The sequence below is a fragment of the Schistocerca gregaria genome, chromosome 4 (genome assembly GCF_023897955.1).
Source record: "Schistocerca gregaria isolate iqSchGreg1 chromosome 4, iqSchGreg1.2, whole genome shotgun sequence".
Classification (NCBI taxonomy): domain Eukaryota; kingdom Metazoa; phylum Arthropoda; class Insecta; order Orthoptera; family Acrididae; genus Schistocerca; species Schistocerca gregaria.
The window spans coordinates 10,709,720-10,781,808 of NC_064923.1; the positions used below are offsets into that span (position 1 = coordinate 10,709,720).

The 72,089-nt window shown below is 45.9% G+C and overlaps 1 protein-coding gene across 1 annotated transcript; it reads right to left on the minus strand.

Annotated features, from left to right (window-relative positions):
- Positions 1–14,857: 14,857 nt before the first annotated feature.
- LOC126266668 (reticulocyte-binding protein 2-like) lies at positions 14,858–40,226 on the minus strand. Its single transcript, XM_049971087.1, has 3 exons — positions 39,287–40,226; positions 28,876–29,658; positions 14,858–14,991 (listed from the first exon to the last, which is right to left on the minus strand). Exons 1-3 carry the CDS (start codon positions 40,224–40,226, stop codon positions 14,858–14,860), a joined length of 1,857 nt encoding a protein of 618 aa, XP_049827044.1.
- Positions 40,227–72,089: the final 31,863 nt, after the last annotated feature.

Sequence of the window (72,089 nt, forward strand, 5' to 3'; positions counted from 1 at the left end):
GAGAGTAACTCGTTCGCCCTTTGAGTCACTTCAAGTATGTGTGTTAATTTTGACGCCACTAGCTCTGCATGTTGTCATGCAATTCCTTTACCTCTCAGAAATGATTATGTAATAAAAGTGAAGTACGTGACGAGTGTGACGTTAGGAAAACATTAGGCAGCATGGAGAGATTCTGTATGGGACCACCCAACCCAAACGAGTACTGTGTGACGTGCTACCCGGCAGGTATTCACCGAGGCAGCCTGCTAGCTCAGTCGGCGAAGATCGCTGTGGTCCCGTGGTTAGCGTGAGCAGCTGTGGAACGAGAGGTCCTTGGTTCAAGTCTTCCCTCGAGTGAAAAGGTTAAATTTAGTGTCGAGGCGCGGCCGTCGTGCAGGTCGGACGTGCCTAGAGCATTGTTTACGTGCTCAACTGCGGCCTGCGGTGCGGCACGTGGTGAGTCGAAGGCCGTTGCGGCGCGCATAACATCTTGTTGTTAACGAATAGAACCTAACGTGGATCACCCAGAGCGGAAAGGTACTTTGAGGTTTATGTTTGACGGAAGTTTTTCTCGACCGAAATATTACGAAGTCGAACGATTTCTCGATGAAGACGTAAAACTGCCTCCCACCGATAGCATTGGTATCCATTTGTCTCTTGTCAGTAGCACAGTTTATATCAAATTGCGTGACCCAAAATTGTGCGACAAAAGCATCGATTCATGTGGCGGTACCTATAAATTTCGACGCAGTGACGGGAATGTTGGTGAGGTGACTGTTGTCCACGCTGGTCTTGGTATTCGCACCGTAATGATTTTCGAGTTGCCTTTTGAAATCACGGCTGAACAAATTAATGCTTCTATTAAGTCCTACGGCAAAATTATCAGTAAAATTGCCGAAAATTGGGCTACGTTCCATAAGTACCCTGTTTTGAACGGTGTGCGGCAAATTAAGATCGAATTGCAACGGCATATTCCATCCTACCTAACGATTTGTGGATATAGGGCGATAATCATGTATGAGGGACAGCCTCGTACATGTTCAGGCTGTAATTCCACGGGACACGTCCGGGCACAGTGCATCCAACGACATGTAACGCAGCTGCCTGCGGGTGAACTGGGCCCTTCCCCGCAACTGACAATATTACCGACTACTTATGTAGCGGCAGTCCGTGCAAATACACCCACTGCGTCGGCTGCGGAAGTCGGTCTTAGTGTGGCCGATGTTACGAATGGCGGAGATGTACCTATGGAAATCTGTACCACTCAGGAAGCCTTGCCGGTCGCTGGCTTGCTAGCCGCGGTGCCCCGTGATGCCTCACGTGAGGAAGCCAGGGTTGACGTTGTGGAGGCGGCCACTACCGCCACTGACAGCCAGCAAGAGACAGAGACTCTTCCTCTTCCTTTAGAGAATGCGGAAGCCTCTGTCAGTAGGTCCTCCCCGAAAAAGCACAAGAAACGTCGGATCGCTCGTCCTGCGGCAGCCCAATCGGCACCTCCCTTGCGTGAAAAGGCCAAACACGCGGGCCGCATGATCTGCGATGACACTTCGGGGACCGAAGACTGTCTTCCGTCGTTGGCCTCACCCATGAATATTGACGATGATGTCTCCAACCTTGACACGGGGTGGGCACATATTTGTGCTCCATCGCGGACGGCCTAAGTTGCAGATGTGCAGGGTGACGGCCCGCAATGCGGTTCCGGAACTGCTGCAGCAGGCGCGACGACGGCTGTGTCTGTCGATAATTGGGCGGATGATATTGAAGATATGACTGGCAATACCGAGCGTGAAGAACCGATGGCAACTGGAGATACGCTGCTTACGTCTCGGCGCAATGCAGCGTCCACGGACGGCGACGTCTAGACTTATTCGACCTCCGAAGCGGACGACTGTTGAAGGGATAAAAATCGTACCTGTTTTCATCTGCAGATGACCAGTCGTCCCACATCGCTCCGTTCACGACAATCCTATAAGATTTCTACCATGAATGTTAACCGCATTGTCTCTCAAGCAAAAATCCACAGCCTTCGACAATATTTACGGGCCGTTCGTACAGGAAGCACTGACTCCGCTCCTAGCCGACGTCCCCGGTTATGACGCCATTGTCAATGTAGGAACGGAGGCAGGTACGATCATTCTGTATCGGGAAGGCATTGAATGTTCTTGTTTGTCCATGTTACCTACCGGACGAGGCATTGCCGCACAGTTCCATGATGCACTCCTTCTTAATGTGTACGCCCCTTCCGGTTCCAACGCGCGAGCGGTGAGGAGGGAGTTTTACACGGGAGAGATAGCGAATCTAATCACCGACTTGCGTCTGCGTATTATTATGGGTGGTGACTTTAACTGCATTTTGCGCCGCACCGATCAAACGCCGAACTTTAACTTCCGCCAGGAACTGCTAACACTGGTTACAGAATTGCAGTTAGTCGACACGTGGGCGACCTTACACCCAGATGAAGTTGCCTTTACTCACTTTACGCAGACGTCTTCCAGTAGGTTAGATCGCATATATGTGCAACGCGGTCTTTTAGCCGACGTGGGAACTTGCGAATATTGGCCCGTTAATTTCAGTGACCATATCGCTTACCACATCGTCTTTAATCACTCACTTCAGAAAGTTTATAGAGGCTTCGGACGATGTCAAATCAATTGTCGCCTCTTACAAGACGCTACTTTAGAGCGTGAGATCCTGTCAGCTTGGCACTCCGTAACATCAAGCAGGCCCACGTACCCCACGTGGATTGATTGGTGGACGCTTCATGCAAAGGGGAAACTCATTACTTGCATCAAGCACCACGCCCGGCTTCGTGCGCGCGGTGAGAAGGAAATCACTGAAATCTATTTCTGTGCCCTGCGGGAATTGTACCGGGATTATCATCAGGTGCCTAATAACATCACGCACTTACGCAAACTCCAAACCAAGATTACATCCTTGACGGGTTGCACCGCCATCGGCCACCAGATTCGAGCACGTGACTTCACAAACTTGCCGCAACAGCACTCGTCTGTCCATCATATCGTCCAACTGTTACATGCAGCGCGTAGGAAACTTATTCATAAGTTGCAGGATGCAGACGGTGCTTGTTATACCCTACAGCGAGACATCAAAAACCATGTTACCAACCACTTTGCTGCACTTTACACCCGTGCTGGTGTACCTCATGAGAAAGTGCGAGAATGGTATCATTCTGGACCCCCGCCGTAACGCATTACCGACGCCCTCAATCGGGACTTGCTTGCTCCCTTTACCAAAGAAGAACTGAAGGATGCCCTGCTTGCTGCGCCACGAAATAAATCTCCGGGCACGGACGGGCTCTCTGTCGAGTTTTACGTCAAATATTGGCCTATATTAGGGGACAAACTCACGGAGATGTACAATGAAGTACTACATGGGATTGCTCTACCCCCAGCCTTCACAGAGGGGTTAACTGTTTTAATACCTAAGACGCCGACGCTTACCACTACCAAAGATCTGCGGCCCATTACTCTGCTCAATGCCGACTTTAAGCTTCTGACGCGCGCCCTCAATGCCCGATTACGGCAGCTGTTACCCTGTCTTCTGAGACCATACCAAATGAGTGCGATCCGTGGTCGGTCGCTGTCCACCATTTTGGCGCTATATCGGGATCTCGTCTCCCTCACCTGGGCCACCCGCACTCCTATGGCCATAGCATTTCTTGACTTCGATAAGGCTTACGATCGAGCTGGCTATCACTATCTCAGCGGCGTGATTGAATCAATGGGCTTTAGTCTTAATTTTATCCACCTCATCAACAACTGTATCAGTGGTACCCGTACACGCTTCCTGATCAATAATACATTGACGGAGTACGTCCAGCTCTCACGGGGTATCAAGCAAGGCTGTCCTCTTTCAACGACGCTCTATGCGATCCTCATGGAACCCTTGTTGCGCCATCTACATCATAGCCTCCCTGGATTCCAGTTTTATGGTATCAAGTCTGTGGTCCAAGCTTACGCAGACGATGTCAGCGTGCTTCTTGACGACGTCCGCGATGTCACCGCAGTGAAACGCATTCTTGAGGAATTCCAAAGAGATAGTGGTGCCATGTTAAACGTCAATAAATCCGCCGCCTTAACGCTTGGTCAAGAACGACCTATCACAGGCGACGCTTGGCTGCCCTGTGTACAGACTAGAAAACACCTTGGTCTCTACGTCACTGCCCGGCCTCTGGACATGTCTCACAAAAATTGGATACCCCAAATTCAGGCGATAAAAGCACTTCTGCGCGACCAGAACATGCGACACCTCGATCGTCTGCAGCGAGCCTTTTTCGTCAACTCTTATGCCCTCTCCAAATTACAATTTGTTGCCGCCGTCCTACCTATGCCACCCACAGTAGCAAGATCACTCCTAGCGGCGGCCGCCTGGTACGTCTGGAAGCTCAATATTTTTAAGGTTTCCTTCACCACGACAGCACTGCCATGCGATATGGGAGGCCTTGGCCTGAAAAACCCCGGCGTTCATGCCCTGGCTCTGTATCTGAAACGCTCATGGCAGATACTCACCGCCAGCGAGGACACCGTCACGAAGCGGCTCTATCAACTGTCCCGCCCTCGCAACTTATCTCCGCCTGGGGACATTGGCCACGTCGGCCCGCGTTTTCAGCATATAGCACTGTATTACCTTGAAAGTAGCTATCTCGACGACGAGCTTTTCAAGAAGCTGACAGTAAAACTGTACCGCCACTTACTTCGGCCGTCACTGCCTGGCCCCTTGGAAAAGAAGTATCCGGCTTGCAATTGGTCCCTCGTTTGGGCTAACATCCATAATCCAACGCTTCCGACAGATGTTCGCTCCAAATGGTATGACGTGGTCGCTGAAACTATTCCGACGAAAGAAAAGCGGCACAGGATTAATCTTGCACCCAGTCCCTAGGGCAACTTGTGCCACATGGTTGAGACTATTGCACATCTGTTTGTCTGCAAGGATCAAGTGCACATCTGGAATTGGACTGGCAAAAAACTCGCTGTGCTCAACCGGACTGCGCCTCATGCGATTCAGATCCACGACATTCTGTGCCCGGATTACCGACTCTTCCCTGCAGCCAAACATAACAGCTACCTATGGCTCATGGGACATTTTATCCACTATATTCTGTCCGGCAGTGCCCCTAATGTCTTAGACTTTCAAGTATATCTCTCACACCAACACTGGCGCACAACCAACCAATATGGGCACCGGTATCAGTCAACATTTCAAAATATTCTTCACATCGTCCTTGAGATGCCGTAGGACGTGGATAACATGCATATCTGTTATAACAATTAGTTTTTCCTGTACTACAATCAAGGATATACTCACGACGAGCAAAGAAGATGGATAGGAAACAAACGACTATACAAATTAAAAAACAAAGCAAAAACAAAAAAGTCGGTAGAGGATGAGGCTCTTAACCTCAGTGTCATGGGTTCGTGCCTCACGCTGGGCGGAACGGAATTTTGTTCCGCTGAAGATGTAAATTACCGTTTTTCTGGTTAACGTGATGTAATGGAAATAGCAACATTAAACTTTGCCTACGTCTCTGTCAGTCGCAAGGAAACTTTGTTGAAGGTGAAGGTGATTTTGTAGACATGTGTGAGAGACATGTTCTGAAATGCAAGTGTTGTTGTTTGGAGAACACATCGGTTACGTGTCAGATGTGTAGCCAAGCAGTAATGGGTCGCCATAGCTGCAAATATTAGCCGGTAATATGAAGTGTGTTGTCAGCTGAAGTCTAATGATGCAGACGACCGTAAGTACGAAGTACGCAAGACTACCGCTTGGCCGCGCCTCTTTAGCTCAGTGGTAGAGCACTGGTCTAGCAAGCCAGGGGTCGGAAGTTCCCTCCTCACAGGAGGAAGACGAATTTTGGAAATCAGTTGCGCGTCATGGCCGTATAGCAAACAGTATCTGTGATGACGAACAATTAGCGACAGGCGTTTTATTAAGAATTACTCTCAGATGTGGTTAAGGCGAATGGCGCAGACAAAGCATTTGCAAAGCGGTACAGCATACTTTCTTCGGCGGAACTCGAGAGAGTTGCGCCCTTCGAGGATTGATTTCCGCAATCGTCGAAGTGATAGGTTTAGCAGCAGCAGTTCCAGTTCCAGTTCCCGTCGCAGTTCCAGCAGTTCCGGCAGCGCAGGCACCAGTGTCAGCAGCAGCAGCAGCAGCAGCCGCCGCCCCCGCAGCGCGACTCCTTTCGCCGGTGCATCCCTTCCTGCTCGCCGTTCTCGTCGCCGGCTGACGCAATCTGCCCCATCCACCGTCATCGCCGCCGCCTCCGCCAGCCCGCCGCCGAGCCCGTCCTCCTCCGCCGCCGCAGCAGCAGGGCGGGGCCCCGGACCCCGCTCCCCGCCGTCGCAGCAGCAGCCGCCGCCGCCGTCTTCGCCTTCCTGGACTTGTGCAGTGTAGTGTAGTGTTCGTCTTCATCTCCGTCTTCGTTTAGTGTTTCTTTTTCGCTCCTCCCGTTCAGTTGTTTCATTTCACCATGACCACCCCTACCACCACCGCCACTATCACAGCCATAACTTACACCTCCCCCTCAGCAGCTGCCACCACCATTACTTGGTGTGCTCAAAAAACCCCCGCCCCCTACATCCCACCCCTGCTCACCCTTCTACTGCTTCCTCTACCACCCCCTCCTACAGATACCTCCTTTCCCATCCAGATCCCTCTCTCCTGGAGGCCCGCAACCTCACCTTGCTCCTCCGCCAACACTTTCCTGGCGCCCCTATCTCCCTTCTCACCCCCCGTAGGGACTCCGTCCTTATCGCCTCCTCTAGCCCCACCCTCCACACCAACATCCTATCCTGCATCCCCATTACCCGCTTCGGCCCCAATGCCTCTCTCGGCCCTGCTCCTTCCCCTTCCTCCTCCCGTCAACCCCAACCCCCGCGTCGCCCGCCAACCCTCACCGCCGTGATCACTCGGCTTAGTCCGACGATCACGGTGGAGGAGGTGTTGGCAGAGCTTAAGGCGCATCCCTACCTCGATGTTCGTTCCGTTCGCCGGATCCACAACCCTGCCGGCCCCACCCACCTTATGCGGGTTTTTTCTGAGCACGCTCCTTCGATCGACCTTCTCCTTAAGGAGGGTGCCCTCCTCTTCAACCGCCGCTACAAGGTCGACCCTTCCTGCTCCCCTCCCCAGTCCATCCGATGCCAGAGGTGCCTGCACTATAATGCACACCCAACATCTGAGTGCCGCAAGGCCCCTGTCTGCCCGCACTGCAAACAAGCGCACTTCCTCCGGCAGTGCCGCAACCTTCAGTCCCCTCCATCCTGCAACACCTGTAACCTCCCTCACCCCACATACTCCCAGAAATGCAAGGCTCGACCAGCCCCTTCCACTCCTGAACTCGCCGTCCCTGTCCGCCCTCTGGATGACCCTACCCCCCCCTGGTAACTCTCTTCGTCCCCCCCCCACCGCCGAGGACATCATCCGCTTTGTCACCATTGTCCTCCAAAACGTCCATCCTTTTCAGCGCCCCCACACCCTCCAGCATATATCCCTCGCCGCACGCTCCGTGTTCCATCTCAATACCTATGCCACCTACTCCCATAACCACGCTCACTTCACCTTCTCCCGTCTTGACACCCTCGTCTAAATTCCCATCATGGCGCGACAGCACCGTATCTTGTTCAATAACATCCGCTCCCTTCCTGTCAACAAGAACTTCCTTCTGCATACACTCATGACCCACCGCGTGGATGCCTTCCTCCAGAACGAAACCTTTCTCCAGCCCCACATCACCATCCACACCTCCCCCTACCTCCTTCATCGCTCCGACAATCCCCTCCCAATAGCGTGTGGTGGAGTCGCCATTGGCCACCACCGCCAGATCCCTGTTCGGCTCCAACCCCTCCTTCCTGACCCCACAGAACATCTGATCCTCAGCCTCTTCTTCCCAGGCCTCACCATTACCTGTGCCACCATTTATGTCCTCTCCACTGCCCCTATTCCTTTCGACTTCCTTTCCCACATCGACCGTACCTTCTCCTCCTACGTGATTGCCGCCGACCTTAATATCCATAGTCGCTCCGCTGCCCAGCTACAGCTGTGGCATCGGTCCTCGCCACCCTCCAAGGAGATGTCCTTCCTCTTCCCCAACACACCCGCCCTGAACCCAATACCACTCCCGATGTTGTCCTGGCCTCCCCCAACCTCCTTGTCCGCATCGCGGTGGACGTCTTTGATCCTATTGGCAGTGACCATCTCCCTGTCCTCCTTTCCATATCTGACGGTCGTCGTCCCCGTCCCGACCCTCGCCTTGACCCACCCCCCAAGTATGTCCATGATTACTCCCATGCCGAGTGGAATGCCTACTGGGATACCCTTACTGCCCGAGTCGATAGCCACCCCCTCACCTACCACCCACCTGATGACTTCGCCCATGCCGCGTCCTTTCTCCAACAGACCTTCTCTGAGGCCGTGGAGGCCCACATCCCTACCATCGCTATCCACCCGCACTGTCCCACTTTACCCCCACAGGCCGTCCTCCTCCTTCGAGAATCCCGTCGTCTTTACCGTGCCTTCCTTCACACGCGTGACCGGGACACACTACGACGCCACCGGCAACTGCAGAGACACATCCGGAACTTGCTCGCGGCTAAGAAACGCCGGGACTGGCGACAGACATGCACCTGTCTTAATGCTACCCTACCTCTTAACTCGTCCAAGTACTGGTCTGCCTTCCGCCGCCTTTACCGGATCTAAACACCCCCCCCCCCCTTTACTATCCTCTCCTCCATAATGACCGTCCCTTTCCTGACAACCTTAGTAAGGCCAACCATTTTGCCTCCTACCTCACAGATATCTTTACCGTCGCTGACGATCCCCAGTTCGATTATTCCATCTTCCCCAATGTCCACGATCGAACTGACACCTCTGTCCCTCCACTCGCTCCTGGCTTCCAATACTTGGACAACATTACACACACCGAACTCAATAACCCTATCACTACTCAAGACATCCTAGCTATACTCCGCACCAAACACAACACCGCTCCTGGTCACGACCGTGTTACTTACCGTCACCTCCGTGAAGCTCCCGCCTCCTTCCTCTCCACCTTGGCCAGACTGTACAATGTGGTCTTGTCCACTGGCTTCTACCCCGACCTGTGGAAAACCTCCCGGATCCTGATGTTCCTCAAACCTGATAAACCACATTCCGCTGTCTCCTCCTACCGTCCTATAAGCCTTACCTCGGTCTTCAGCAAGGTCCTGGAATCCATTCTTACCCGCCGCATCCACCGGCACCTCAACCAGCACCGCTTCCTTCTCTCCACCCAATGTGGCTTTCGGCCATCCTTCTCTGCCGATGACCTTCTCTTTCACCTCACTCACCTCCTATCAGAACGACTCAACTCCCGTCGCTCTGCCATCTTCCTCTCCCTCGAACTTGAACGCGCATATGACCGTGTATGGCATTCTGGTCTCCTCTTCAAGCTCCAAACCTTTGCCCTTCCCATAAACTACGTCCGTCTGGTCGCCTCCTTCATCTCCCACCGTCCTTCCTATGTCACCATCCATAACATGGATTCCTACACCTTCTACCCCTCCGCCGTTGTGCCCCAAGGCTCCGTTCTTTCCCCTCTTCTTTACCTTCTTAATACGGCGGACATGCCTCTGCCTGCACCCCCCCCCCCTACACCTTCTCCAATACGCCGATGACACCGCCTTCCTAGCCCTCGCCCCCACCCTGCAACGCTCCCAGTACCTTCTCCAATCCCATCTTGACCGGTTCACCTCTTGGTGTAACCAGTGGTTGCTCAAGGTCAATCCTTCCAAGACCCAGGCAATCATCGTAGGCAAAACTACCCCTTCCTTCCGTCTCCTTGATTTCTATCTTACCATTTATGGCCGTCCTATTAACCTCACCCCCACCCTCAAGTACCTTCGCGTCACCCTTGATCGTCGCCTCTCCTGGACCCCTCATCTCCGGACAATCCAAGCCAAGGCACGCTCCCGACTCCGCCTCCTCAAGCTCCTCTCTGGCCGCACATGGGGTTTGGACCTGTCCACCGTCCTCCACACCTATAAATCCCTCATCCGTCCTATCCTTTGTTATGCCCATCCCGCCTGGATCTCCGCCCCTCCTGTCTTTTACCAATCCCTTCAAATCCCTGAACGCCATGCACTCCGCCTCGCCTATCGCATCCGCCTCCCTTCCCCTACGCGGATCCTCTATGACCTCATCCCCTTCCCACACCTCCTCCTTTTCCTCGAACAGATACGGATCCTCTACACCTCCCACAACCTTGATCCACCCCACCCGCTTGTCTCTCCCATCCTCTCCCACCCCATCCCGCTGCCACGCCTGTACTCCTGCACCCCACCTGCTCTCCATCTTTACACTCTCCACACCCTCTCCCAAGGTGGCTTCCCCCAACTCACCCTCCCAGATGATGCCCTCCTCCCCTCCATCTACCCCTCCTACCAACTTTGAGCCTTGCCTTCCCTCTCCTCTCCTCTCCTTATCCTGTGGCCACCCTCTCTCCCTTCTCTCCCTCCCTCCTTCCCTCCCCACCCCCTCTCCCTGGGCTTCCACACACCACCCCTCCCTCTCCCATCCTCTCCCCATTGGCATCAAACCCTCCCCCATTCCCTCCTACCCTCGCTCCTTCCCTCTGGCAGGTCCCCGGCCTTACTCGTGTGACAAGTGCATCACCAACCGCCGGAGATTGTCGCCGCAGTGATTATGTGTTTTGTCGTCCTGTTAGTGCATCCGTGTCTCTTGTTCCGTGCTCCATCGTTCACGTGTGCTACTTTGTATCTCTCCGTTATGTGCTGTGTGACTTGCTTTTAACTTGACTGCTCCACAGTGAACGGCTTCTGTTATTTTACTCTGTTTGTCTACATTTTTTTAACCTCCATGTCCCTTTGTATCTCTTACTGCTTGTACTATGTTCTTGTCTGTGGCCGAAGAGCGGCTTAGTTACGCCGCTGCTGGCCTACCTATGTATACATATGAAATAACAATAATGAAAAAAATAGTACTGCATAAGGTGGGACGAGGCACTCTGAATTAAATTTTATAGATGTATTTCTCACATATCTCAGAGCCTCTCACGAACGTCGTAGTCGTCGTCGTCGTCGCCGTCGCCGTCGCCGCCGCCGCTTCTGGAGAAGTAGTAAATGGCTATCGTAGCAAATGCGGCGAGGGACGCCCTGCCTTCGATTCCGAATGCACAAAGTATGTGGTCTTGTTTCCCAGTCTATATTTGGTCGGTCTTGTAAGAGGTTGAATGTAACGAATGGGGGGGGGGGGGGGGGAAAGAGCAAGGTGCAGCGGCAGTGTTGAACGAAAACACAATTCCTCAGGGGTGTGAGCGTTTCGAGATGAGTCGTATACAAGTTATAGTTGGTCGTCAGTGACCGTGTGGCCTAATGGATCAGGCGTCGGACTTCGGATCTGAAGATCCAACCCAAACGAGTACTGTGTGACATGCTACCCGTTAGATATTCACCGAGGCAGCCGGCTATCTCAGTCGGTATAGCATGAGACTCTTAATCGCAGGGTTGTAGGTTCGAGCCCCACGCTGAGCGGAAGGGAATTTTGTTTCGCTGCAGATGTAAATTACCGTTTTTCTGGTTAACGTGATGTAATGGAAATAGCAACATTAAACTTTGCCTACGTCTCTGTCAGTCGCAAGGAAATTGTATTTGAAGTTGAAGGTGATTTTGTAGACATGTGTGAAAGACATGTTCTGAAATGCAAGTGTTGTTGTTTGAAGAGCACATCGGTTACGTGTCAGATGTGTAGCCAAGCAGTAATGGGTCGCCATAGCTGCAAATATTAGCCGGTAATATGAAGTGTTGTCAGCTGATGTCTGATGATGCAGACGACCGTAAGGCCGAAGTACGCAAGAGTACCGCTGGGCCGCGCCTCTTTAGCTCAGTGGTAGACCACTGGTGTAGTAAACCAGGGGTCATAAGTTCCATCCTCAGAGGAGGAAGACGAATTTTGGAAATCAGTTTCGCGTCGTGGCCGTATAGCAAACAGTATCTGTGATGACGAACAATTAGCGACAGGCTTTTTTGGGAGCCGTGGGCCCGAACACATCGCGCGCTCGCTCCGACGTATCGTGCGGTGTTTACGTGTGCTTCGCGGTTGGCGGCGGTTCGGCGCGGTGCCTGTTTCTTCGCTGCTGTAGTCAGCTGAACTGTAAGTTACGATGGATTCTGAAGAACGCGAAAATAATATCCAATGTGAATTTGACAGAAACGTAACCCGACCGTCTGCTTTCGAAATTCATTCGTGGCTGAAAACTGACTTGAAAATTTCTGAAAGTGATGTGCTAGGCTTGCAATTAGACGCGTTCCTGAACTCTTTGTTCGTCAAACTGAACAGTCCGGAACTGTGTGATGCCCTCGTCAGTGAAAACGGTGGTGTACGAAAATTTAAACACTCTGATGGGTCAATTAGCAATGTTAGTTTGTCGAATGCGGGTTTTGGTATCAGAAATGTGAGAGTATTTAATCTTCCGTTCGAAACTAGAAATGAGACAATAGCTCGTAGCCTTACGCCTTATGGTACAGTTTTGTCTGTTACGAAAGAAAAGTGGTCATCCGCTTATGTATATCAAGTGGAAAACGGTATCAGTAGTGTTAAAATGATTGTGAGGAAGCACGTCCCTTCGTTTTTGGTTATGGCCGGCCACCGGGCTTTTATTTCGTATAGTGGTCAGCCGCAAAACTGCTCCTATTGTAATGCCACAGACCATTTTAGGCAAAATTGTCCTTGGCGTCAGCCTTGTGGAGTTGCCGCCCCATGGCCAAGATGTCGACGCGTCATACGCGGCCGTGTTGTTAGGTGTTCCCCGTTCACCGGCACGTTCGGTGGAAATGGCAACGCCTTTAATTGCTGCGGTCGCGATGGATACTGATCCCATTGCAACCGGTATTGATTCTGTTCAAGCCATGTCCGTCCCTTCGCAGTCAGTTCCCGTAGCTAGTGTAGTACTTCAGCCTCTGGCTGTGCCTGAAGTTCCGGAACGGACCGGATCAGAACCCGTTCAGGTGGTTACTCCCCCTGTTGTGGTTGTGGATTCGTCCCCATCAAATGCCGTACTTCAAGGTGTTCCGGACGGGGCTACTGCCACACAGGAACCAAAGCCACGGCGAGAAAGTGTTTCGGAGAGGCGTGGTAATACCGAACGCTTCCGCAGTGCCAGTAGTTCACGGATTTTAGAAAAGCGATCCCTTTCTCGCGGAGAACGTAGCCCGTCTCCGGAATGGAAGCAGGTTCCGCGTCCAAAGTCGAAACAAAAGCCAAAATCTGTGGAAAGGTCGGCGCACAAGCCCTTGCCCCGCCCCGTAGTCGAATCTCGGCCGTCGGTCGCGGCAGGACGTCGTCCACAGGGGTTCTGTGGCGAGCAGTCAGCCAGCGCCTACGACAAGTGTGTCGGAAGACAGGCGGGAAGAGGTTGTCCGGCAGTTAAAAGAAATGTTGCACTACTCTGATGCAACGTTAGCGATGGACACTACGACGTCTCAGGCAACGAACCCGGCACAACTTTCGGTTAAGCGTAAGGCGGAAGACACCCCCCAGCGGCGCACGCGCCCCTCTTCGCAGGATTCGGCGTCTGCACCTCCCACACAAGAACCGCATACTTCGGCTGCACCGTCTGCACGTTCTGACTGGGCAGACGATATGGAGGAGGAGGGTGGGTCCACTCCCGCAGTCTAATTTGTTTAAATTTGTGTAGTTTTTTTCCCCTGTAGTCTATGGTAGCACGCTCACCATCTGTCGTTGCTACTATAAATCTTAATAAATTGGAGTCATATGTAAAGTTTGCAAGTTTTGTGGGTTTTTTAAATAACATTGCTGCTGACGTAGTGTTTTTGCTGGAGGTTGTGACAGACCTAATTCACTCGATTCCGGGATATCAAGTCCTCTTGAACTTTGATGTCGAGTGTAATTGTGGTACTACCATTTTAATTCGGGTTGGTCATGATTTTAGTAATGTTGCTACAATTCCGAATGGTCGTGGTATAGCTTGCACGATTAACAACGTACGATATATTAACGTGTACGCCCCTTCTGGAGCCGACGGACAGCCGCTTCGCAGCGTTTTTTATAGTAGTGATGTTTGTCACCTTTTACAGGGCCCCCACCTGCCTGTAGTCATGAGCGGCGATTTTAGTTGTGTGCTGGACGATAGAGATCAGGAGCCGCGGCCGTATAAGTGCCTTGAATTGCTGACGCTCGTTACGGAGATGAATTTAATTGACTCTTGGTGTTGTTTACACCCACGGGACGGGGGATTTACTTTCTTTTACCCCACGGGTAGGAGTCGGCTTGACAGAATTTATGTTTCTCGGGAGAAACAGCACTGTCTCACGGAGTCCTGTGTTCACCCCGTGATTTTTTCCGATCATTGCGCGTATGTCTGCAGATTTCATTCTCTGTTGGCGATTAAACCCCGCGCAAGTCGGTTATGGAAGTTTAATGTGAGACATTTTCACACCCACAATTTGCGCCGGTTATCGTGCGTGTGTGGCAGAGGGTGCTGAAATATCGCGGCCTATATGCCTCCACTTTGTCTTGGTGGGTAGAATCTGTTAAGCCGGCTTTACGCAAGACCATCCTGGAGTTTAGTCAGAATGTTGCTCATTGGGAGCGATGTACATTGCAATTTTATGAGAGCTGTTTAAATGATGCCATCCACTTGCACACAGATAATCCCGCTCTTCGGATGGCGACAATTCGGCAAATAAAACACCGTCTTCTTAACTTGAAAAGGGACTCATTGCGCGGATCTGTCGTACGGAGTCGGGCCCCCGGGAAGCTTGTCGATGAAGTACCCTCCGTCTTTCACCAGCTGCGCGAACGCCGGCGCGCTACGCGACGTTACGTCACGGAGCTGGAATCAGCTGACGGTGCGCGTCTTTACAGCCAGGCGGCAATTCTTGCCGAGACCCGCCGTCACTTTGTCGAAATTTTCAGTGAGAAACGCACGGATGCTGCTGCCATTTCCGAGCTTCTCCATGACGTTCCATACGTCTTATCAGTAAGGGACCGCCGTCACCTCACTGAAGAATTTACCGTAGAGGAAGTGTGTGATGTCTTAAAACTATGTTCCCCTAATAAATCCCCGGGTGCAGATGACTTGCCACCGGAATTTTATCTACATTTTTGGCACTTGTTTGGCTCGGCCCTGACTGATGTTTTTAATGAAATTTTAAATGGCGTGGACGTCCCTGCGTCCTTCCTGGAGGGTATTGTGGTATTGGCTCCAAAGGTTACAGTCACAAGGAAACTGTGCAATCTTCGACCGATCACCCTTCTTAACGGCGCTTATAAACTCTTTACCAAATGTGTCTCCTTTCGCTTTAAACTAGTCATGAAAAAACTGATTAGTCCCTTTCAATACTGTGCAGTGCCGAAACGCACTATCTATGGTGCTGTCGCGACGTACCGAGATGCCATTGCCTATGCTTCGACGAATAGAATTCCTTTTGGCATTTTATCCATCGATTTCGCAATGGCATTTGACAGAGTTAGCCACCTATATCTCCGGCGAGTGCTACAGAAATTTGGTTTCGGTGTAAAGTTTATCACTATGATTTTTAAACTTTTCAATAATTCCACCTCACGGATTAGCATCAATGGATTTTTGTCGGAACCTGTGCCACTCCGCTGTTCTGTTAAACAAGGGTGCCCTCTGTCAATGGCACTTTACGCAATTTCCATAGATCCTTTGTTGCGTAATTTGCACAGTTCTTGCAGGGGAATACGGATTGGGGATGAGAAGCACGTTTGTCGCGCTTACGCCGATGACCTTGGCCTCTTGGATCCTCGGCCACAGACTTCGACACAATACGCGCAGTTCTCACCCAGTATGATCGTGCATCCGGTGCGAGCATCAATACCCGAAAGACGGTTTTTCTGCCCGTTTATGCGGCGACGCGGGGCTTCAAACGCCCGTGGTTTACAGTGAAACGGGAACACAAAATTTTGGGTGTTCGTTTTCAACCCAATCTGCTACAGACTGCGTCTTACAACTGGCGCATTGTCTTAAATGGCATACGAGCTATGGCTATCCTGTGCGCGACTCGCACCCTCGCATTAACACAGCGGGTGCTTTTAATAAATATTTTCTTGCTCAGCAAAGCTTGGTACCTCGCACAGTTATTTCAGGTACCCAAGAGTTTGGGCAGAGCCATAACACAGGCAGTCTAGTGGCTGTTGTGGCGGGGACATATTTTCAAGGTGGCTTACGACACATGTACTTTGCCGCGCGAACAGGGAGGACTCGGCCTTATTCATTTGGCAACGAAAGCCGCGGCGTTGCTCGTTCATCGGACGAGCGTCACCATTGAACAGGATCCGTCCGGCCCAACGGCTGTCTTGTTCGATATTCAACGTCCTCTGTCTGACGTGGCCCCTCTCGACCCGACTACAATACCGTTTCAGCTGCGGTATGTTCGAGAATACATTCAGAAAAGTTATCTCGCCGCCGACGTACTTGACCATCGAACGCGGACTGTGAAAGGTGTCTACCAGGGACTAAGAGGACGGCCAGTCGGCAATAAGATGGAGGCGCGCTACCCGCGGTCTGCGTGGAGGACGGCGTGGGCTCACGTTCACGCTCCTTACCTGTCAGCGGAAGTCAGCAGCTTTTGGTACCAAGTGGTTAACAGAATTATCCCCACCAACGAAAAGCTGCGCCGCATCCATTTATCTCCGTCGAGCTTGTGTGAAGACTGTCGACAAGACGACACGTTAGAACATCGTTTCGTGTGCCTGCGGTCATTGTCGATCTGGAACCTTGCCGCCAGGATGCTCGCACTTATTAACCGGACCAGCGCTGCCAGTTTTTCTGCGGACACGGACTTGATCCCAGACTTTAATCCGTATCCGCCTACGAAGCGTGCCGCTACCGCATGGATCGTGGCTCACACTGTGTTCGCCATCCTGCGTTTAAGACTTACGGGTGACTATGCCTTTTTGGTTTATTTGGCTACGCAACATGACCTTACTAAAACCAGGAACGATTATCTTAAACTCTTTGCCAATTTCCTGCAAACTGCACTCGCATTTGCCCACGACAGACTGCTATAATACGGACTTCACTGCTGCAATCTTTATTTCCCTCAGTGCTCTGAACTGTTTTTGAGTACGAAATCATGGTCCTTGCAAATTGAATGCTACAGGAAGAGTGCCTATTGTACAAGAACTGCCATGTGGAAATTACGACAAATGTTCCCAATGTATTATCCTGTGTTCGTGTGTGTTTTGTGCTCGCTGTCGTTTAGTGTTTTTTTTAAGTTTTCTCTTTCTCTTTTTTTTTCCAACGTCTGATTCCTGCGTCATCGGCGTCCCATCACGAATGCGTTGCGCACGACGCTGCCATGGAGTTATTTGGGTTTCAATATAGGAGGACTTTTACTTAATTTTAATTTATTTTTAACACGTCGAGGAGAATTGTGTTTTCCTTTTCCTTAGACGACAGACAGTTTGTAAAGGTCGGGAGTGTACTTATTCCTTTGATAATGTGCGTCGATACTTTACCATTAAATATATTTACTGGCCGCCACGAAGCTTTGGAACATAATATCATGGAACGCGTGAAGGGTGTACCGCCCCTATGGCTGAGAGGACTACTCAGGCATTATTTGCTTTTTATTCCCTTTTTTTCAACCTAAATTCTTTATTTTATCGATTTTCGGTGCAATGCGCCTGATACGCTGTCATACTTTTATTTTCTAATTTTTAATTTATGAAGTGTAGGCGCAAAGCGACTGATTCGCTGTCGTCATAAGCATGAGCTTCGACTTCAAGAGAACTTTATTTTTCTTCGATGCTTCGATTGCGGTCAATGAACACAAGAAATTTTCCACTTAGGAATTCAGTGTCTCCGCTTTCATCACTTCAACTGGAACGTGCACGTCTTACACAGGACGTCGACGGCCACAGAACATGTACCGAGAAGTTTCCTCTTTTCAGACTACATGAAGAGTCAACAAATTCGTCTTCTAAGTTTGGAAGAAGCAGAGTATTTTTATTTATAGCTAAAGAAGCTCGCCGAAGAAGGCGTAATTGGAGAGCGCAAGGACGGGCTATAAGGGGAGTTGGGAGGCCCAAAAAAAAGAAAAAAAAACTGGGCGGAACGGAATTTTGTTCCGCTGCAGATGTAAATTACCGTTTTTCTGGTTCACGTGATGTAATGGAAATAGCAACATTAAACTTTGCCTATATCTCTGTCAGTCGCAAGGAAACTATTTCAAGGTGAAGGTGATTTTGTAGACATGTGTGAAAGACATGTTCTGAAATGCAAGTGTTGTTGTTTGGAGAGCACATCGGTTACGTGTCAGATGTGTAGCCAAGCAGTAATGGGTCGCCATAGCTGCAAATATTAGACGGTAATATGAAGTGTTGTCAGCTGAAGTCTGATGATGCAGACGACCGTAAGGCCGAAGTACGCAAGAGTACCACTAGGCCGTGCCTCTTTAGCTCAGTGCTAGAGCGCTGGTCTAGTAAACCAGGGGTTATAAGTTCCTTCATCAGAGGAGGAAAACGAATTTTGTAAATCAGTTTCGCGTCGTGGCCGTATAGCAAACAGTATCTGTGATGACGAACAAATAGCGACCGGCGTTTTATTAAGAATTACTCTCAGATGTGATTAAGGCGAAAGGCGCAGATAAAGCATTTGGCAAAGCGGTACAGCATAAGGTGGGACGAGGCAGTCTCAATTACATTTTATAGATGTATTTCTCACATGTCTCAGAGCCTCTCGCGGTCGTCGTCGTCGTCGTCGTCGTCGTCGTCGCCTCTTCTGCAGAAGTAGCAAATGGCCATCGTAGCAAATGCGGCGAGGGACGCCACGCCTTCGATTCCGAATGCACAAAGTGTGTGGTCTGGTTTCCCAGTCTATATTTGGTCGGTCTCGTAAGAGGTTGAATGTAACGAATGGGTGGGAAAGAGCAAGGGGCAGCGTCTGTGTGGAACGAAAACACAAATCCTCAGGGGTTTGAGCGATTCGAGATGAGTCGTATACAAGGTATAGTTGGTCGTCAGTGACCGTGTGGCCTAATGGATCAGGCGTCGGACTTCCGATCTGAAGATTACAGGTTCGAATGCTGTCACGCTCGTGTTTTTCCAGTTCTGAAAAAGAAACATAGCGTTTTAATGTAGCAATTGAGCAGTACGAAACCGTCTGAATGTTGCTGTTGACCATTTTTTGCTTGGAGTTTCTCTTGAGCTTGAAGCACACACAACAAGACCGGTGTTAACTAGCGAAATGGTCGGCAGAGTGCCGTCACCGCGAGTTTTGACTGGCACTTGCACGTCTAAAACAACATCGGAAAGTAACACGTTCGGCTTTTGAGTCACTTCAAGTATGTGTGTTAATTTTGACGCCACTAGCTCTGCATGTTGTCATGCAATTCCTTTACCTCTCAGAAATGATTATGAAATAAAAGTGAAATACGTGACGAGTGTGACGTTAGGAAACATTAGGCAGCATGGAGAGAATCTATATGGGACCACCCAACGCAAACGAATACTGTGTGACGTGCTACCCGGCAGGTAATCACCGAGGCAGCCGGCTAGCTCAGTCGGTAGAGCGTGAGACCCTTGATCCCAGGGACGTGGGTTCGAGCCCTTCGCTCGGCGGAACGGTAATTTGTTCCGCTGCAGATGTAAATTACCATTTTTCTGATTAACATGATGTAATGGAAATAGGAACTTTAAACTTTGCCTATGTCTCTGTCAGTCGCAAGGAAACTGTATTTGAAGGTGAAGGTGATTTTGTAGACATGTATGAAAGACATGTTCTGAAATGCAAATGTTGTTGTTTGGAGAGCACATCGGTTACGTGTCAGATGTGTAGCCAAGCAGTAATGGGTCGCCATAGCTGCAAATATTAGACGGTAATATGAAGTGTTGTCAGCTGAATTCTGATGATGCAGACGACCGTGAGGCCGAAGTACGCAAGAATACGGCTTGGTCCCGCTTATTTAGCTCAGTGGTAGAGAACTGATCTAGTAAAGCTGGGATCGTATGTTCCGTCCTCAGAGGAGGAAGACGAATTTTGGAAATCAGTTTCGCGTCGTGGCCGTATAGTAAACAGTATCTGTGATGACGAACAATTAGCGACAGGCGTTTTATTAAGAATTACTCTCAGATGTGATTAAGGCGAATGGCGCAGATAAAGCATTTGCCAAAGCGGTACAGCATGTAACGTTCCCTCTTTCTGTTTATTTAGGTTTGATATGTTTGATTGTTATTCTTTATTTCTATTATTCGGAGTCTTTATTTTTATTAAATAGAGCCTGAAACTTACGTAATAAATACTTCGCGTGAAGTACGATTTGCAGCATAAACAAAAATTAATTTCGGAAATGTAATCCACTGAATATTAAAAGTAAAACTTTTGAACAACGCGCGTGACTGACTAGATACATTCAGAGGGTACGTACATTCGCGTGCGAGTGGTTGCGGTCTGATGAGAAATTTTCATTGTGAAATAATTTCGTCGTAACACACTTGGAGATTGCGAACGTACATTCAGAGTAGAGGCACGTACGTTCTATCATTCCCCGTGGCCTGGGTAAAAGAATGGCAATTATTTAAATCTAAGAGTATTTCTTTTGCACCGGACTAGTATTTTTATAAGAAAAAGAAGATTGCAGGTTCTGAATGTCTCGACAAAACGAATCGGAAGTAATTTGAGCGGCCACGAAAGGAAAGTAGAGAGCACAATCTCGCACCTCTATTGTTGAGCAGCGCCGTTTTGAAGATCTTCGGTTCCATCTAAAACTCGCCTTCTCTGCTTAACATAAATACTCCATAGGCATGGGAATAAGGCTTGTTGTGCGATGAAAATAATATAAAACACATCTTGCGTCTTTTAACTCTTTCACTTATCACACACACACACACACTATTAATTAGACAGTACGACATCCCACCAGCCCATCAGAACAAAGAGTAGTCGTTCATATCAGAAATAAAAAACGAAGGGCGAAATTGTTCCTATGTCTCTCAAAGATAAAAGTTTACCAGATATTTCTCTGGTGTGTCGCTGGAACAATTTTTCAGCACCTCTGCGATTAAATCACAATATTTTCAGTTCCTTTACATCGCCCCCTTGGGCGAATTGTCTGAAGAAATGTCAATTTTGCGGACAATGAGCCCAAACACTTTGCACACTGGTAGTCCTTGTCTGTTATTCACACGTAATGGGATTGCACTGTCAGTGTCTCTCTATCGATCACTTCATTCTACAAACATGGTTTTGATACCAGTTTTGACACATGACAATGAGGACAAATCATTTATATAAGGATACACAGAACACATGTAAAACACACATAAACTCACATACTATACACACAATATTATTACATCGTCCTTGACACAAAATCATCACATTTGGATAATTGTTACATCCTCCTATTACCTTCTTTCTTCTCTTTTTTTTTGTATTCTATCCACAAAATTATTTTATTGTTTCTTGGTACATCGCATTATACGAAGGTATTACATTGTTTTATACATAGTCTATCGCTATATAAACAGTCTTCTTTTACACTTGCTGCTCATAAAATTCATAATTCCTAAGTTTTTTTTTTTTTTTGATTAAAAAAAATTTTCAGGAAAGTCACATATTTGTTAGAGTGTTCGGATCTAGATTGTGGGTTAATAGTCGTGTCTGGGGCAGCAAGAGGCGTTAGCTCTTGCTTAGAGTTGGTTCTGCTTTCCATTGCTTCTCTCTTCTACGCCACGATCTGCTTAGTGACATCCTTTCCGTATTTTACTATTGTCTCGTCATGGGTAATATAAACAACAAACAAAAATCCACATGGATTAATACTTAGTCTAACTTAATACTAATACATATATATACATATAAACATAGGCGTTGTTCAAAGGTAACGTGGGGGCGTGAATCATGAGCTGGGGTAGTCAGACTTTATTTCGGGTTTCAGGAATCTGTGTTTCTACATGTCTTGCACTTCGTTGGGTGTCCAATTAAACGTAGATTTTGCTTTGCATTTAAATTGTCCTTGTATGTTATGCCGTTAGCCAATAATGTGTCATATGCACATAACTGCACTCGCAACAATCAGTTTGGTGGCGCGTTGCGCGCCGTGTGGAACTCGGCAGTTGCGCGGGCCCACCGCCGTAAAGCGATGCCGCGCGTCTCGGTCCAAACTTTTCAGTGTCTCGTGCAGTGTTCGCAGAGTTTGCAAAAAAACCAACCGCACTTGTTTCCACTTGCTGTACACCTTGGCTGTGGGAAGGGACCACTCGGTGCCTCCGAAGTCCACTGCACAAAGGTAAGTACTGCACTTCACTATTTGGCTAGCAACGACACACTGTCCTATGTAGTGCACAAACACTTGTACCGCCGCAGTCTTCGTCGATTCACTATGTCTCTTTTACCTCGAAGGAAAAGGTTCGTGATATGAAACGTATTTTCACTTGTCTATTTGCATATAGCTCACAGGTCACTGACACTGAATAACATTGTCACACTGTCCTGTCCATTCAGAAACAAAACTGTAGCTCATGATATCACTAGCTTGTCTTTTATGATAAATGCCCACGTTCGTTATTTGTTCCAGCGATTTTTTACTGAACCTTGTCGGCGTACCTTTTTGCTCATAACATTTTTATTACATAAATTGGTAGGTGATTGTGTTCTCAGAAAGTACGTGCCTCTAATACTATATTTCGCGATCGTGACACTGTCTGATATCTCATAGAGCATAGGAGAACACGTTTGAGAACAACAGCATTTTTTTACTCTATGTCGTGCTACTGATGCACTTATGTATTGAAATAACAATACTAGGACATGAACGCACTATAAGTGCTTTTAGAAGTTGTCTCCAAATGAGGCAAAGTTTGTTCATTCTCTACCCGCGAGTTACTATGTGGGAGGGGGGGGGGGGGAGGATTCTTCCATCCTTTCGTCACCCAAGTTTGTAACAACGCATGGTACACACACATCATAAACATAAAGGAATAAAATAATAATAGGAAATGAGTAAACAGACATAAATAAATCACTATACATAAATTGCTAGGTAGTACAAACAACAGATTAATAATGAAGCTTGGCTGTTGTGCGCTACTGCCTCTAAAGTCTGTGCTCGCGTGTAAGGTGTTTTTTTTGTGTTCATATTTGTGTTACTTCTTCTCCTTCCATCAAATATCTTCCGCTCAGATTGGTCAAAATATTATAAACACATAAAAAAATATAATCAATGTACTGCATCCCTCTAAAGTCAGCGTACATCCTTCGTATTTTCATACTAAAAAAAATAGATTATTAAAATTCTTTGGCGTTACTTGGTATCACGTAGTGTGTTTCTCAGTGATCTTGGTAATGTTTTATTACGTCAATCGTCAGTCATAGTGACATTAATGTAACTTCATGACTTTTCCCCGCCGATTGAAGTCTCGCAGTATCTCGCCGAGCGCTACCTGTAAATAATTGTGTTTGTCTCGGCGTTACCTCATTTTTTCGGCTAGTTGGCTACCTGTAACTTACCTTATACATACTCCTTTATTTTTTTTTATAAGGGACGGTGTTATGTTTGCTTCAGTTAACGTTCACAGATTGTATCTCAACATCGTACTTGCATTCAAACATGTATACAAAGTTAAAAAAAAAAATTATCTGTATGACAGTAAGATCACACAAGTTGTTATTCATGTATCCTATCTTTAGGTGCACTTTTCTTAGATCAAGTTACAGTGCGTACCCTACACTTTCATTAGCAGTTAGGAATCCTTTTTTATAATTGCAGCATACAAAAAAAATTTAAGGTCGTGTTTTGTGCGATATATTTATAGATAAAAACTCGTGGTGTGGATACGTCAAAGACACAAAATACTTTCTCAGCAACCTATCGTGTACTTGTGTCACAAAATTAACCTTTGTACCTTAGGGAGTCCAATATTTTTCTTTGTAACTTACCCTGTACCTTACTGCCTTGATACACAAGTGGCAAAAAAAAGAATAAATAACTTACATCTATTTTGCTGTGAGGTCTGTGCCAATTGTTCGCTCCAGATACCTCCGTACATAAACTTAAAACTAAAATACCACTGTGACCAAACAAAAAAACATTCCGTCAAAACTTACAAGTACACTTCGTGTTAAACATCGCTAGTCACCAACTGACGTGTATGTCCTAGCTTACCTGTGTCTTGCGTCCACGTTCACTGACAAATGTAAACAGAAATAGTGAAATGCTCTGATTCACTTTGCTGCATAAGATGTATTTTCTTTATCCTAATCGTGCTCGTTCCTTTTTTTTTACAGTAACTTATTTTATACTTGTGCATTATTAGATATGACGTATGATACTTAATTATAGTAGAATTTTCTTAAGTCTCTGTGTGCATACAGCCCTTTGATCTTACCACTGTGAGGGTATGCAAGTAAATAACAACCGTCGTGCGGAATATGTGCGATTTCGTACAGACGAGTATATTTCATTTGCCACTTAGCGTTTTTCTTAGCTAGCAAGGAAGATTTCACGTGAGTTTTGAGTAACACCTTTTCTCTGATTATAAATCTGGTAACACCATGTAGCCGTTTATCATAATGCTTCTTTCGGCATTGGGCCTGTTGTGTGATAGAGATTAATACTTGCCTTATTTTTTCATTTAGGTCGACGGGTTGTCTAGGAAAAGACGGGATAGGGTTTACCCATTCATTATTTTCTTTCTTATTGCATATTAGTTCTGACGGCGTAACTGCAGTGTCGTATATTGGGAGATTGTTTACCACCTGTTCAAAAACGTTTAAGTATTCAATCCATTTAGACTGCTTGTTGGCTACGTATGTCGTCATAAACCTATTCAATTCACGGAATATTCTTTCAATAGGGTTTGATTGCGGGCTATACCGGGATATCAGTATTTGTTTAACCTGTTGTTCTTTCAGAAATTTTTTCCAAGCATGGCACGTAAAATTGGTTGCGTTATCTGTTAAGATCGCCTGTGGTTTCCCAACAGACGGGAAGTAGTCGTTTAGCATACGTCTGATTATAGGCTTAGCTGCAGTTGTTTTCGTGGCATATAATTTCACATACTTTGAAAATACATCATATACTCAAATAATATATTTTACACCTCCCCTGGCAGAGGGTAAAGGACCCATAGCATCTATGCATACTAGCTCTAGTGGGTTTTTTGGTAAAATAGGATGCAACTCTGTCTCGCAGTTCAGATTGACAGGCTTAACCTTCTGACAAATAATACAAGTTTTCAAAATTTGTTGTGTGCGTCGAAGCATATTGGGAAAGTAACAGTACATATTTAATTTCTTATAGCACTTGCGGGCACCGTAGTGTCCCCAAGCGTAGTGAGTATGCCAAATTAAACTTTTCTCATATGCTTCGGGCACACAAACGCACCATGTATCGCTGTACATGTTCCTCCTGTAAAATAATACATCCTTGTGTAATTTGTAATGTTGTCTTATGGGTAAAGGGGGGTTACTGTTTAACTGGAATCTAACTTTTCTCCACCGGTCATCTTCTTCCTGTAATTTGGCCATATTATTGCACATATCCAAAAAATATTTCCTGAATTTTGTGTCCTTGATGAGCATAACTTTAAATTCTGTGTTCTCTCCTACCAATTCTTCGAACTCAGGTAGTCCTTGTGGTAATCTTGACAGTGCGTCGGCGATTACGTTATCCTTGCCATTCACATATATAATTTCAAAATCATAAGACTGCAAAAATAACGTCCACCGCGCAAGGCGATTGTGTAGCAACCTACAAGTGAGTAAAAAGCTTAATGCCTGATGGTCGCGGTAGATTCGTATATGTTTGCCAAATAGATAATAGTTGAATTTTTTAATAGCCCACAAAATAGAAAGGGCTTCCAATTCTGTTGTTTAATACCTGCGCTCGCATTCTGACAGAGTACGGCTAGCAAAACTAATTATCTTAACATTGTCGGAGCTAGCGCCTATGTCCAGCTGAAATAGACAGGCTCCTAGTCCCGAAAATGAAGCATCCGCCGCTGTACAGAAATCTTTGCTCATGTCAGGATGTTCTAGTATTTTAGAATTAACCAAAGCATGTTTTATTTTTTCAAACTCGATCTGGCATTGAGGCGTCCAGATCCACTGTTTGTCCTTCTTTAAGAGGCCCAATAATGCAGGGCTATTGAGCAATTGGTTCTGCACGAACCTGCGAAAGAAAGAACACAATCCCACAAATGCCTTTAGCTGTCGTTTTGTGCACGGCGCGGGAAAGTTTTTTATGGCTAACAGTTTTTCTGGGTCGGGTCTTATCCCTGCCGGCGAAATTATGTGACCGAGAAATTTTATGTCTTTTCTCACAAATTTTGATTTGCTAAGGTTTGCTGTGACACCTGCCACTGAAAGCCTCTGTAACATTCTTTCCAAAAGCTCTATATGTTCTTCCCATGTAGGTGTTGCTGTTAATATGTCATCTATATAAACTGTGAGTTTGTCAAGAAGGTCAGGTCCTAAAACAGTGTCGAGCGCAGTTATGAAAACGCCGGCACTAACGTTCAATCCGAACGGTAGAACACAATACTGGTAGGTCCTACCTGCAAATATGAATGCTATATACTTCCTACTATCAGGTGATAGTGGGATTTGCCAATATGAACTACGGAGGTCTACACTAGTTAAATATTGCACCCCATGAAAACGCTGCAGCTGTTCTTCCAGGTTTTCAGCTCGGGTGGTTACTGGAACTATAATCTTATTAATTTCCCTTGCGTCGAGAACGAGTCTCACCGAATTGTCGGCTTTCTTGACCGCTAATAGTGGACTGCAATAAGGCGATAATGAAGTCTCTATGATATTCCACGAGAGCATTTTCTTTATTTCTTGAGCCACTGCCTCTCTTTGTGACCAAGGTATAGAATAGATATTCTTACAGAAAGTGTCGTGGGGCCGGACATCCATGCTATACTGATACGTCCTAATGACCCCGGGTCTTTTATCAAACACACGAGCATAGCGTAACAATACACTTCTAAGATCACCCTTCTGTATTTGTGAGATTTCCGAGCATTCAGATATTTTCTGTTCAATTTCATGCTGCTCTACCGGCTGATACCACAGTTCACTCGAGTCGCTATTTCGTGAAGTGTTGACCTATAGGATTTGGATGTGTATATTTCGACAAGCTTTGTCGTTCCTACTCTTGACTTTTATTAAATCCACACTACAGTTCTTTCAGTTAATATATAAATGACACTTTCCAGATTCCAAGTCAATTTTAGTATACTTTTCCCTTAAGAAGTCCATGCCGAAAATGCACCGTTCTGTCAACCCTTCTACAACTAGAAAAATTGACTGAAAAACAATGTCTTCAATCTGCACTTCGACCATGGTTTGCATTTTAATTAACTTGGATTTACCGCCTATGGCTTCTAATATCCGACAATTTTGTACTGGATAGTTCGGTAAGGTCTTTAAATAGTGCCTTGGACATCACACTAATTTTCGCACCAGTATCTACAAGGATATGCGTAGGTACTTTTCCTACTACGGCCTGTAAATTAGCTTGTACTATACCATCACCTTCACATGACTGTGGTTCTTCCTCCTTGGTCAATAAATCACGCATATCCGTTTCATCTTGGTACCTGAGCAATTTACTTTCATGACAGCATGGATCGCCCCCACGACAATGTATGGCCAACATTGGGGAGCATAATGAGGCCATGTTTAGTTTAACGCTCCACGGTTCATATCTGTTTGTGTTTCGTTTGCGACTTCAATTATGTTTACCCCTGACGTGTTGCTCCTTAGTTGAGTATTTCTGTCGTGGTTTTGCCCTGAGTTTAGCGAAATAGTGTCACCTAGCGTTTCTGATTGATAGGCTTTGCTGTTAGCAGGATATTGCCACTGCCTACTTTGATGATCTCCCGTGTGGTTGCGGCTAAATTCAGGCTGGAAATTATTATGACTATTTCCCCACTGGTTCCTATTGCCATATCTGTACCAATTACGTTTTCGGTCACCGGAATAAGCAGAAAAATTCCTATCCCCGTTTTTTCCTTTTCTATTGTATTGCGGATGGCAGGTCTGATTGTAGCAGTTGTAATTTCCTCCCGAACTCGGGCCTGGCATCTGTGCTGTAGGGGCGCGATCGACAAAAGCCCGTCGCGATTCAGCCGCGCACACTACATTGTTGACGCCGTAATGCGGCTGGCGCTGTATAAGCTGGTTGCTACCGCTGCCACGAAAATTGTTTTGGTAGGCTTGATTTTGCCTAGCATCCTCATTAATTAAATCGATAGAATCTAATACAGATAGGAAATATTCGAGATTGCTCTCTGGTACTTGTACTAATTTTTCTCTGATACTGATCGGTAATTTTGCCTTCAGGATGCGCAGTACGTCTGTGTGTGTGACGGGCTCGTCCCAGAATCGCGTTTTGTTTAAGTATTTTTCAAAATACTTCCGGAGTGATCCAAATTTTGGATTGTATGGCTCAGGGTTAAACAGAGCTTTTCTCAATCTCTCTTGTACACCATGGGACCAATACTTAGATAAAAATGCAGCTTCAAATTGTTCTAATGTCTGACAATTTTCCGACATTTCCATTGCCCATAGGGCACCATCCCCTTGAATATATCCAGTTACATACTGTATTTTTTGCTTTTCAGACCAGGTCTTAGGCAACACATTCTTAAATGACTTTATAAAAATTAACGGGTGGACGGATTTTTTTTCTGGGATAAACACTTGAAACTGCCTGTGTTTTATAAGGCTTTCCTCTAACAGAACAGCCGACAAAGTTGGTTCGGTTGTCTGGTGTCTCTCTCGTTCGTCGCGGTAATGTTGATTACCGTAACGACCTTGGTTTGGTGAAAACATGGGTACATCGGGATAAAGATAACTGTTTGCTGCGTCGTCACTCTTACCTGTGCGTCTGTCATCAAATTCCTCTTCTGAATGTTGTTCTCTTTCGTTCTGTGTAGGGTGTTTACTCTTTAGTTGCTCGTCTACATGTTTTTTCCAGTCAGGTAAGTCCTGTATCAGAGTCTTCTGTAACTGAGCTAGGTCAGTTGGAAGTTTAGTTACAGACGTGTTTTGGGTAGTGTACACCTGTTCTACAGTGTTAGTTATTGCTTTTTTCAGTTCTGTTTCTAATGTATGGTTAATATGTTTGTCTTTTTCCTCTAAAAATTCGCCAAACTGCTGTTTTTGTTGTTTCGTTATGTCATCAACTTGGTCTACAGCCTCCTGCATTTTGACACTAAGCTCGGTCTGTTGAAAACTCATAGCTTCAAAATTTTCGGTTAAGGTACGGATCTGTTCTGGCATATCCTTAACTGTGGACTTTAAGTTATCAATGTCTTGGCTCATGTAATTTAAATCTTCGTGTACTACCTCTATCACTTGATCTGCTACCTCTCTTTTTAACTGGGTCAGTTGAGTCGTCAGATTATTTTGCATGTCGGTCAGGTTCTTCACGTCATTGTCTATTTTGTCCATTTGTGTCGTTACACTGGCTATCTGGGTAGTGACAGCGTTTATCTGCGCTGTGACATTGTCTGTGTGAGCTTGCATTTGTGCTGCAACATTTTCTACTTGTGTGTTAACAGTATCTATCTGAGCTGCAACATTTTCTGTGTGAGCTTGCATCTGTGCTGCAACATTTTCTACTCGTGTGTTAACAGTACCTATCTGAGCTGCAACATTTTCTGTGTGAGTTTGCATTTGTGACGCAACATTTTCTACAACTTGAGCTGCAAACTGCGACATTAAATTTGTCTGCATCTCTCTAAACATGCGTATAAGGTCTGTTTCTACTGGGTCTTGTGTATTGTCAGTATTCGTATTTGTTTCTGTAGTCGACATATTGTCGCCCGTCGCCTGCGACTGAGCACTGCCGGTCGCTGCGACTGTGTTTTCGGTATTCGCAGTACTTTCGGCCTCAAAGTTTTGTAAGGGTTGGACTATTGATTCCTCATCTGACGAACTATCCATGATTTTGTCTGAGATCTGAGTTTCACCATGACGATTCACAACACAAAACAGCGTGCAGCCGAACTTCACTATCACTACAGCTCGTACTACACGTAAATAAATCACAGATGGCTTTGCACTCGTCCGTGAAAATTCACGTAGTAAAATATGTCTCTGGCAAAACAGAAGACTGATAAATGACTCTTACTTTTTTTCGCGCTCAATCAATAAAATTGTCCGCCATCTTGTGATGCATTTACATATAATAGAAAATGAACTAATGCAATTTTTACGTAAACTAAAAGGAAATGGAAAAGAATTTGGAAAAAGGAATGTTCTACGCAGTGGGTGTCGAAAAATGAAAAAAAAACTGTCCCACATTTACTTTCAACTAAAGCGGATTAGTGCTGTTGTTCTTACCTTACGTGTGTTTTCTCACGGTTTTGTAGTGAGAAGAATTAACATTAAATGGTCCAAAACTTTTTTTCGAAAATTAGTAATTTCCATGTGGTTTTTCGTTTCTGGTACGTAGCTCGCATGACATGCAACAGAAACAATATGTTGTAGTGGCAATAGTGGATGGCAAGAAAAAATGCTTAAATATTTCAACTAACAGTTCTACTGATTTTTCTGAAATTATGGTCATGGCACTCGGTCGCCATTGTAACGTTCCCTCTTTCTGTTTAATTAGGTTTGATTTGTTTGATTGTTATTCTTTATTTCTATTATTCGGAATCTTTTTTTTATTAAATTGAGCCTGAAACTTACGTAATAAATACTTCGCGTGAAGTACGATTTGCAGCATAAACAAAAATTAATTTCGTAAATGTAATCCACTGAATAATAAAAGTAAAGCTTTTGAACAACGCGCGTGACTGACTAGATATATTCAGAGGGTACGTACATTCGCATGCGAGTGGTTGCGGTCTGATGAGAAATTTTCATTGTGAAATAATTTCGTCGTAACACACTCGGAGATTGCTAACGTACATTCAGAGTAGAGGCACGTACGTTCTATCATTCCCCGTGGCCTGGGTAACAGAATGGCAATTATTTAAATCTAAGAGTATTTCTTTTGCATAAGACTAGTATTTTTATAAGAAAAAGAAGATTGCAGGTTCTGAATGTCTCGTCAAAACGAATCGGAAGTAATTTGAGCGGCCACGAAAGGAAAGTAGAGAGCACAATCACGCACCTCTACTGTTGAGCAGCGCCGTTTTGAAGATCTTCGGTTCCATCTAAAACTCGCCTTCTCTGCTTAACATAAATACTCCATAGGCATGGGAATAAGGCTTGTTGTGCGATGAAAATAATATAAAACACATCTTGCGTCTTTTAACTCTTTCACTTCACACACACACACACACTAGTAATTAGACAGTACGACATCCCACCAGCCCATCATAACAAAAAGTAGTCGTTCATACCAGAAATAAAAAACGAAGGGCGAAATTGTTCCTATGTCTCTCAAAGATAAAAAGTTTACCAGATATTTCTCTGGTGTGTCACTGGAAGAATTTTTCAGCACCTCTGCGATTAAATCACAATATTTTCAGTTCCTTTACATCGCCCCCTTGGGCGAATTGTCTGAAGAAATGTCAATTTTGCGGACAATGAGCCCAAACACTTTGCACACTGGTAGTCCTTGTCTGTTATTCACACGTAATGGGATTGCACTGTCAGTGTCTCTCTATCGATCACTTCATTCTACAAACATGGTTTTGATACCAGTTTTGACACATGACAATGAGGACAAATCATTTATATAAGGATACACAGAACACATGTAAAACACACATAAACTTACATACTATACACACAAAATTATTACATCGTCCTTGACACAAAATCATCACATTTGGATAATTGTTAAATTCTCCTATTACCTTCTTTCTTTTTTTTTGTATTGTATACACAAAATTATTTTATTATTTCTTGGTACATCGCATTATACAAAGGTATTACATTGTTTTATACATAGTCTATCGCTATATAAACAGTCTTCTTTTACACTTGCTGCTCATAAAATTCATAATTCCTAAGTTGTTTTTTTTTTTGATTAAAAAAAATTTTCAGGAAAGTCACATATTTATTAGAGTGTTCGGATCTAGATTGTGGGTTAATAGTCGTGTCTGGGGCAGCAAGAGGCGTTAGCTCTTGCTTAGAGTTGGTTCTGCTTTCCACTGCTTCTCTCTTCTATGCCACGATCTGCTTAGTGACATCCTTTCCGTATTTTACTATTGTCTCGTCATGGGTAATATAAACAACAAACAAAAATTCACATGGATTAATACTTAGTCTAACTTAATACTAATACATATATATACATATAAACATAGGCGTTGTTCAAAGGTAACGTGGGGGCGTGAATCATGAGCTGGGGTAGTCAGACTTTATTTCGGGTTTCAGGAATCTGTGTTTCTACATGTCTTGCACTTCGTTGGGTGTCCAATTAAACGTAGATTTTGCTTTGCATTTAAATTGTCCTTGTATGTTATGCCGTTAGCCAATAATGTGTCATATGCACATAACTGCACTCGCAACAATCAGTTTGGTGGCGCGTTGCGCGCCGTGTGGAACTCGGCAGTTGCGCGGGCCCACCGCCGTAAAGCGATGCCGCGCGTCTCGGTCCAAACTTTTCAGTGTCTCGTGCAGTGTTCGCAGAGTTTGCAAAAAAACCAACCGCACTTGTTTCCACTTGCTGTACACCTTGGCTGTGGGAAGGGACCACTCGGTGCCTCCGAAGTCCACTGCACAAAGGTAAGTACTGCACTTCACTATTTGGCTAGCAACGACACACTGTCCTATGTAGTGCACAAACACTTGTACCGCCGCAGTCTTCGTCGATTCACTATGTCTCTTTTACCTCGAAGGAAAAGGTTCGTGATATGAAACGTATTTTCACTTGTCTATTTGCATATAGCTCACAGGTCACTGACACTGAATAACATTGTCACACTGTCCTGTCCATTCAGAAACAAAACTGTAGCTCATGATATCACTAGCTTGTCTTTTATGATAAATGCCCACGTTCGTTATTTGTTCCAGCGATTTTTTACTGAACCTTGTCGGCGTACCTTTTTGCTCATAACATTTTTATTACATAAATTGGTAGGTGATTGTGTTCTCAGAAAGTACGTGCCTCTAATACTATATTTCGCGATCGTGACACTGTCTGATATCTCATAGAGCATAGGAGAACACGTTTGAGAACAACAGCATTTTTTTACTCTATGTCGTGCTACTGATGCACTTATGTATTGAAATAACAATACTAGGACATGAACGCACTATAAGTGCTTTTAGAAGTTGTCTCCAAATGAGGCAAAGTTTGTTCATTCTCTACCCGCGAGTTACTATGTGGGAGGGGGGGGGGGGGGAGGATTCTTCCATCCTTTCGTCACCCAAGTTTGTAACAACGCATGGTACACACACATCATAAACATAAAGGAATAAAATAATAATAGGAAATGAGTAAACAGACATAAATAAATCACTATACATAAATTGCTAGGTAGTACAAACAACAGATTAATAATGAAGCTTGGCTGTTGTGCGCTACTGCCTCTAAAGTCTGTGCTCGCGTGTAAGGTGTTTTTTTTTTGTGTTCATATTTGTGTTACTTCTTCTCCTTCCATCAAATATCTTCCGCTCAGATTGGTCAAAATATTATAAACACATAAAAAAATATAATCAATGTACTGCATCCCTCTAAAGTCAGCGTACATCCTTCGTATTTTCATACTAAAAAAAATAGATTATTAAAATTCTTTGGCGTTACTTGGTATCACGTAGTGTGTTTCTCAGTGATCTTGGTAATGTTTTATTACGTCAATCGTCAGTCATAGTGACATTAATGTAACTTCATGACTTTTCCCCGCCGATTGAAGTCTCGCAGTATCTCGCCGAGCGCCACCTGTAAATAATTGTGTTTGTCTCGGCGTTACCTCATTTTTTCGGCTAGTTGGCTACCTGTAACTTACCTTATACATACTCCTTTATTTTTTTTTATAGGGGACGGTGTTATGTTTGCTTCAGTTAACATTCACAGATTGTATCTCAACATCGTACTTGCATTCAAACATGTATACAAAGTTAAAAAAAAAATTATCTGTATGACAGTAAGATCACACAAGTTGTTATTCATGTATCCTATCTTTAGGTGCACTTTTCTTAGATCAAGTTACAGTGCGTACCCTACACTTTCATTAGCAGTTAGGAATCCTTTTTTATAATTGCAGCATACAAAAAAAATTTAAGGTCGTGTTTTGTGCGATATATTTATAGATAAAAACTCGTGGTGTGGATACGTCAAAGACACAAAATACTTTCTCAGCAACCTATCGTGTACTTGTGTCACAAAATTAACCTTTGTACCTTAGGGAGTCCAATATTTTTCTTTGTAACTTACCCTGTACCTTACTGCCTTGATACACAAGTGGCAAAAAAAAGAATAAATAACTTACATCTATTTTGCTGTGAGGTCTGTGCCAATTGTTCGCTCCAGATACCTCCGTACATAAACTTAAAACTAAAATACCACTGTGACCAAACAAAAAAACATTCCGTCAAAACTTACAAGTACACTTCGTGTTAAACATCGCTAGTCACCAACTGACGTGTATGTCCTAGCTTACCTGTGTCTTGCGTCCACGTTCACTGACAAATGTAAACAGAAATAGTGAAATGCTCTGATTCACTTTGCTGCATAAGATGTATTTTCTTTATCCTAATCGTGCTCGTTCCTTTTTTTTTACAGTAACTTATTTTATACTTGTGCATTATTAGATATGACGTATGATACTTAATTATAGTAGAATTTTCTTAAGTCTCTGTGTGCATACAGCCCTTTGATCTTACCACTGTGAGGGTATGCAAGTAAATAACAACCGTCGTGCGGAATATGTGCGATTTCGTACAGACGAGTATATTTCATTTGCCACTTAGCGATTTTCTTAGCTAGCAAGGAAGATTTCACGTGAGTTTTGAGTAACACCTTTTCTCTGATTATAAATCTGGTAACACCATGTAGCCGTTTATCATAATGCTTCTTTCGGCATTGGGCCTGTTGTGTGATAGAGATTAATACTTGCCTTATTTTTTCATTTAGGTCGACGGGTTGTCTAGGAAAAGACGGGATAGGGTTTACCCATTCATTATTTTCTTTCTTATTGCATATTAGTTCTGACGGCGTAACTGCAGTGTCGTATATTGGGAGATTGTTTACCACCTGTTCAAAAACGTTTAAGTATTCAATCCATTTAGACTGCTTGTTGGCTACGTATGTCGTCATAAACCTATTCAATTCACGGAATATTCTTTCAATAGGGTTTGATTGCGGGCTATACCGGGATATCAGTATTTGTTTAACCTGTTGTTCTTTCAGAAATTTTTTCCAAGCATGGCACGTAAAATTGGTTGCGTTATCTGTTAAGATCGCCTGTGGTTTCCCAACAGACGGGAAGTAGTCGTTTAGCATACGTCTGATTATAGGCTTAGCTGCAGTTGTTTTCGTGGCATATAATTTCACATACTTTGAAAATACATCATATACTCAAATAATATATTTTACACCTCCCCTGGCAGAGGGTAAAGGACCCATAGCATCTATGCATACTAGCTCTAGTGGATTTTTTGGTAAAATAGGATGCAACTCTGTCTCGCAGTTCAGATTGACAGGCCTAACCTTCTGACAAATAATACAAGTTTTCAAAATTTGTTGTGTGCGTCGAAGCATATTGGGAAAGTAACAGTACATATTTAATTTCTTATAGCACTTGCGGGCACCGTAGTGTCCCCAAGCGTAGTGAGTATGCCAAATTAAACTTTTCTCATATGCTTCGGGCACACAAACGCACCATGTATCGCTGTACATGTTCCTCCTGTAAAATAATACATCCTTGTGTAATTTGTAATGTTGTCTTATGGGTAAAGGGGGGTTACTGTTTAACTGGAATCTAACTTTTCTCCACCGGTCATCTTCTTCCTGTAATTTGGCCATATTATTGCACATATCCAAAAAATATTTCCTGAATTTTGTGTCCTTGATGAGCATAACTTTAAATTCTGTGTTCTCTCCTACCAATTCTTCGAACTCAGGTAGTCCTTGTGGTAATCTTGACAGTGCGTCGGCGATTACGTTATCCTTGCCATTCACATATATAATTTCAAAATCATAAGACTGCAAAAATAACGTCCACCGCGCAAGGCGATTGTGTAGCAACCTACAAGTGAGTAAAAAGCTTAATGCCTGATGGTCGCGGTAGATTCGTATATGTTTGCCAAATAGATAATAGTTGAATTTTTTAATAGCCCACAAAATAGAAAGGGCTTCCAATTCTGTTGTTTAATACCTGCGCTCGCATTCTGACAGAGTACGGCTAGCAAAACTAATTATCTTAACATTGTCGGAGCTAGCGCCTATGTCCAGCTGAAATAGACAGGCTCCTAGTCCCGAAAATGAAGCATCCGCCGCTGTACAGAAATCTTTGCTCATGTCAGGATGTTCTAGTATTTTAGAATTAACCAAAGCATGTTTTATTTTTTCAAACTCGATCTGGCATTGAGGCGTCCAGATCCACTGTTTGTCCTTCTTTAAGAGGCCCAATAATGCAGGGCTATTGAGCAATTGGTTCGGCACGAACCTGCGAAAGAAAGAACACAATCCCACAAATGCCTTTAGCTGTCGTTTTGTGCACGGCGCGGGAAAGTTTTTTATGGCTAACAGTTTTTCTGGGTCGGGTCTTATCCCTGCCGGCGAAATTATGTGACCGAGAAATTTTATGTCTTTTCTCACAAATTTTGATTTGCTAAGGTTTGCTGTGACACCTGCCACTGAAAGCCTCTGTAACATTCTTTCCAAAAGCTCTATATGTTCTTCCCATGTAGGTGTTGCTGTTAATATGTCATCTATATAAACTGTGAGTTTGTCAAGAAGGTCAGGTCCTAAAACAGTGTCGAGCGCAGTTATGAAAACGCCGGCACTAACGTTCAATCCGAACGGTAGAACACAATACTGGTAGGTCCTACCTGCAAATATGAATGCTATATACTTCCTACTATCAGGTGATAGTGGGATTTGCCAATATGAACTACGGAGGTCTACACTAGTTAAATATTGCACCCCATGAAAACGCTGCAGCTGTTCTTCCAGGTTTTCAGCTCGGGTGGTTACTGGAACTATAATCTTATTAATTTCCCTTGCGTCGAGAACGAGTCTCACCGAATTGTCGGCTTTCTTGACCGCTAATAGTGGACTGCAATAAGGCGATAATGAAGTCTCTATGATATTCCACGAGAGCATTTTCTTTATTTCTTGAGCCACTGCCTCTCTTTGTGACCAAGGTATAGAATAGATATTCTTACAGAAAGTGTCGTGGGGCCGGACATCCATGCTATACTGATACGTCCTAATGACCCCGGGTCTTTTATCAAACACACGAGCATAGCGTAACAATACACTTCTAAGATCACCCTTCTGTATTTGTGAGATTTCCGAGCATTCAGATATTTTCTGTTCAATTTCATGCTGCTCTACCTGCTGATACCACAGTTCACTCGAGTCGCTATTTCGTGAAGTGTTGACCTATAGGATTTGGATGTGTATATTTCGACAAGCTTTGTCGTTCCTACTCTTGACTTTTATTAAATCCACACTACAGTTCTTTCAGTTAATATATAAATGACACTTTCCAGATTCCAAGTCAATTTTAGTATACTTTTCCCTTAAGAAGTCCATGCCGAAAATGCACCGTTCTGTCAACCCTTCTACAACTAGAAAAATTGACTGAAAAACAATGTCTTCAATCTGCACTTCGACCATGGTTTGCATTTTAATTAACTTGGATTTACCGCCTATGGCTTCTAATATCCGACAATTTTGTACTGGATAGTTCGGTAAGGTCTTTAAATAGTGCCTTGGACATCACACTAATTTTCGCACCAGTATCTACAAGGATATGCGTAGGTACTTTTCCTACTACGGCCTGTAAATTAGCTTGTAATATACCATCACCTTCACATGACTGTGGTTCTTCCTCCTTGGTCAATAAATCACGCATATCCGTTTCATCTTGGTACCTGAGCAATTTACTTTCATGACAGCATGGATCGCCCCCACGACAATGTATGGCCAACATTGGGGAGCATAATGAGGCCATGTTTAGTTTAACGCTCCACGGTTCATATCTGTTTGTGTTTCGTTTGCGACTTCAATTATGTTTACCCCTGACGTGTTGCTCCTTAGTTGAGTATTTCTGTCGTGGTTTTGCCCTGAGTTTAGCGAAATAGTGTCACCTAGCGTTTCTGATTGATAGGCTTTGCTGTTAGCAGGATATTGCCACTGCCTACTTTGATGATCTCCCGTGTGGTTGCGGCTAAATTCAGGCTGGAAATTATTATGACTATTTCCCCACTGGTTCCTATTGCCATTTCTGTACCAGTTACGTTTTCGGTCACCGGAATAAGCAGAAAAATTCCTATCCCCGTTTTTTCCTTTTCTATTGTATTGCGGATGGCAGGTCTGATTGTAGCAGTTGTAATTTCCTCCCGAACTCGGGCCTGGCATCTGTGCTGTAGGGGCGCGATCGACAAAAGCCCGTCGCGATTCAGCCGCGCACACTACATTGTTGACGCCGTAATGCGGCTGGCGCTGTATAAGCTGGTTGCTACCGCTGCCACGAAAATTGTTTTGGTAGGCTTGATTTTGCCTAGCATCCTCATTAATTAAATCGATAGAATCTAATACAGATAGGAAATATTCGAGATTGCTCTCTGGTACTTGTACTAATTTTTCTCTGATACTGATCGGTAATTTTGCCTTCAGGATGCGCAGTACGTCTGTGTGTGTGACGGGCTCGTCCCAGAATCGCGTTTTGTTTAAGTATTTTTCAAAATACTTCCGGAGTGATCCAAATTTTGGATTGTATGGCTCCGGGTTAAACAGAGCTTTTCTCAATCTCTCTTGTATACCATGGGACCAATACTTAGATAAAAATGCAGCTTCAAATTGTTCTAATGTCTGACAATTTTCCGACATTTCCATTGCCCATAGGGCACCATCCCCTTGAATATATCCAGTTACATACTGTATTTTTTGCTTTTCAGACCAGGTCTTAGGCAACACATTCTTAAATGACTTTATAAAAATTAACGGGTGGACGGATTTTTTTTCTGGGATAAACACTTGAAACTGCCTGTGTTTTATAAGGCTTTCCTCTAACAGAACAGCCGACAAAGTTGGTTCGGTTGTCTGGTGTCTCTCTCGTTCGTCGCGGTAATGTTGATTACCGTAACGACCTTGGTTTGGTGAAAACATGGGTACATCGGGATAAAGATAACTGTTTGCTGTGTCGTCACTCTTACCTGTGCGTCTGTCATCAAATTCCTCTTCTGACTGTTGTTCTCTTTCGTTCTGTGTATGGTGTTTACTCTTTAGTTGCTCGTCTACATGTTTTTTCCAGTCAGGTAAGTCCTGTATCAGAGTCTTTTGTAACTGAGCTAGGTCAGTTGGAAGTTTAGTTACAGACGTGTTTTGGGTAGTGTACACCTGTTCTACAGTGTTAGTTATTGCTTTTTTCAGTTCTGTTTCTAATGTATGGTTGATATGTTTGTCTTTTTCCTCTAAAAATTCGCCAAACTGCTGTTTTTGTTGTTTCGTCATGTCATCAACTTGGTCTACAGCCTCCTGCATTTTGACACTAAGCTCGATCTGTTGAAAACTCATAGCTTCAAAATTTTTGGTTAAGGTACGGATCTGTTCTGGCATATCCTTAACTGTGGACTTTAAGTTATCAATGTCTTGGCTCATGTAATTTAAATCTTCGTGTACTACCTCTATCACTTGATCTGCTACCTCTCTTTTTAACTGGGTCAGTTGAGTCGTCAGATTATTTTGCATGTCGGTCAGGTTCTTCACGTCATTGTCTATTTTGTCCATTTGTGTCGTTACACTGGCTATCTGGGTAGTGACAGCGTTTATCTGCGCTGTGACATTGTCTGTGTGAGCTTGCATTTGTGCTGCAACATTTTCTACTCGTGTGTTAACAGTACCTATCTGAGCTGCAACATTTTCTGTGTGAGCTTGCATCTGTGCTGCAACATTTTCTACTCGTGTGTTAACAGTACCTATCTGAGCTGCAACATTTTCTGTGTGAGTTTGCATTTGTGACGCAACATTTTCTACAACTTGAGCTGCAAACTGCGACATTAAATTTGTCTGCATCTCTCTAAACATGCGTATAAGGTCTGTTTCTACTGGGTCTTGTGTATTGTCAGTATTCGTATTTGTTTCTGTAGTCGACATATTGTCGCCCGTCGCCTGCGACTGAGCACTGCCGGTCGCTGCGACTGTGTTTTCGGTATTCGCAGTACTTTCGGCCTCAAAGTTTTGTAAGGGTTGGACTATTGATTCCTCATCTGACGAACTATCCATGATTTTGTCTGAGATCTGAGTTTCACCATGACGATTCACAACACAAAACAGCGTGCAGCCGAACTTCACTATCACTACAGCTCGTACTACACGTAAATAAATCACAGATGGCTTTGCACTCGTCCGTGAAAATTCACGTAGTAAAATATGTCTCTGGCAAAACAGAAGACTGATAAATGACTCTTACTTTTTTCGCGCTCAATCAATAAAATTGTCCGCCATCTTGTGATGCATTTACATATAATAGAAAATGAACTAATGCAATTTTTACGTAAACTAAAAGGAAATGGAAAAGAATTTGGAAAAAGGAATGTTCTACGCAGTGGGTGTCGAAAAAATGAAAAAAAACTGTCCCACATTTACTTTCAACTAAAGCGGATTAGTGCTGTTGTTCTTACCTTACGTGTGTTTTCTCACGGTTTTGTAGTGAGAAGAATTAACATTAAATGGTCCAAAACTTTTTTTCGAAAATTAGTAATTTCCATGTGGTTTTTCGTTTCTGGTACGTAGCTCGCATGACATGCAACAGAAACAATATGTTGTAGTGGCAATAATGGATGGCAAGAAAAAAAGCTTAAATATTTCAACTAACAATTCTACTGATTTTTACTGAAATTATGGTCATGGCACTCGGTCGCCATTGTAACGTTCCCTCTTTCTGTTTATTTAGGTTTGATTTGTTTGATTGTTATTCTTTATTTCTATTATTCGGAATCTTTTTTTTTTTTATTAAATTGAGCCTGAAACTTACGTAATAAATACTTCGCGTGAAGTACGATTTGCAGCATAAACAAAAATTAATTTCGGAAATGTAATCCACTGAATATTAAAAGTAAAGCTTTTGAACAACGCGCCTGACTGACTAGATACATTCAGAGGGTACGAACATTCGCGTGCGAGTGGTTGCGGTCTGATGAGAAATTTTCAATGTGAAATAATTTCGTCGTAACACACTCGGAGATTGCTAACGTACATTCAGAGTAGAGGCACGTACGTTCTATCATTCCCCGTGGCCTGGGTAACAGAATGGCAATTATTTAAATCTAAGAGTATTTATTTTGCATCGGACTAGTATTTTTATAAGAAAAAGAATATTGCAGGTTCTGAATGTCTCGGCAAAACGAATCGGAAGTAATTTGAGCGACCACGAAAGGAAAGTAAAGAGCACAATCACGCACCTCTATTGTTGAGCAGCGCCGTTTTGAAGATCTTCGGTTCCATCTAAAACTCGCCTTCTCTGCTTAACATAAATACTCCATAGGCATGGGAATAAGGCTTGTTGTGCGATGAAAATAATATAAAACACATCTTGCGTCTTTTAACTCTTTCATTTACCACACACTCACACACTAGTAATTAGACAGTACGACATCCCACCAGCCCATCAGAACAAAAAGTAGTCGTTCATACCTCTCAAACATAAAAAGTTTACCAGATATTCTCTGGTGTGTCACTGGAACAAATTTTCAGCACCTCTGCGGTTAAATCACAATATTTTCAGTTCCTTTACAAGGATAAGGTGGGACGAGGCAGTCTGAATTACATTTTATAGATGTATTTCTCACATGTTTCAGAGCCTCTCGCGGTCGTCGTCGCCGCCGTCGCCGCCGCCTCTTCTGCAGAAGTAGCAAATGGCCATCATAGCAAATGCGGCGAGGGACGCCCAGCCTTCGATTCCGAATGCACAAAGTGTGTGGTCTTGTTTCCCAGTCTATATTTGGTCGGTCTCGTAAGAGGTTGAATGTAACGAATGGGTGGGAAAGAGCAAGGGGCAGCGGCTGTGCAGAACGAAAACACAATCTCTCAGGGGGTGAGCGTTTCGAGATGAGTCGTATACAAGTTATAGTTGGTCGCCAGTGGCTGTGTGGCCTAATGGATCAGGTGTCGGACTTCGGATCTGAAGATTACATGTTCGAATCCTGTCACGCTCGTGTTTTTCCAGTTCTGATAAAGAAACATACCGTTTTAATGTAGCAATTGAGCAGTACGAAACCGTCTGAATGTTGCTGTTGACCATTTTTTGCTTGGAGTTTCTCTTGAGCTTGAAACACACACAACAAGACCGGTGTTAACTAGCGAAATGGTCGGCAGGGTGCCGTCACCACGAGTTTTGACTGGCACTTGCACATCTAAAACAATGTCGGAAAGCAACTCGTTCGGCTTTTGAGTCACATCAAGTATGTGTGTTAATTTTGACGCCACTAGCTCTGCATGTTGTCATGCAATTCCTTTACCTCTCAGAAATGATTATGAAATAAAAGTGAAGTACGTGACGAGTGTGACGTTAGGAAAACATTAGGCAGCATGGAGAGATTCTGTATGAGACCACCCAACCCAAACGAGTACCGTGTGACGTGCTACCTGGCAGGTACTAACGGAGGCAGCCGGCTAGCTCAGTCGGTAGAGCGTGAGACTCTTAATCCAAGGGTTGTGGGTTTGAGCCCCACGCTGGGAGAACGGAATTTTGTTCCGCTGCAGTTGTAAATTACCGTTTTTCTGATTAACGTGATGTAATGTAAATAGCAACTTTAAACTTTGCCTACGTCTCTATCAGTCGCAAGGAAACTGTATTTGAAGGTGAATGTGATTTTGTAGACATGTGTGAAAGACATGTTCTGAAATGCAAGTGTTGTTGTTTGGAGAGCACATCGGTTACGTGTCAGATGTGTAGCCAAGTAGTAATGGGTCGTCATAGCTGCAAATATTAGAAGCTAATATGAAGTGTTGTCAGCTGAAGTCTGATGATGCAGGCGACCGTAAGGCCGAAGTACGCAAGAGTGCCGCTTGGCCGCGCCTCTTTAGCTCAGTGGTAGATCACTGGTGTAATAAACCACGGGTCGCAAGTTCCATCCTCAGAGGAGGAAGACGAATTTTGGAAATCAGTTTCGCGTCGTGGCCGTATAGTAAACAGTATCTGTGATGACGAACAATTAGCGACAGGCGTTTTATTAAGAATTACTCTCAGGTGTGATTAAGGCGAATGGCGCAGATAAAGCATTTGCCAAAGCGGTATAGCATAAGGTGGGAAGAGGAAGTCTGAATTACATTTTATAGATGTATTTCTCACATATCTCAGAGCCTCTCGCTGTCGTCGTCGTCGTCGTCGTCGTCGCCTCCGCCGCCGCTTCTGCAGATGTAGCTAATAGCCATCGTAGCAAATGCGGCGAGGGACGCCCTGCCTTCGATTCCGAATGCACAAAGTGTGTGGTCTTGTTTCCCAGTCTATATTTGGTCGGTCTCGTAAGAGGTTGAATGTAACGAATGGGTGGGAAAGAGCAAGGGGCAGCGGCTGTGCAGAACGAAAACACAATTCCTCAGGGGTGTGAGCGTTTCGAGATGAGTCGTATACAAGTTATAGTTGGTCGCCAGTGACCGTGTGGCCAAATGGATCAGTTGTTGGACTTCAGATCTGAAGATTACAGGTTCGAATCCTATCACGCTAGTGTTTTTCCAGTTCTGAAAAAGAATCATACCGTTTTAATGTAGCAATTGAGCAGTACGAAACCGTCTGAATGTTGCTGTTGACCGTTTTTTGCTTGGATTTTCTCTTGAGCTTGAAACACACACAACAAGACCGGTGTTAACTAGCGAAATGGTCGGCAGGGTGCCGTCACCACGAGTTTTGACTGGCACTTGCACATCTAAAACAACGTAGGAAAGCAACTCGTTCGGCTTTTGAGTCACATCAAGTATGTGTGTTAATTTTGACGCCAGTAGCTCTGCATGTTGTCATGCAATTCCTTTACCTCTCAGAAATGATTATGAAATAAAAGTGAAGTACGTGACGAGTGTGACGTTAGGAAAACATTAGGCAGCATGGAGAGATTCTGTATGGGACCACCCAACCCAAACAAGTACTGTGTGACGTGCTACCTGGCAGGTACTAACTGAGGCAGCCGGCTAGCTCAGTCGGTAGAGCGTGAGACTCTTAATCCAAAGGTTGTGGGTTTGAGCCCCACGCTGGGCGAACGGAATTTTGTTCCGCTGCAGTTGTAAATTACCGTTTTTCTGATTAACGTGATGTAATGTAAATAGCAACTTTAAACTTTGCCTACGTCTCTATCAGTCGCAAGGAAACTGTATTTGAAGGTGAATGTGATTTTGTAGACATGTGTGAAAGACATGTTCTAAAATGCAAGTGTTGTTGTTTGGAGAGCACATCGGTTACGTGTCGGATGTGTAGCCAAGTAGTAATGGGTCGCCATAGCTGCAAATATTAGAAGCTAATATGAAGTGTTGTCAGCTGAAGTCTGATGATGCAGGCGACCGTAAGGCCGAAGTACGCAAGAGTGCCGCTTGGTCGCGCCCCTTTAGATCGGTGGTAGGACTCTGGTGTAGTAAACCACGAGTCGCAAGTTCCATCCTCAGAGGAGGAAGACGAATTTTGGAAATCAGTTTCGCGTCGTGGCCGTATAGCAAACAGTATCTGTGATGACGAACAATTAGCGACAGGCGTTTTATTAAGAATTACTCTCAGGTGTGATTAAGGCGAATGGCGCAGATAAAGCATTTGCCAAAGCGGTACAGCATAAGATGGTAAGAGGAAGTCTGAATTACATTTTATAGATGTATTTCTCACATATCTCAGAGCCTTCGCGGTCGTCGTCGTCGTCGTCGTCGTCGTCGTCGTCGTCGTCGTCGCCTCCGCCGCCGCTTCTGCAGAAGTAGCTAATGGCCATCGTAGCAAATGCGGCGACGGACGCCCTGCCTTCGATTCCGAATGCACAAAGTGTGTGGTCTTGTTTTCCAGTCTATATTTGGTCGGACTCGTAAGAGGTTGAATGTAACGAATTGGTGGGAAAGAGCAAGGGGCAGCGGCTGTGCAGAACGAAAACACAATTCCTCAGGGGTGTGAGTGTTTCGAGATAAGTCGTATACAAGTTATAGTTGGTCGCCAGTGACCGTGTGGCCAAATGGATCACGTGTCGGACTTCGGATCTGAAGATTACAGGTTCGAATGCTGTCAGACTCGTGTTTTTCCAGTTCTGAAAAAGAAACATACCGTTTTAATGTAGCAATTGAGCAGTACGAAACCGTCTGAATGTTGCTGTTGACTATTTTTTGCTTGGAGTTTCTCTTGAGCTTAAAACACACACAACAAGACCGGTGTTAACTAGCGAAATGGTCGGCAGGGTGCCGTCAGCACGAGTTTTGACTGGCACATCTAAAACAACGTCGGAAAGCAACTCGTTCGGCTTTTGAGTCACATCAAGTATGTGTGTTAATTTTGACGCCACTAGCTCTGCATGTTGTCATGCAATTCCTTACCTCTCAGAAATGATTATGAAATAAAAGTGAAGTACGTGACGAGTGTGACGTTAGGAAAACATTAGGCAGCATGGAGAGATTCTGTATGGGACCACCCAACCCAAACGAGTACTGTGTGACATGCTACCCGGCAGGTATTAACTGAGGCAGCCGGCTAGCTCAGTCAGTCTGCCTGCAGCGGCCGTGGCGTGCGGTTGTCTGTGCTCAGCGCTGTGGCTGGCTTGTTTACTTCTGCGGGGTAAGTCGCTCGCTAGCAGCGGTTATTCTTGCGTGTGAGGAATGATGTTGATGAATCAGTGATGACACAAGCTATGAGGATAGATGCTTTGAAGTTAACTTTCGATAATTCATTTGCTCGACCAACCTCTTTCGAAATCGAGGATTTCATCGAAGACGTGATGAAAATTGGAATCGATCAGATTGTTGGTATACATTTGTCGATTTTGTCTAGCATAGTTTATATCAAGATGAGAGATGCCGATTTTTGTGACAAAATAGTTGACTCCTTCAGTTCCGGTTTGAAGTTTAAGCATAGTGATGGCAATGTGGGTGTAGTTACTATTTCCCACGCAGGGCTTGGACTTTGAACAATTCTCATTTTTTAACTACCCTTTGAGGTACCAGCCGATCAGATAAATGTTGCGATATCGCCATATGGCAAAGTTTTGAGTAACTTTCCTGAACGTTGGTCTCCGGCTCATAAATATCCGGTGTTGAATGGCGTCAGGCAGCTTAAAGTAGACTTGCAACGACACATTCCGTCGTACGTCACGGTTTGTGGGTACCATGCAGTCGTAATGTATGATGGCCAACCTAGGACATGTGCTAGATGTAACTCGACGGGACATGTGCGTGCGGAATGTTTACAGCGTCGTGTAGTTCAACTTCCAACCGGACAGAGTGTTCGCCCTCCCGCAATGTCAACATTACCGGCATCGTACGAGTCGGTTGCTAGCGGTGAGCCGGCAATACAACCGATTCGTGATCCACCTGCCGGACCCAGTCTCGCAGTTAATGTAGCATCACCGGACACTCCAGTCACGTCCGGGATGGCTGTTTCTGAAACCCATGACACTAACAGGACCAGTGATATGGTGGTAGAACAACCCATACAGGGTGCTGAGTTAACGGAGGTGTCCCTGGCTCCTGCTACCATGTCCGAACAAGTGACTGAAACGATGCCGAACTCTGACGCAGTAATACGCAGTAATAGATCTCCGAAGAAAAATAAAAAACGGAAGATGGCTCATCAAGGTGCGGAAGATACAGCACCGAGCTTGCGGAGAAAGGCAAAATTAATCGGCCAGAATTTAAAAGAAGGACCAGCTGACGCTGTCGCCTCGACTTCGCGCTCACGTAACACACCACGATCTGACAACACCCTGTCGGAGCCGCCCGCGACGTCCGACAGCAGACAAGATGAGATGCCGATTCAGAACACTGAGCCACCGGATACGAAACCACCAGTTCCTGAACCAGTAGGCACCCTTTCCTCTCCTAATTGGGCAGACGAGTGTGAAACGAATGAAGATGATGTAGAGATGCAGGAGGATTCAACACCCGCGACTGGATCCTTGCCCCCTCTCTCAGCAGTTGATGGAAGCAAAGTCCACGTGGCCATGGCTACTCAAACGACCGAAACTGTCAGCGCCTCCAATTGACAGCTAGCTGACGTATCCTAACGTCTACTCCTTTCGTACGGAACATCAATGACCACCTTGCAGGCCTACAAGATCCTGACTCTCAATATCAATAAGATACGTAGCGATTTGAATCTGAAAAACTTACAAGACTTGTTATACGCAGCTGACATAGATATAGCAATGCTTCAGGAAGTGAGTGATATCGAGTTAGACCACATAGCCGGGTATAACGCGTTCATAAACCCTGACAACGGTTTCGAACTTGGAACAGCATTACTCTTAAAAGAAGGGATCATTGCCAATTGTGAGGCAAAACTTGTGACCGGCAGAGGGATAGCAGTAACTGTCTATAACATCAGACTGATTAATATTTACGCACCTTCTGGGTCCAGTAATAGGCAACGCCGTGCAGAATTTTTCCACCACGAGATCCTTCCCCTCTTCGGGACCAACTACACTGATGTCATTTTTGGCGGAGATTTCATTTGTGTGCTTAGTCAAATAGATCAAACTCCGCACTTTAATCGGTGTGTTGAATTAGAACAGATCATTCAAGAACTCCGCTTAACTGACACCTGGACGTCCACGCACGGAATGGCAGTGGGTTTTACACATTTTACCAGTCATTCGGCAAGTAGGTTAGATAGAATTTACATATCCTGTAATTTAAAGCAACACCTGCTACAGACCGAAATATGGCCTACTGTATTTTCCGACCATGCTGCCTATATCTGTACCGTCAACATGAAACAACAGGAAACCTACCGGAGTCGAGGGTTATGGAAGTTCAACATTGCACATTTGCAAGATCCTGAATGTCGAGAAGCCTTCCTGTCCGCCTGGACGGTATGTGAACGTAAATTCAATTCCTACAACTCCGCGATCGAGTGGTGGCTCCAATGCGCCAAACCTCAAATTAGGAAATCTTTAATGATTTACTCCCGTCAGAAAAATCAGTGGCACAAACGGACGATGGAATTTTATTTTCAGTGTCTTCGGGAGTTACATAAATTTGACGCGACCGAAATCGGCAATTTTGCACAGATCAAAAGAATTCAGGCAAAAATTTTAACGCTGCAACGGAAACAGTTGGAAGGTTTTCAAGTTCGGGCGCGAGTTCCTACGACGGTGCAAGAAGAAGAGGCTGCCATGTATCACATGTTACGTGAAAGTCGACGAGGCCGTCGGAAAATCCTTACACAGATCCGAACCAGCACCGGTGCCATAGTTACTAAACAAAGTGCAATCTTGAGTGCGATTGAAGAGTACTATCGAGACCTGATGTCCAATAAAATAACAGATGATACCGTGTTTGCGGATTTTACGACAAATTTATCACGGAGACTCGGCCCCACAGAGGCAAATCAGCTTATTACAGAGGTGACAGAAGATGAATTAACAGACATTATCCTACGGAGTCCGAAAAATAAATTTCCAGGTTCGGACGGCCTACCTGCAGAAGTATATCAAAACTTCTGGCCGCAGATGAATTCGAAACTACTTGCAGTATGTAACGAACTCATGAACCCATGTAACGTTATTCCGCAGGAATTTCGACAGGGAATTGTTGTTTTACTGCCCAAGACCCCGTGCAGTGACAACCCAACAAACTTAAGACCTCTCACGTTGTTAAATAGTGATTATAAACTATTGGCCCGTGTCCTCAGCCAACGGCTCAAAAATGTCATGTCCACAATCACAGGACAGTATCAAACGAGTGTTGGTAGAAATAGATCTATTTACCACACGCTCACGGATTACAGAGATGTGATAGCCGTAGCGGAGGCCTGCAAATTAAAATGCGCCCTCTTAATGATAGACTTTGAAAAAGCATTCGACAGAGTGAGCCACCGATTCCTTTTCCACGTCATGCGAGAATTGGGATTTCCGCACCAGTTCACGCAAGTAATCGACAATATGATCCGTAATAGTACTTCGCGACTCCAAATTAATGGTCGCCTCAGTGGTGCGATTGATATCGCGTGTTCGGTGAGGCAAGGCTGTCCGATGTCGATGGCTCTCTTTGCCATCGCCATAGAACCTCTGCTTGCTACGCTAACTGAACGTTTGCAGGGATTGGAAATCAATAGACAGAAGATTGTGTGCCATGCGCACGCAGATGATGTCGGCTTTCTTGTCGTGAACGCGCAAGAAGTGAGGTCCTCACTTGAAATACTTCAACGATATGCGGCGGCATCAGGGGCGAAGGTGAACTGGCAAAAATCTGGAATCATGAATGTCGGACGGGGAATACATTTCCCCAACCATGCCCGATTACGGGAATTTACCAGTATAAAGTGCTTCGGACTTGAGTTTCGCCGGAAGATACAGAATACCATTGCTGTAAATTATAGAGATTTACTTCACAAGGTAAGGGCATGTGTACAACAGCATAGTATGAGGCAACTGAATGCTCTCCAAAAAGTTGAACTGGTCAACACCTATATCGTCTCGAAGATCAACTATGTAGCCAAAGTGTTGCCTCTTCCCAGTGGCATTGCGAATAGAATGCTGTCCGCTCTTGACCATTTCGTGACCAGAGGCAATATCTTCAAAGTTAAATTTGTTACGTTGACGCTCCCTACTCGGAAGGGCGGATTAAACCTCACTGATGTTTATAAGAAGGCACAGGCGCTCTATCTAAGCAGTATGTATAAGGTGTGGACAAAATCTCCACATTGTCTCACTGCTCACCTGCTCAACGAAATATCACCGGCGGACCTCAACCCCCCGATTGATGTACATCATATTCCACACGACCTTTACCATTTAAAATACTTCCTTTTGGAATACAGTTATGCTCGACAAAGAATTCCGGAGAAGGAAATAACGGTGGTGAAGCAATTGTATAAGACTTTGATCGAGTCCACATCCCGGAATAACATCAAAGAGAAATATCCAGCTCACAATTGGCGGGTCATTTGGGATAATATTCATTCACGACATTTACCGTCTCACGTGCGAGCGTCTTCGTATCTAACGGTGAACCGTAAAACAGCAACCAATGCCAGGCTCCATTCCATTTATCTGGCCGATTCACCCTTATGCAACATATGCCGGGTACAAGATAGCGAGGAACACAGATTTGTCTGCGAAACAGTGCGAGATGTTTGGACGGTCATAAGACAGTTGTTGGCAAGCATCACTAGAACATGCCCTGCCACCATAACGCCAGCCGACTTCCACACTCCGGAGGTGGTGCCTTACCCGCAGACCAAACGAAATTCAGTAAACTGGCTTAAAGGCCACACAGTTTACTATCTTTTCAATCTGAACGAAACGAGTAAAGAAGACTTTCTTCTGTATTTAATGATACAGCACCACCGACTGCAGAAGACTAACAGCTATTAAGCTAATTTTGCAAACTTTTTAAGCCACACAATCATTTCACAGCCAATATAGGATGGAGTGCTTACAGCCATTTTTCGACATGGTGGATTCCACTCTCCTATCGGCCGCCCAGAGTGAAGACAAAAGACGTTAGTGCGGGGACGACTTTACGAGTGTGTCATCTTGATAATTCGTCGGATTCAGAAAATAACAGCTCGTTTCATGTAGCGCGTTACGTCTCATTGAAGGATGCCTTTCACGAAACTGCATTTCCTAGTTTTTTTTTAATTATAACAGAAGATACGATAGAGAGACCAACGGTAGAAGAATTTTAATTTATTTTGTTCATCAATTATTAACATTGATTGAGGAGCGAGATGCAATCATGCTGTGCAAAATGCACGGATTTCCCTATTCTCCTGCATAAATATGAAATGGACATAATTAATTTACACTGCGTTTGGAAGCACCATTTCGTCTTCCGATTATTTTCTGTTTTTCTGTTACCGGCGGCGGAGTCAAGCCTCAGTTTTTTCTTTATTTCGCAGAAGAGGTAGGGTGACATGGTGACAGTTACGGTGGGAGACATTGTGGCCAGGCCTCGGATTGCACGACCCCTGCCCACTTTGCCTCTCCCTGGTTGTTTACCGCATTTTACAAAACAGAAGAAGAAAAATGGATCAGAAAAAACATAAAAAAAGTGGCTAGGATACTTGGCTCTCACCCAGGAGGCCCGGGTTTGATTACCGGTACCGGAAAAAAAACTAAAAGAAAGAAAAAAGGGGTAGAGCACTGGTGCAGTAAACCAGGGGTCGTAAGTTCCATCCTCAGAGGAGGAAGACGAATTTTGGAGATCAGTTTCGCTTCGTGGCCGTATAGCAAACACTATCTGTGATGACGAACAAATAGCGACAGGCGTTTTATTAAGAATTACTCTCAGATGTGATTAAGGCGAATGGCGCAGATAAAACATTTGCCAAAGCGGTACAGCATAAAGTGGGACGAGGAATCTGAATTACATTTTATAGATGTATTTCTCACATATCTCAGAGCCTCTCGCGGTCGTCGTCGTCGTCGTCGTCGTCGCCGCCGCCGCCGCCGCCGCCGCCGCCGCTTCTGCAGTAGTAGCAAATGGCCATCGTAGCAAATGCGGCGAGGGACGCCCTGCCTTCGATTCCGAATGCACAAAGTGTGTGGTCTTGTTTCCCAGTCTATATTTGGTCGGTCTCGTAAGAGGTTGAATGTAACGAATGGGTGGGAAAGAGCAAGGGGCAGCGGCTGTGCAGAACGAAAACACAATTCCTCAGGGGTGTGAGTGTTTCGAGATGAGTCGTATACAAGTTATAGTTGGTCGCCAGTGACCGTGTGGCCTAATGGATCAGGCGTCGGACTTCGGATCTGAATATTACAGGTTCGAATCCTGTCACGCTCGTGTTTTTCCAGTTCTGAAAGAGAAACATACCGTTTTAATGTAGCAATTGAGCAGTACGAAACCGTCTGAATGTTGCTGTTGACCATTTTTTGCTTGGAGTTTCTCTTGAGCTTGAAACACACACAACAAGACCGGTGTTAACTAGCGAAATGGTCGGCAGGGTGCCGTCACCGCGAGTTTTGACTGGCACTTGCACATCTAAAACAACGTCGGAAAGTAACTCGTTCGGCTTTTGAGTCACATGAAGTATGTGTGTTAATTTTGACGCCACTAGCTCTGCATGCTGTCATGCAATTCCTTTACCTCTCAGAAATGATTATGAAATAAAAGTGAAGTACGTGACGAGTGTGACGTTAGGAAAACATTAGGCAGCATGGAGAGATTCTGTATGGGACCACCCAACCCAAACGAGTACTGTGTGACGTGCTACCCGGCAGGTATTAACCGTGGCAGCCGGCTAGCTCAGTCGGTAGAGCGTGAGACTCTTAATTCCATGATTGTGTGTTCGAGCCCCACGCTGAGCGGATCGGGATTTTGTTCCGCTGTAGATGTAAATTACCGTTTTTCTGATTAACGTGATGTAATGTAAAAAGCAACTTTAAACTTTGCCTACGTCTCTGTCAGTCGCGAGGAAACTGTATTTGAAGGTGAAGGTGATTTTGTAGACATGTGTGAAAGACATGTTCTGAAATGCTAGTGTTGTTGTTTGGAAAGCACATCGGTTACGTGTCAGATGTGTAGCCAAGCAGTAATGGGTCGCCATAGCTGCAAATATTAGCCGGTAATATGAAGTGTTGTCAGCTGAAGTCTGATGATGCAGACGACCATAAGGACGAAGTACCCAAGAGTACCGCTAGGCCGCGCCTCTTTAGCTCAGTGGTAGAGCGCTGGTCTGATAAACCAGGGGTCGTAAGTTCCACCCTCACAGGAGAAAGATGAATTTTCACAGTTCCGCTTCAGACGCCGTGCAGTGTGGACGTGCCTAGTCTTCCGCTCCGCCGTAGCGTTACGTATAGTGGGATATCGTTTGTTTACGTGTAGTGTTGTACCTTCTGTAAGTTTTTCTCCGTCGTTGTTTCGTTCGTTGTGTTACTTTCTGTGTGTATTTCAGTGTTTTTTGTGTAGCGGTTTAGACCGCGTAGTTTTTGAAAATGTCGTCTCAGATTATTCCTCGTCAGGCTACAGTTAGTTTTGCTTTCGACAAGTCCACCCGCCATGTGCAACCTAGTTCCCTTGAGATTCATGATTGGTTAGTAGATACCTTTGGCATTAATTCGGATCAGGTGCACACTGCATATTTTGATACCGAACTCTATGTTTTCTTTGTTAAATTTATGGACCCCCTTCAGGTTGATAAAATTATTTCCAAATTTGGTCATCAGGTTCTCTTTCGGCATCGGGATGATTCTGTCAGTACCGTACTGCTTTCAAATGCTTCCATTACGTACACCAGTGTTCGTGTTTACAACCTTCCGCCGGAGATGGATAAAGTGTATCTTAAGGACGGTTTACTCAAGTATGGTGATGTTAAGAGTATTCGCCTTGAACGCTGGTCCAGCCAACATCGTCTGCAGTGTTACAGTGGTATTCGTTCCGTCGAAAGGCACGTGAAGCAGAATATTCCCTCGCACCTGCAGATCGGTGGATATCGTGTCCATGTAACATATAGTGGTCAGGTTGGCACCTGTTTCTTGTGTAATGAGAGTGGCCACGTGCGTACCGACTGTCCGCGGAGGGTTTTTGTGTTAAAAAATTCTCTCGAACAGCGTCGCAAGTTAACGGTCGCTGACCTCGTTGCCGGTGGTTCTGCTCTTGGTGTCGAACAGTCCAGTGGTAGTAGCGCCCCGCCGCAGGTTTTGCACGCCCCTGACACAGAGTTTCCTCCTTTGCGTGCCAAATCTGATGTTGTTCCGTCTGTTCCTCAGGTGGGTGTGCCGCTTTTGAATAATAAACGGCGACGCGCACAAGATGGAAATAGTACGGATGAGGATCTCCCCGAGATGCCCCAATCCGAGAGACCGACATCCTCCGAGCCACAGAGTAGTGTAGATGCTCCCTGTTCCCCTGAAGTAGCTGTTCCGGTAGCGGCTGCTGACGCCCCTCCGGCTTCCGACGCGGCTTCTCTCAAGTCGGCTCGTCGGTCGGGCCTGTGGGCGCCGCCTTCCGAACCGACTTCGTTGTCACAACAAGTTGAGCCGCAAGAACTTCCTGCTTCGCTGCCCCATACCTCTGCCAGCGGAGCTGCTCCGCTTCTTTCCAATTTAGCAGCTTCGGAGCTTCCTGCTCACGTTTCGCCTCCGTGTAGTCCATGTTTGCCGGAAGCTGGTATTGGTGTAGACCAGTCCGTTTCGTCGGATGTTTCCCCCGCGACCCCGGACCCCGACTGTGGACCGGCGCGGGTGGTGTCGGATACAGAACTTGACCCTCCTACGTCACCGGCGGCTGCCGCTTCCTTGCCCGTCAGCCGACGCAAGTTGCGCATTCAGCCGAACGTCAATGCTGTTCGTAAAAAACCGAAACGTAAGGGATCCGCGGAAGGGGGTAGAGTCCCCCTCCCTCGGATGCCTCCGTCTCCCCTGCTATGGACTGTGATGTTGATGCGTCGGTGTAGGTGATTTCTTCCCTCGCTTTTCTCTCCATGGTTCAAGCATACACCTTTCTTACCTTAAATGTTAACCGTATTGAGTCCGACGTTCGCATTGCCTCTTTGCGGCAGTTTCTTTACGACTCCTGTGAGGACGTAGTATTTTTGCAGGAAGTATTGTTTTCTGATCTCTCTCTACCTGGATTTCAATCTGTTTTTAATGTCGCACCGGAGAATTCAACAGGAACTGCTCTTTTCTTTCGAGAAGGTATTCCTGTTACTGACATTGAATTCCTTGACTCTGGCCGTGGGATTGGTTGTCGTCTTTTTGATCTCTGCCTAGTTGTTTTGTATGCCCCCTCTGGTTCGGGTCGCACTGTGGCTCGATCGCGCTTTTATAAGGAAGAGCTTATTTATCTTTTGCGCAAGAGTCCTCGGAGTCTTCTGCTCGGAGGCGATTTTAATTGTGTTTTACGACCTGAAGACCAGTCCCCCAATTTTAATTATTGCCGAGATTTACATGACTTGGTTCGTACGATGCACCTGCGTGATGTTTGGGAACACAAATATCCAACCCTGGTGAAATTTACGTATTTTACCGCGTCCTCATGCAGTAGACTCGACAGATTCTACTTCTCTGATTTTTTATGTGATAACATTCTTTCTGTCGATGTTATTCCTACTAGTTTTTCTGACCATTGTGCTTTTACTGCAACTGTAAATCTTAGTCACCAACCAGCAAAACTTTATCGTTCCCAGTGGATGTTAAATGTTTCCCACCTTGCCGACAGTGCCATTGATAAAGTTGTAAGTGCCGTGTGGGAGCGATGTCTTCGCTCTGTCCCGCGTTACCCCTCCTTGCTCGTTTGGTGGACTGCGTTTGTCAAGCCCAAGATTCGTCAGTCTTGGATTTTTTACTGTGCCGCAAGGGCGCGTGATTTTAAGAACACGTATGAATTTTACTACTCTGTCCTGCGTGAACTGTATGACGCGGCGGGTCCTTCTCCTCTGCGGATCCATGATGTTCGTCGTATTAAAGCAAAGCTCTTGACCCTCAAACGACGACAGTTGGATGGTCTGCGAGTAAAGTCGAAACCTCACTCTCTTGTTGAAGGTGAACTGACTTCTTTGTACCACCTGCTGCGGCATCAGACTCGACGTCGTCGCACCTTCATCTCTTCTCTTATGGTGGATGATGGACGACAGCTTATTGCACAGGAGGATATGACTCGTGCTCTTCATCAGTATTACGCTAGTCTCTATTCTGCCGATGATTTTGGTGCGTCACTTTCTGATGATGTCCTTGAGGATCTTCCTGCGACGATCACGCCTGACGCGAAGGGGGACTTTCTCCGGGAGTTCCAGGTAGATGATGTTTTCGATTTTATTGCTCGCTCTCCGTCCGGTAAATCGCCGGGTCCAGACGGCCTGCCTAAAGAATTTATCTCCGTTTTTGGCCTCTTTTGGGTGGCACTTTTACGCAGATTTTAAAAGAGATTGTCAGGGGGATGGCTGTGCCAGCCGATTTTAAAGTAGGGAAAATTGTTTTAATTCCGAAGTCCACTGGTCGTTTATCTGCTACCAATCTTCGTCCGCTCACATTGCTGAACTTTGATTACAAGACAGCTGCTAGAGCGCTCAATAGTCGATTGTCTTCTCTGCTTCGGGGTGTGATTGGTGCACATCAATGTTGTTTTCCTGGTAGATCTATTCTGACCCCAGTAGCCGAATATCGGGATGTTGTCTCGGTTGCGGCGGTTACAAACGTTCATTGTGCCTTTGCTTTCCTAGATTTTTACAAGGCCTTTGATCACGTCAGTCATGTGTTTTTAAATCGTGTTTTAGATACAATAGGTTTTAACGCTTCATCACGTGGTGTTCTTGGTAATTTGTATAGGGGAATAACTGCTCGGGTGTCAGTCAATGGGCAGCTGACGCCGCCCATTGCTATCCGCCGAGGGGTACCTCAGGGTAGTCCGCTCTCTATGTCTCTATTCATATTGTCCCTAGAACCGCTGCTTCGGACTCTTGCTTTCAAGCTTCAGGGTATGACCCTCTCTGGTGGGAAGCTCACTGTTAAGGCGTACGAGGACGATGTCGTTGTTCTCCTCCGTCAACGTGATGATATCACATTGTTGAAAGGGGCAGTTGATGCATACTGTTGTGTCTCTGGAGCGCGTCTCAATCATGGTAAATGTAAGTTCCTTGATATTCGAGGGTTTCGCGATGCTAATGTCCCTTGGGCCACTTTTGTCGATCGCCATACGTCATTGGGGATTAGCATTGATCGGTGTCCCATAAAAATGGCGGCTCTTATTTGGAAATCTGTCACCGAGAAGATACAGGGGGCTCTGATGGTCCATGAGCAGCGCTCTGCTACCATTTTGCAAAAAGTCAGAATTTTAGACACGTACGTGTTATGTAAAGCCTATTATGTTGCTCAGCTGTTCCCACTTCCCATTATGGTGGCGAAAAGGTTGCGCCAATTGTCTAGCAGGTTTATATGGAAGGGTCATCTATTCAAGTTGCGTTACGAGGTTATGACGAAACCGCGTATCTCCGGAGGCTTGGGCCTCACTGACATTACTCGCAAGGCATCTGCCTTGTACGTCCGCCGTACGACTCTCATTGTTACGCAAGAAGTGACTTCAATTACATCCAGACTTTTTACTGTTGTGCGTCCGAAGAGTCTTGCTCCACCTGTCGACGTCGGTCGCCTCAATTTTAAGTTGAAACACGTCCGGGAATTTTATATTGCGGTTAGTTACCTTTGTGACGTCTTCTTGCGATGACCGGTGCCAACGACCAAGAGCTTGATTGCCCGTTGGGAGGGGCTGGCCGGTCCCAATCCAATCGAACTGGCGTCTCCATCAGTGTCCTGGAGGAACATCTGGAAGAATGTTAGTCTGCCGATCCACTCAATGGCTGTGGCGTCCACGTGGTGTAGGGTAGTCAATGGTTTGGTCTCCACCAACGTACGACTGCACCGTATTGGTCTTTCTGACACGGATAACTGCACTCGGTGTGGTCTCCTGGACACACTTGAGCATCGATTCACCTGCAGTGGGCACCTTGCTAATTGGCTTTGGCTCAGGAAACAACTGGCTTTTGTCACTAGGACTGCCGAAACCGCTTATACCATTGACATCATCGTACGGCCCGATTCTTCCTTTTATCCGCGAACGAAGCTCAATACCGTTATGTGGTTGCTTGGACACTTCGTACATTTTGTCAATAGTTGTCATGAAGAGGATGAACACGTAACGTTTCGGCAGTACATCCTTACTGCTTACTGGAACCGATTGCGCTTGCCAGGACTCCGTAAAGATTTTGCAAATATGCTTAGCCTGACATTTGAAAGGGAGGGTGTTGGCTAAGGTCGCCTGTGTGAGCCGATTTCTTTTATACTGTAGCTGGTTTTGCCGCCTTTATGTAAAATTATTCTCTAACCCTGGACTGAAGTTTACGTGGACCTTTAGGGCGAACAAGAAAAACAAAAGTAAGACCAAGAACCGAGAAAGTAGGGGAAGTACGACGCCGTTGTACAGGTGCCATTGGGAAACAGGACGGTGGAATCATCGTGGCCAGGCCTCGGGTTTCGACCCCTGCCCGCTTTGTTTCCGCAGCCTGAATCTGACTGTCACCCCTAACTTTGAAACAATGGCACACGAAGTAAAAAAAAAAAAAAAAGTGGTAGAGCACTGGTCTAGTAAACCTAAGGTCGTAAGTTCCATCCTCACAGGAGGAAGACGAATTTTGGAAATCAGTTGCGCGTCGTGGCCGTATAGCAAACAGTATCTGTGATGACGAACAATTAGCGACAGGCGTTTTATTAAGAATTACTCTCAGATGTGATAAAGGCGAATGGCGCAGATAAAGCATTTGCCAAAGCGGTACAGCATAAGGTGGGACGAGGAAGTCTGAATTACATTTTCGTCGCCGCCGCAGCCGCTTCTGCAGTAGTACCAAATGGCCATCGTAGCAAATGCGGCGAGGGACGCCCTGCCTTCGATTCCGAATGCACAAAGTGTGTGGTCTTGTTTCCCAGTCTATATTTGGTCGGTCTCGTAAGAGGTTGAATGTAACGAATGGGTGGGAAAGAGCAAGGGGCAGCGGCTGTGCAGAACGAAAACACAATTCCTCAGGGTGTGAGCGTTTCGAGATGAGTCGTATACAAGTTGTAGTTGGTCCCCAGTAACCGTGTGGCCTAATGGATCAGGCGTCGGACTTCGGATCTGAAGATTACAGGTTTGAATCCTGTCACGCTCGTGTTTATCCAGTTCTGAAAAAGAAACATACCGTTTTAATGTAGCAATTGAGCAGTACGAAACAGTCTGAATGTTGCTGTTGACCATTTTTTGCTTGGAGTTGCTCTTGAGCTTGAAACACACACAACAAGACCGGTGTTAACTAGCGAAATTGTCGGCAGGGTGCCGTCACCGCGAGTTTTGACTGGCACTTGCACATCTAAAACAACGTCGGAAAGTAACTCGTTCGGCTTTTGAGTCACATCAAGTATGTGTGTTAATTTTGACGCCACTAGCTCTGCATGTGGTCATGCAATTCCTTTACCTCTCAGAAATGATTATGAAATAAAAGTGAAGTACGTGACGAGTGTGGCGTTAGGAAAACATTAGGCAGCATGGAGAGATTCTGTATGGGACCACCCAACCCAAACGAGTACTGTGTGACGTGCTACCCGGCAGGTATTCACCGAGGTAGCCGACTAGCTCAGTCGGTATAGCGTCAGACTCATAATCCCAGGGTCGTTGTTTCGAGCCACACGCTGGGTGGAACGGAATTTTGCTCCGCTGCAGATGTAAATTACCGTTTTTCTGATTAACGAGATTTAATGGAAATAGCAACTTCAAACTTTGCCTACGTCTCTGTCAGTCGCAAGGAAACTGAATTTGAAGGTGAAGGTGATTTTGTAGACATGTGTGAAAGACATGTTCTGAAATGTAAGTGTTGTTGTTTGGAGAGCACATCGGTTACGTGTCAGATGTGTAGCCAAGCAGTAATGGGTCGCCATAGCTGCAAATATTAGCCGGTAATATGAAGTGTTGTCAGCTGAAGTCTGATGATGCTGACGACCGTAAGGACGAAGTACCCAAGAACACCGCTAGGCAGTGCCTCTTTAGCTCAGTGGTCAGTCGAGGCGCGGCCGTCGTGCAGGTCTGACGTGCCTGGAGCGTTGTTTACGTGCTCAGCTGCGGCTTGCGGTGCGGCACGTGGTGAGTCGAGGGCCGTTGCGGCGCACAAACATCTTGTTTGTAACGAATAGAACCTAACATGGATCACCCAGAGCGGAAAGATACTTTGAAGTTTATGTTTGATGGAAGTTTTTCTCGACCGAAATATTACCAAGTCGAACGATTTCTCGATGAAGACGTAAAATTGCCTCCCACCGATATCATTGGTATCCATTTGTCTATTGTCAGTAGCACAGTTTATATCAAATTGCGTGACCCAGAATTGTGGGACAAAATCATCGATTCATGTGGTGGTACCTATAAATTTCGACACAGTGACGGGAATGTTGGTGAGGTGACTGTTGTCCACGCTGGTCTTGGTATTCGTACCGTCAGGATTTTCGAGTTGCCTTTTGAAATCTCGGCTGAACAAATTAATGCTTCTATTAAGTCCTACGGCAAAATTATCAGTAACATTGCCGAAAAGTGGGCCCCGTTCCATAAGTACCCTGTTTTGAACGGTGTGCGGCAAATTACGATCGAATTGCAACGGCATATTCCGTCCTACCTAACGATTTGTGGATATAGGGCGATAATCATATATGAGGGACAGCCTCGTACATGTTCAGGCTGTAATTCCACGGGACACGTCCGAGCACAGTGCATCCAGCGACGTGTAACGCAGCTGTCTGTGGGTGAACTGGGTCCTCCCCCGCAACCGACAATATTACCGACTACTTATGTAGCGGCGGTCCGTGCAAATACACCCACTGCGTCGGCTGCGGAAGTCGGACTTAGTGTGGCCGATGTTACGAATGACGGAGATGTACCTATGGAAATCTCTACCGCTCAGGAAGCCTTGCCGGTCGCTGGCTTGCTAGCCGCGGTGCCCCGTGACGCCTCACGTGAGGAAGCCAGGGTTGACGTTGTGGAGGCGGCCACTACCGCCACTGACAGCCAGCAAGAGACAGAGACTCTTCCTCTTCCTTTAAAGAATGCGGAAGCCTCTGTCAGTGGGTCCTCCCCGAAAAAGCACAAGAAACGTCGGATCGCTCGTCCGGCGGCAGCTCAATCGGCACCTCCCTTGCGTGAAAAGGCCAAACACGCGGGCCGCATGATCTGCGATGACACTTCGGGGACCGAAGATTGTCTTCCGTCGTTGGCCTCACCCATGATTATTGACGATGATGTATCCAACCTTGACACGGGGAGGGCACATATTAGTGCACCACCGCGGACGGCCCAAGTTGCAGATTTGCAGGGTGACGGCCCGCAATGCGGTTCCGGAACTGCTGCAGCAGGCGCGACGACGGTTGTGTCTGTCGATAATTGGGCGGATGATATTGAAGATATGACTGGCAATCCCGAGCGTGAAGAACCGATGGCAACTGGTGATACGCTGCTTACGTCTCGGCGCAATGCAGCGTCCACGGACGGCGACGTCTAGACTTTTACGACCTCCGAAGCGGACGACTGTTGAAGGGATAAAAATCGTACCTGTTTTCATCTGCAGATGACCACTCATCCCACATCGCTCCGTTCACGACAATCCTATAAGATTTCTACCACAAATGTTAACCGCATTGTCTCTCAAGCAAAAATCCACAGCCTTCGACATTATTTACGGGCCGCTGATATAGATATTCTGTTCGTACAGGAAGCACTGACTCCACTCCTAGCCGACGTCCCCGGTTATGACGCCATTGTCAATATAGGGACGGAGGCAGGTACGATCATTCTGTATCGGGAAGGCATTGAATGTTCTTGTTTGTCCATGTTACCTACCGGACGAGGCATTGCCGCACAGTTCCATGATGCACTCCTTCTTAATGTGTACGCCCCTTCCGGTTCCAACGCGCGAGCGGCGAGGAGGGAGTTTTACACGGGAGAGATAGCGAATCTAATCACCGACTTGCGTCTGCGTATTATTATGGGTGGTGACTTTAACTGCGTATTGCGCCGCACCGATCAAACGCCGAACTTTAACTTCAGCCAGGAACTGCTAACACTGGTTACAGAATTGCAGTCAGTCGACACGTGGGCGACCTTACACCCAGATGAAGTTGCCTTTACTCACTTTACGCAGACATCTTCCAGCAGGTTAGATCGCATATATGTGCAACGCGGTCTTTTAGCCGACGTGGGAACTTGCGAATATTGGCCCGTTAATTTCAGTGACCATATCGCTTACCACATCGTCTTTAATCACTCACCGCAGAAAGTTTATAGAGGCTTCGGACTATGGCAACTCAACTGTCGCCTCTTACAAGACGCCACTTTAGAGCGTGAGATCCGGTCAGTTTGGCACTCCGTAACATCAAGCAGGCCCACGTATTCCACGTGGATTGATTGGTGGACGCTTCATGCAAAGGGGAAACTCATAACTTGCATCAAGCACCACGCCCGGATTCGTGTTCGCGGTGAGAAGGAAATCACTGAATTCTGTGCCCTGCGAGAATTGTACCGGGATTATCATCAGGTGCCTAATAACATCACGCACGTACGCAGACTCCAAGCCAAGATTACATCCTTGACGGGCTGCACCGCCGTCGGCCACCAGATTCGAGCACGTGACTCCACAAACTTGCCGCAACAGCAGACGTCAGTCCATCATATCGTCCAACAGTTACGTGCAGCGCGTAGGAAACTTATTCATAAGTTGCAGGATGCAGACGGTGCTTGTTATACCCTACAGCGAGACATCAAAAACCATGTTACCAACCACATTGCTGCACTTTACACCTGTGCTGGTGTACCACATGAGAAAGTGCGAGAATGGTATCATTCTGGACCCCCGCCGTACCGCATTACCGACGACCTCAATCGGGACCTGCTTGCTCCCTTTACCAAAGAAGAACTGAAGGATGCCCTGCTTGCTGCGCCACGAAATAAATCTCCAGGCACGGACGGGCTCTCTGTCGAGTTTTACGTCAAATATTGGCCTATATTAGGGGACGAACTCACAGAGATGTACAATGAAGTACTACGTGGGATTGCTGTACCCCCAGCCTTCACAGAGGGGTTAACTGTTTTAATACCTAAGACGCCGACGCCGACCACCACCAAAGATCTGCGGCCCATTACTCTGCTCAATGCCGACTTTAAGCTTCTGACGCGCGCCCTCAATGCCCGGTTACGGCAGCTGTTACCCTATCTTCTGGGACCATACCAAATGAGTGCGATCCGTGGTCGGTCGCTGTCCACCATTTTGGCGCTATATCGGGATCTCGTCTCCCTCACCTGGGCCACCCGCACTCCTATGGCCATAGCATTTCTTGACTTCGATAAGGCTTACGATCGAGCTGACTATCACTATCTCAGCGGCGTGATGGAATCAATGGGCTTCAGTCTTAATTTTATCCACCTCATCAACAACTGTATCAGTGGTACCCGTACACGCTTCCTGATCAATAATACATTGACGGAGTACGTCCAGCTCTCACGGGGTATCAAGCAAGGCTGTCCTCTCTCAACGACGCTCTATGCGATCCTCATGGAACCCTTGTTGCGCCATCTACATCATAGCCTCCCTGGATTCCAGTTTTATGGTATCAAGTCTGTGGTCCAAGCTTACGCAGACGATGTCAGCGTGCTTCTTAACGACGTTCGCGATGTCACCGCAGCGAAACGCATTCTTGAGGAATTCCAAAGAGATAGTGGTGCCATGTTAAACGTCAATAAATCCGCCGCCTTAACGCTTGGTCAAGAACGACCTATCACAGGCGACGCTTGGCTGCCCTGTGTACAGACTAGAAAACACCTTGGTCTCTACGTTACGGCCCGGCCTCTGGACATGTCTCACAAAAATTGGATACCCAAAATTCAGGCGATAAAAGCACTCCTGCGCGACAAGAACATGCGACACCTTGATCGTCTGCAGCGAGCCTTTTTCGTCAACTCTTATGCCCTCTCCAAATTACAATTTGTTGCCGCCGTCCTACCTATGCCACCCACAGTAGCAAGATCACTCCTAGCGGCGGCCGCCTGGTACGTCTGGAAGCTCAATATTTTTAAGGTTTCCTTCACCACGACAGCACTGCCATGCAATATGGGAGGCCTTGGCTTGAAAAACCCCGGCATTCATGCCCTAGCCCTGTATCTGAAACGCTCATGGCAGATACTCACCGCCAGCGAGGACACCGTCACGAAGCGGCTCTATCAACTGTCCCGCCCCCGCAACTTACCTCCGCCTGTGGACATTGGCCACGTCGGCCCGCACTTTCAGCATATAGCACTGTATTACCTTGAAAGTAGCTATCTCGACGACGAGCTTTTCAAGAAGCCGACGGTAAAACTGTACCGCCACTTACTTCGGCCGTCACTGCCTGGCCCCTTGGAAAAGAAGTATCCGGCTTGCAATTGGTCCCTCGTTTGGGCTAACATCCATAATCCAACGCTTCCGACAGATGTCCGCTCCAAATGGTATGACGTGGTCGCTGAAACTATTCCGACGAAAGAAAAGCGGCACAGGATTAATCTTGCACCCAGTCCCTACTGCGACTTGTGCCACATGGTTGAGACTATTAGACATCTGTTTGTCTGCAAGGATCAAGTGCACATCTGGAATTGGACGCGCAAAAAACTCGCTGTGCTCAACCGGACTGCGCCTCATGCGATTCAGATCCACGACATTCTGCGCCCGGACTACCGACTCTTCCCTGCAGCCAAACATAACAGCTACCTATGGCTCATGGGACATTTTATCCACTATATTCTGTCCGGCAGTGCGCCTAATGTTTTAGATTTTCAAGTATATCTCTCACACCAACACTGGCGCACAACCAACCAATATGGGCACCGGTATCAGTCAACATTTCAAAATTTTCTTCACATCGTCCTTGAGATGAAGTAGGACGTGGATAACATGAATATCTGTTATAACAATTCGTTTTTCCTGTACTATAGTCAAGGTTATACTCACTGCAAAGACTTCCATTTGCCTCATTGTGATTCTGAATAAAGCAACGTATGAGATCAAGAATATGTCCTTCCCAGGAGCAGTTATTTCTACGACATATTAAATTTGGTGTATTTTGAATGAAACAAAAGCGCAAAACAGACAGCAGAAACGAGCAAAGAAGATGGATAGAAAACAAACGAATATACAAATTACAATGAACAAAAAAAATGCAAAATTAAAAAAAAGCAAAAAAAAGAAGAAAAAGAAGTGGTAGAGCGCTGGTCTGATAAACCAGGGGTTGTAAGTTCCATCCTCACAGGAGAAAGATGAATTTTGGAAATCAGTTGCGCGTCGTGGCCGTATAGCAAACAGTATCTGTGATCACGAACAATTAGCGACATGCGTTTTTTTAAGAATTACTCTCAGATGTGATTAAGGCGAATGGCGCAGATAAAGCATATTTTTTTTAAAAAAAAAATCTTTATTTCTAACAAAATGTTTTTTATACAATAAAACCCATCACCTTATGAATTTGTGGGTCATGATATAATACATTAATTAGGTACAGCTTATACATTTCTAATTCTAATTACAGACAGTATTGTTAGTTGAATGGGCAGACCTACTAATTAACAAATCTGCTACTCCTAATATTACTACTTACACTAGTCTCTACTGCCTGCAGCGTTACAAACATGCCAGTAAATATACAATCCTACTTGTGTGCCTTGCTCACCGAGCTAACCCCGGTGAACGCGCCCTGGCACAGGGCAGGCCAATACTTTTATTCGCTGCAGGTTTCTATCTTAATTCCTATTCTAATTTCCTAACCTAATGAACTATTCTAAGTCAAAATCGGTGCGTTGTCAAGTCCGGTATGGTCGCCCCTCTCCCCCTATCCTGCACGTGGCGGATTCCAACTTTACCAGTCGACCAGTCCACGCACAGGCGGTACGGGATTGGGGTATTGACTTAGTATGTGATTTCTTTAAGTCTCAAAGTTCTCTCAGATATTGTGTTAGGACCTTTCGTGATACCTCATTTGCCAACTGATTTAGCAGTCGAAAGGTCTCGTCTTGTCTTAATAACATATAAGTGTCATGGTTGGGTAGTTGTTGTCTAAGTGTAGTTGCTACATCATCGAAAAGGGGGCACTCGTAGACCACATGGTCGGGAGTTCCCTCCGATGCACCACAGTCACACGTAGGCGTTGCCCTCTTCCCAAACCGACATAGATACGTCGGGTAAGGCCCATGTCCAGTGAGAAAGTGGAACAAACCCCTAGATGGTTCAAAATAACCCATGCTCATACTTTCCCTCACATTCGGCAGGAAGCTGAAAGTTCTTCTGCCGGATTCCTCTGCCTCCCAAACTTCTTGCCATAGCTCTTCACCCCTCTTCCGTATCTCGCCCTTATCCCTAACCCTAACTCCCAAGATTTCTTCTACTTTCTCTATGTCCCCTTTCTTTGCCCAATACCAAGCACCCTGTTCCCTGATTTTGATGTCCAGAGGACAAAGCCCCATTATTACTAATAGGGCCCCCCCCCCCGGAGATGTTCTGTATGCCCCCACATATCTTAATATCATGTTCCTTTGAACCCTTCTCACCGACATGGCGGGCACAACCCTCGTGAGCCTGTGTGCCCAGACTCCCGCGCCGTAACCCACTATTGATGTTAATATGCTATTGTGATACAATTTGATAAGGTGAGGGGGGAGATGAAATCTTTTATGACCTATGGTGATGAGGTTATTGAGGATTTGCAGAGCTCTTTGTGTCACGGTTTCAATGTGCTTTCCGAAGTTCCACCTTTCATCGATGATGATCCCTAAGTAACGTCCCTCTCGTCGTCGGAGTACTGGTGTGCCCTCAATTCTTACAGTCGGGTTTCTTATTAGCTGTCCCTTTAGTAATAGATAGGTTGATTTGGTCGGTGAGATGGTCATCTTGGTATTACGGCACCATGATAGTAGTTGCGTCATGGCTCTGTCTATTTTAGGTTCAATATCCTCGCGACTTCGGCCGCCAACCAGTAGAAGGAGGTCATCAGCGTAGGCTATCACCTCTAGCACATCTTCATTCTGTTGCAATGCATTTAAAAGTGGCTCCATGTGGATATCCCAAAATAGGGGACCAAAGACGGAAACCCTGGGGACATCCCTTTGTTATGGGTTTTCCAATCCACCCGCTAGGGGATGATAGCCAGACCTCCCGATCTACACAATAGCTCCTAAGGCAACCGTATAGCGGCCCTGGGCACTCTTTCTCCCGCAAGCAGGAGAAGAGCGAAGGCCACCACAGGTTGTCAAAGGCGCCACTAATGTCCACCATGATGCCGACGATGTACTTGCACGGGGCCGAACCACAGACCTCGGCCGCCAGGGCGATCGCATCAGATGCGGAACGCCCAGGCCTGAAGCCAAACTGTCTGTCGCTCATCCTGTGCAGCACTCGGTGGGCAGTCAGCCTATCAGCAAGCAGCTATTCAAGGATTTTCCCGAACACATCCAGAAGGCAGATGGGTCTGTAAGACTTTGCCTCAGCTGGATCTTTATCGGGGCCTTTCTTAATGATTACAACGTTTGCTGCTTTCCAGATCCTCGGGAATTTGCCTTGCCGAAGGCACTCGTTGTACAGCTGGGTTAAAGGAGCGACCAGTTTTGGGCCAAGAACTGCACCACCTCCGCCACAATGCCGTCTGGCCCGGGGGCTTTCCCTCTCTTTATTGTCTTTATGAGGGCAGCGACCTCCTCCTCCGAGAAAGGGAGGACTGCCTCATCATTTGTATAGTCGTCCAGATCCAAATCCCGCAACCGTCGCTGTTCCTAAGTATCCTCTGTTCTGTCGTCGTCAGGCAACAGGGATCGGAGTAGGACCTCAGCAGTCTCCTGCCATGAGTCCGTCATCCCATCCCCATGCCTGACTGTGGACAGCATCATTGGGGAGCGGATCTTTTCTCTAACTAGTTTGTACGGAATCCCCCATGGATCCAAGGCCAGCTGATTGGTCACGAAAGTCTCCCAGCTTCTAACTCGGACCGCTTTTAATTCTTTCAGAAATCTTTCCTTTGCCTCCCGGTATAGCAGTAACCATCTCTGCTTCTCCCACCAGACGACACTGCGCTGGTAGTGCCTCCGCAGCCTTCTGACAGACTGACGCAGCTCCTGCAGCTCAGGAGACCATGGTGTCGGCGAGGCCGCCATGGCCCTCCTCCTAGTTGGCACGGCCGCCTTCATCGCTCTAGTCACTGCACACACCAGTTCCTCAGCTCTGTTGTCAATGTCAATTTGTCTGTCACCATCCGGTAACGGAGGAATGTCACATACTCTGGCTAAGCGTTCCCAGTTGGCTTTCCTGAAGTTCTACTGCACCTCCCACCCCATGGCCCAGTGGCACTCCCTGCTCCCTAAGGTAAAAGTGATAAGGTTATGATCGCTTGTGGTGGCACTGTCTATCACCTTCCAGTTCTGTAGTAGGTTTGCCGCATTTGGCGTGACCAAGGTCACATCGATGTTCGTGTCTTGCCCCCCTCCCGCCGCATAGGTGGGAGAGTTTCCCGGTTTGTTTGCCACCACAAGCTGCAACGACATAATCACTTCTTCCACCTTTCCACCATTTTCGTTCCTTGTGCCACTGTACCATAGGGGGGATTTCGCATTTATGTCCGCAGTTATGACAACTCTCCGTCCCTGCAACGCCATAGCTACTCTTGTTAGATGGTCTAAATGTATGTCAATATCATCTCCATATTGGAAATACATGTTGATGAGTATTATAGTGCCTGCTGGAGATTGCAGTTCTATGACGTTGCAGTGACTGTTTGAGTACTGCGAAAGTAAGGTTGCCTGTAGTTTTTTGTTGGTGATTACCACAGCTGCTTTGGGGGCATCCCCACAGCTGATGACTTGCCATGTGGTGACCACAAAAGCAATTTTGCCAGCCAGAGAGTAATGCTCCTGCAAACAGAGTACATCCAGTCTCCTCCACTTCCCTACGGAGTTCCTGCATCACAAGTTGACTGTTGTGCGTATTTAGTTGGCCAACAGATGTCCTAGTCGTCATGGATAATATGTGTGTACTCGGTCATATGGCCAGGTCTTGTTCGGATCGAAAGTTAGTCTTCCATTTGCCAACACTGACTGCACGTATATATCCTCTAAGTCAAATTTCTCTCCTCGTCTTTCAAACAGTTTCTTTAGCAGGTCACGCAGGGCTCCGAAGTCCGTGGGGAGATTCACCGACTTTAGCTGTATTCTATCTACAGCCTCCATCACCGAGAAGGTTACCTTTCTACCGTTCTCATGTCCAATTCGGACCACATGTCTCAAGGCAGTGGTCAGGGTTGCCGGCTGCTCCAGTCTTGCCAGTTGCATCGTAAATTCGAGGTTTGGGTACACCCTCACCGGATCAACAGGCGGAAGCCTGACAATTGATGTATCAGTGGTGCAACTTACACTCGAACTTGTGACTATAATTTCCTGTATGGGTGGTTTTTCAATTTTCTCCTTGGGGGTTGCCACTACCACAGGATGCCCTTGCCGTGGATGGTCTGTTTTCGGCTCAGATCCCCGGCTTCGACGGGAGGGAGCCATGGGTGGCATGGGAAATTCAGTTTGCTATCCTTTGTCTACCATGTATGCCTCTGTCTGGACAGCATTTGCCAAAAGCGGTACAGCATAAGGTGGGACGTGGCAGTCTGAATTACATTTTATAGATGTATTTCTCACATATCTCAGAGCCTCTCGCGGTCGTCGTCGTCGTCGTCGTCGTCGTCGTCGCCGCCGCCGCCACCGCCGCTTCTGCAGAAGTAGCAAATGGCCATCGTAGCAAATGCGCAGAGGAACGCCCTGCCTCCGATTCCGAATGCACAAAGTGTGTGGGAAAGAGCAAGGGGCAGCGGCCATGTAGAACGAAAACACAAATCCTCAGGGGTGTGAGCGTTTCGAGATGAGTCGTATACATGTAAATATTAATCGTCAGTGACCGTGTGGCCTAATGGATAAAGCGTCGGACTTCGGATCTGAAGATTACAGGTTCGAATGCTGTCACGCTCGTGTTTTTCCAGTTCTGAAAAAGAAACATACCGTTTTAATGTAGCAATTGAGCAGTACGAAACCGTCTGAATGTCGCTGTTGACCATTTTTTGCTTGGAGATGCTCTTGAGCTTGAAACACACACAACAAGACCGGTGTTAACTAGCGAAATGGTCGGCAGAGTGCCGACACCGCGAGTTTTGACTGGCACTTGCACATCTAAAACAACGTCAGAAAGTAACTCGTTCGGCTTTTGAGTCACATCAAGTATGTGTGTTAATTTTGACGCCACTAGCTCTGCATGTTGTCATGCAATTTCTTTACCTCTCAGAAATGATTATGACATAAAAGTGTAGTATGTGACGAGTGTGAAGTTAGGAAAACATTAGGCAGCATGGAGAGGTTCTGTATGGGACCACCCAACCCAAACGAGTATTGTGTGACGTGCTACCCGGCAGGTATTCACTGAGGTAGCCGTGTAGCTCAGTGGGTAGAGCGTCAGACTCCTAATCCCAGGGTCGTGGTTTCGAAACACACGTTGGGCGGAACGGAATTTTTTTCCGCTGCTGATGTAAATTACCGTTTTTCTGATTAACGAGATTTAATGGAAATAGCAACTTTAAACTTTGCCTACGTCTCTGTCAGTCGCAAGGAAACTGTATTTGAAGGTGAAGGTAATTTTGTAGACATGTGTGAAAGACATGTTCTGAAATGCAAGTGTTGTTGTTTGGAGAGCACATCGGTTACGTGTCAGATGTGTAGCCAAGCAGTAATGGGTCGCCATAGCTGCAAATATTAGCCGGTAATATGAAGTGTTGTCAGCTGAAGTCTGATGATGCAGACGACCGTAAGGACGAAGTACCCAAGAATACCGTTAGGCCGCGCCATTTTAGCTCAGTGGTAGAGCGCTGGTCTGATAAACCAGGGGTTGTAAGTTCCATCCTCACAGGAGAAAGATGAATTTAGGAAATCAGTTGCGCGTCGTGGCCGTATAGCAAACAGTATCTGTGATGACGAACAATTAGCGACATGCGTTTTTTTTAAGAATTGCTCACAGATGTGATTAAGGCGAATGGCACAGATAAAGCATTTGCCAAAGCGGTACAGCATAAGGTGGGACGAGGCAGTCTGAATTACGTTTTATAGATGTATTTCTGACATATCTCAGAGCCTCTCGCGGTCGTCGTCGTCGTCATCGTCGTCGTCGTCGTCGCCGCAGCCGCTTCTGCAGAAGTAGCGAATGGCCATCGTAGCAAATGCGGCGAGGGACGCCCTGCCTTCCATTCCCAATGCACAAAGTGTGTGGTCTTGTTTTTTAGTCTATATTTGGTCGGTCTCGTAAGAGGTTGAATGTAACGAATGGGTGGGAAAGAGCAAGGGGCAGCGGCTGTTTAGAACGAAAACACAAATCCTCAGGGATGTGAGCGTTTCGAGATGAGTCGTATACATGTAAATATTGGTTGTCAGTGACCGTGCGGCCTAATGGATAAGGCGTCGGACTTCGGATCTGAAGGTTACAGCTTCGAATGCTGTCACGCTCGTGTTTTTCCAGTTCTGAAAAAGGAACATACTGTTTTAATGTAGCAATTGAGCAGTACGAAACCGTCTGAATGTTGCTGTTGACCATTTTTTGCTTGGAGATGCTCTTGAGCTTGAAACACATACAACAAGACCGGTGTTAACTAGCGAAATAGTCGGCAGAGTGCCGACACCACGAGTTTCACTGTCACTTGCACATCTAAAACAACGTCGGAGAGTAACTCGTTCGGCTTTTGAGTCACATCAAGTATGTGTGTTAATTTTGACGCCAGTAGCTCTGCATGTTGTCATGCTATTTCTTTACCTCTCAGAAATGATTATGACATAAAAGTGAAGTATGTGACGAGTGTGACGTTAGGAAAACAGTAGGCAGCATGGAGAGATTCTGTATGGGACCACCCAACCGAAACGAGTACTGTGTGATGTGCTACCCGGCAGGTATTCACCGAGGTAGCCAGCTAGCTCAGTCGGTACAGCGTCAGACTCCTAATCCCAGGGTAGTGGTTTCGAGCTACACGCTGGGGGGAACGGAATTTTGTTCCGCTGCAGGTGTAAATTACCGTTTTTCTGATTAACGAGATTTAATGGAAATAACAACTTTAAACTTTGCCTACGTCTCTGTCAGTCGCAAGGAAACTGTATTTGAAGGTGAAGGTGATTTTGTAGACATGTGTGAAAGACATGTTCTGAAATGCAAGTGTTGTTCTTTGGAGAGCACATCGGATACGTGTCAGATGTGTAGCCAAGCAGTAATGGGTCGCCATAGTGGCAAATATTAGTCGGTAATATGAAGTGTTGTCAGCTGAAGTC

Bases quoted from the DNA above. Each gene is read 5' to 3' on its own strand.
- LOC126266668 (XM_049971087.1), bottom strand. From the start codon at position 40,226: ATGTCGACTACAGAAACAAATACGAATACTGACAATACACAAGACCCA. The intron at 29,659-39,286 runs GTAAGAGTGACG...AAACTCACACAG, and splicing joins ATTTGATGACAGACGCACAG to AAAATGTTGCAGCTCAGATA. The intron at 14,992-28,875 runs GTAAGAGTGACG...CTTACTGATAAG, and splicing joins ATTTGATGACAGACGCACAG to ACGTATGGAACGTCATGGAG.